This window comes from Lolium perenne, chromosome 7 (assembly GCF_019359855.2).
Source record: "Lolium perenne isolate Kyuss_39 chromosome 7, Kyuss_2.0, whole genome shotgun sequence".
Classification (NCBI taxonomy): domain Eukaryota; kingdom Viridiplantae; phylum Streptophyta; class Magnoliopsida; order Poales; family Poaceae; genus Lolium; species Lolium perenne.
Genome location: NC_067250.2, coordinates 4100353 through 4171056, shown reverse-complemented (window position 1 = coordinate 4171056; position 70704 = coordinate 4100353). Strand labels below are relative to the sequence as shown.

Sequence of the window (70704 nt, the reverse complement as noted above, 5' to 3'; positions counted from 1 at the left end):
ATGGAATGGAATGGAACGGAACCATTCCATTCCATTCCACCACATCCCGAAACCGAACACATCCTTGCAGCATCCAGGAAGAAGAAGAAACATATCTGCCTATTTTTTACTATCCCTCTCCCCACAAAACGGGGCCCACACCCATGTATTCAGCGCTCACTACTACCATCGTATACAGAGAACCCACCTTCAGACGTGGACCCCGCACATGTTTCTCCACCAATCACATGAGAACTTGACGCGGGATCATATGCCGCTGGGTTCAACTTATTCACTCTCACTGACTTAGTTATGATTGTGTGTTTCATTAAGCTGACCATATACCAATGGATTCTAGCTACAACTGGAGGCATGGGAACAACAATATATTTCCTATTGCTTTTGGTATTGTTGACAAAGAGGAAACTTCAAGCGGGAGTTGGTTTCTAGCACAACTGAAGTATGTTATTAGTGGAGAGTCTAGCCAATTTGGTAATTCTACCCCTTATGTTTACGTTAGTGTATTATTACTATAATCTTATTGGGATATTGGGCATTGAACATGCGTCGGTGTTATCCTACCCCTTATGTTTACGTTATTGTATCCATATGAACCAAATACTTTGTTCACTTGGCTATGTTATATTTATCAATTCTATCATGTTGCATTATTTATTTTGTAAATGTTTTGTTAAACTTATTATATCAATTATTTTTGGTTGTATGGCTAGAACCCTTAAGCTAGCACTGCCCTAACCATCAACGCCTCAAATGTCCCATTATATACTCCGATGGATGCAACAATGCTACACTTTTCAAACTTCAGTCAAAATTAACTCACTGGTGGCTGTTAAAAAACTAGTTTAGATAATTACTCCGTATATATAAGAAAGATCCATCACTCTTAGGCAGCCGGCCGGCCGGCGTCACCGTTGTCTACAAAGCGCCGTGCGCGCTAGCTTCCAGAAATGCAGTCATACACTACACCAGGCAGCCAAGCAGCCAGCCAAGGGCCAACCTCGTAACGTAGGCATGGACGTAGAAGCGCCCAAGGACACGCACCCCTCGCCGGCGCCGGCGCCGCGCGGCAAGGGGATGCACTGGCTCCTGGTGGCGGTGAACTGCGGGATGCTCTCGCTGGGCACCACGGGCGGGCCGCTCCTGAGCCGCCTCTACTACAGCAAGGGCGGGCACCGGCAGTGGCTGTCGGCGTGGCTGGAGACCGGCGGCTGGCCGCTGCTGCTGATCCCCGTGGTGGCGTCCTACCTCAGCCGGCGCGCGCGCGACCCTCGCGCGCCGCTGGTGCTGACGCGGCCGCGCATCCTGCTGGCGGCGGCGGCGCTCGGGGTGGCCACGGGCGCGGACGACTTCCTGTACGCGTACGGGCTGTCCTTCCTGCCGGTGTCCACCTCCGCCATCCTCATCTCGACGCAGCTGGCCTTCACCGTCTTCTTCGCGTTCCTCGTCGTGCGGCAGCGGCTGACGGCCTCCTCCCTGAACGCCGTGGCGCTGCTCACGATGGGCGCCGTGGTGCTGGGCCTGCACGCCTCGTCGGACCGCCCCGCGGGGGTGAGCCGGGGCCAGTACTGGCTGGGCTTCGTCCTCAGCCTCGGCGCCGCGGCGCTCTACGGGCTCGTGCTGCCGCTCGTGGAGCTCACGTACAAGCGCGCCGCCGCGGGTGGTGGTGATCGCGTGCTGACGTACGCGCTGGTGATGGAGATGCAGCTGGTCATGGGCTTCTTCGCCACCGCCTTCTGCACCGTCGGCATGATCGTCAACAACGATTTCCAGGTCACGCGCCCCTCGCCCTACACTAGTCCTTGATCGATCGAGTAGTTGGTGTTTGCATGGAGCGATCTTGCTAGGAGCGGTGCAGCCTCTAGCTCAGTCTTTTCTATTATAGACCTATCTTATGAATGAATTGGCTAGACTATATAATTTTACAGGGTATCATACATCTAAAAGGTTGTGGTTTTAAATTCTAGCCAATGTAAGTATTCAAAATAAATATTCGCGGCCTCCTTTTAAGTATCAACAATAAACGTCCAAGTCATGTGCAAGATCTAAAAAAAAAGCTCACCGGTCTAGATGTGAAGGAAGGTGTTGAATATATTTGCATATAGTCTGTTTCATTAGATCGATTTTATGGTTGAATCAGCTAGAGCATGCAATTAATTCTACCTAGTGCACACCTCTTTTACTATAGATCGTTCTTATAGATAAACCAATTAGAGCATGCAATTTCACATAACGCACACCTATGATACAAAAGTACAATACGGGCAAAAGGCTGGACATAGACGCATAGATCAATGAAGCGAGGCAGGCCTTTGGCTCAAGTGGAGACACGCGATTTTCAGGGAAGAAAGCGTACCAAGGAATCAGGACGTCTAGGCCCCACCTAGAAAGAAACGTTGTTTGGTTTCTGAATGTAGGACTACTGTGGTATTGTCACGCTAGGGGTTGCATGATCCCACAGTATCTCTTGGACGGCACAATTTCGGCACACAAATATATGCCCCACCACTAACCGTCAAAAGAAGGATGCACGGCGCTAGCGTCAGCCATGGCCCAAGTCGGTCAACCCTACCTAATCTAGGAATTGTCGACCCACCGGTCGCCTAGTCGTTGTCCTCGTCACTCTCGATTTGATGATGAACGATGGTGTGGTGGTGGGTGGGTGGGGGAGGGGGCACAATGTGGCCGGTGGGTAAGGCAGTGGACCAGATGGAGTCGCGACGCGAGGGGGAGAACGTCCCGCGCCATTGTGACCCTCCCCACCGCGTTCCACGCCGCTTCCTCCCTCTCGGCCCTCGCTATGGCCCTCATGGAGGCTCCCCTCTCGGCCTGCTTAGCAGCCTCCTTTTCTGGCGCCTCGACAGATCTAGAGGGATCGACAACTTGTCGCGGTTTAGATGCCAACCCGTGGGCAGGTGCACGTCCGCTGCCCAGCCATGGAACCAACATGCCCAACTCCAAGAACGCGGGCATCATTGTGATATCGACATTGACGCGTTGCCGCACACGAGGGAGGGGGTACGCGAAACATGACGTCGACTAACCATGGAGGAGGAGCTGGCCACATGGCCGTGCTTCCCCTACTGGACCACCGTTTCGGGCATGGCGACTAGGGTTGCTACTGTCGACAACCGCAGTGGGACTCGGAGTAAGGAGTGGTGATAGGGTTGCTCGTGGGCACGAAGAAGTAGGCACGGTCCCATTTATTATAAGATTACGAGGGATTGTTGTGCCACCAACACGATCTCAGAGAGGTGGACATGTGCAGACTAGGGAGGACATGTCGCGTATCTGTATCTTGTCCTCGAGGATGCAAACGAGACCCACATTTGGATCAGGATTAGGTCCTTGCAGACAAACAAACGGATATGTGGCCACGGCGTTGGGCCACGGTTTCTAACCGGGAGGACTTAATCGGACGTGCACGGACCAAATGTGTTTCCGCATAAAAGATGCCCTAAGAGCATGTCCCCCAAATGGTGCCCCGAAGGCCTATTGGGCGCGACCGATAGAAAACCATGCCCAGCCATGTGCTCCAAAGTCCATTTTCGTCCGGCGCGACCCAATAGCATGTTCGGCGCCTCGAAGCCATCCCCGCCCCCACAGGGCTCCTTGTTGGGGCGTCGGACTCAACGCAGTGGCGACTTGGAGATTGGAGGGCTAGCCCAGTCATGGACACACCCACATGCGTGCAACTTTTCATAATGGTTGCGATGTTTCCCGGGGAGGGGGTAGGCGAGACATCTCGTCGTCGCCGACGTTATTACACACTGCTCCTTCCCGCCCTTTCCCTCCACTTTCCGGCTCGTCTTCGCCTATTAAAGACCGACCATCGTGCAAGTTCACTGTGCACTCGCATCTGTCGCTCCTTCCCGCCCTTCTTTTCCTCCTAGCCACAACCTTCTGGTAACAATCTCGCGCCACAACATCACCGCGTACTTGATGTTGGGCTGCAACGGCTGCAGGCTGCCGGCTGAACCTCTGCCGCCACGGACCAAGCCCTTCCCTTTGGACGATGACTACGATGAGTTCGTTGAGCCCAAAGAGGCGTTCCTAGCGGACGCGGAGTGCGAGATGGTGGAAGAGGCGATGTGGGACAACGACCGGAGTTAGCGACCCAGAGAAGGCGGCTATCCTCGCATAATTCCAGTCGGTAAGGCAGCGTAGGGACGCCACCCGAAACCGATAGGAAGTCAACGAGGCCATCATGTAGCGCATCCGAGATCTTCGTCGAACATCCACCTATAGAGGAGGCTAATCACCTTCTCATGGCGGTCGAGCGGTAGAGGATCCTCGAGCTCAATGCTTAGACCCGCCCTGAGGACACCACCCGCGAACCAGCGCGAGTCGCCCAAAACGAGGAGTGTCGCCTGAGGAGGGCGGAGTTGAAAGGCTAACGTCCATGGAAGCTCCGGCGGTACCGACGGTGGCGCAACACCGCAAGATGCATGAAGCAATGGCGCGTTCATCTGATGACAAGGCGGAGAGGTGGGCTCAGCATGGCAAGGTGAAGAATGACGGCGAGGCTGGCCCATCGTGAGCCCCCGATCGACAGCTAGTAGGCTAGGTTTTATTTAAAATATAACCCCTTTTCATTCAGCTTTGTAATGTATAACTAGATTTGAAAGAAAAAAATAAATTATGTTGAATTTATGTGTTTTGATTGAGGAACGTGGCTGAAAATGGATGTGCCCTTAACACGTCACTAGAGGGCGGCTTCCCTTAATAAACCAATCCAACGCCCACACATTGTTGGTGGAGGCGACATGAGAGAAGATGCTCTAACTCCACCGTTCACATGCATGAAGAACAAATGTGGATCGGTCTTCGGATGAAAAGGCAGATAATGCTTTTAGCGCAAAGAGATATCATATCCTCCTACTTTCTCTCTTAAACGAATCTTCTTACATCAAACAAACAGAAACAAAAACGAATCTTCTTACAGACTTTGTGGCTTGCCATCTTTCTTCGATTCTACCTAGGACTGAAAGCTGGCTCAGAGAGTAAAAGTGCCACGATGCAATTATACGTTCGAATCACGATGCAATTTTCAATGGTGTAAAACATGATTGAGCATGAACTAAGCAAATCCTCCATTCTCCTTAATCATGTCGCAGTTAGACCACGCCCGAAAGAAACATGACGCTCGATCGTGGAAGTGTGGGGTGATGACTGATCGTCTGATCGATTTTTGGCATGCTTGTGTGCAGGCAATCGCGAGGGAAGCGCGGGCGTTCGAGCTGGGGGAGGCGCGGTACTACACGGTGCTGGTGTGGAGCGCCATACTATGGCAGTTCTTCTTCCTGGGCGCCGTGGGCGTCATCTTCTGCGTCCACACGCTCTTCACCGGGATCCTCATCGCCGCCTTCATCCCGGTGACGGAGGTGCTGGGCGTCGTCTTCCTCCACGAGAAGTTCAGCAGCGAGAAGGGAGTGGCCCTCGTGCTCTCGCTCTGGGGCCTCGCCTCCTACTCCTACGGCGAGTACAGTGAGGCCCAGGCCAACAAGAAGAAAGCGGCCTTGGCGGAATCCCAAGCTTCGTAACCTGCACAGTTTGTAAATACGTTGTTCTTGAGAATTACAATTTGTAATTTTGTATGTATTGTGCTTGTGTGTGTATCAGCCCCCCTGGCGTGTAGAAGGAATAACCTGGTATTTGCAACTACCAGTTGGTTAATCTGTTTTTTTCCCTCTGCATTTCTGTTTCCTATGCGACTTGTTTTGGGTATGGGGTTTTGTTGGTGGTTTTGCTGGCACGTCTTTTTTTGTTTCGTCAAATGGTATAAAACGGTGCACTGGCTAATCAGGATTGCCTCCCTATCCTAGCAACTCCTAGATTAAGTCATCGCTCAATACTCAAATCTCTACAATTTAAGCATCCGAGGCTGCATCAATCGAGGATACACGACATAAGAAATTGATCCTATATATATTTTGCTAGTCTACCGTAAAAGTTCTGATTTGATTCAGTTTAATCCAAGGTTTTTTTTTCTCGGTAGGCAAAAAATATCGGTGGCCACAGGTATTCCTGTATTTCGGAAATTTCGGAAATACCGGCCAAATACCGGCCGAGATTTCTCAAACTAACTCACTATTTTGTTCAAAATTTATATAAAAAATTGAAATTTGACCAAATTATTTAAATACCGGAGAATTTCGTTCGGTATTTCTTTTTCTCGGTGGTAACCGGTAAAACCGGTTTTCGCCGAAATCTCGGAAATTCCGGCCGAGAGAAAAAACCTTGGTTTAATCTTATAAATATGAATGCTCTCACAAAAAGGTAAATCCAAGATGCCAGGTAAGGTACCTGCCTCACCCCCGCCTGCTAGACAACTGCCTCAACAAGATCAACTGAGTCTCCTGCTACAATGATAATGAAATGGAAAATTCCAGAACCGTAGGCGACATACCATGGGATACGCCAAATTCAAGAATTCATGATTTTCATGTGCAAAAAAAAACAAAGAACAAAATAGAAAGGCCTTGTCATCATCGTTGATGAGCTTATCTAGGATCCATAACTGGCCTAATTTAGGTTTACAAAACATCTAAAAAAAATCTATTTTATGCGTGAAAAAAGAAGAAGAGGTATCAGCTCGAGGCATTCCTGCAAACCGTGACGCACGTTACGTTGAGGCAGGCAGTAAAGGAGGAGCGCATGTGTAGGAGTCCTCTCCTCGTGCTTGTACAACGAGTGAAACAACCCTCATTATAAGAAGGTCCATCTCTGTACTAGCAACATATGACTAAACTTTTGTCTCACCTCTTGCCTTGGATAAATGGGCCATTGGGCAAATTTCAGGAAGTATGGAATAAAATAAATGGGTTGCCCCAAATTTTGGAAAAAAAAATCCAAGATAATATCTATAGGGCTTCAAATCACATAGGTCGCCAGTTATTAAAATGCAATTACCATTCAATAAATTAAAACATACTTATCTATTATATATTAAAAGTACATTACGGGTTAACCAGAAAAAAGAAGAATTGATAGAAATTACCACAAAAATCAGAAACATCTGGCCGTCGATTTACTACCCTGAGCAAACCAAAACCAACAGATTATAGAAAAAAACTGTTGGACGGTAGAGTTAAAGAAATTACCCACCAATGCCATTACTTAATTTTTCATGTACCTCTTCATCTTATATTGGATAACCCTTTTCTCCTTTTCTTCACCGCAAAGTTGGTTGTAGCCCTAGCTGTAGCAGCCTAACCTAGATCTTGCACATCACGATGACTTCTTCATACATGCATACATGTATCCATGCCAATGCGGACGAGATTAGGAACAAGAAGAAAGGAAGCCATCACATCTGGTGCACTGCAGCGACTAGGCCTGAAGGGATCTTGGTTAAATAATCTACCGCAGCTGCTATATTCCAATCTCAGAGCAAGTTCTCACATAAGCTGCCGTCGTATTCGCGTAGATGCGCAACAGCATCGTAGGTTCCTCGCCTCACGCGTGAGTCATGCAGAAGATATATGGATGGATCAATCGAGGCTAGCTTGCCTCATGCATGTACGCCCCATGTACATGTGCAAAAGAGGGTTATCACGTATCCGATCACGGCCGTATTTGCCCCAATGTCGTCGACTGGCCGGCATTCACGAAGTACATGCAGATCAGCCGGCTCATGATCAATCTTTCTCGCGTCATGGATCTATAGATCACCAATGGAGAGGCATCCCTTCGTATATATTGGATGCATATTTTCATCGATAACATCGGAAAGCCGGCCGGCCGTCTGATCTTCACTGAGTTCTTTGATAGCACTACCCAGCCTTTGACCTTATTTTCCATCATCAATCCTCCTCACCATTGAACCATCACCGGAAATTCTTCTCGGCCCAAGGTAGGCGATGGCTGCTCTCGCCAGGGCAAGTGACGAGGATTTGAGGTCGAGTGATTCTTGATGTACCATCCTCCCTGCAGTTTCCAAATCATGGTCAATCCTTCATATCCCTATCTTCCCAATCCCCATACTATGGATGTCGAGGTAATCACGTTTCTCCCTCCTCTAGCTTCAACAAAACTAAATTCTTATAATGGACCTATTCTCTACTATTCAGTGTCTGGCTAGCTGATGTCAATGAAAGTAGAGAAGCAGGCAACATATTCATATGTGTAGTCCCCGGACATGATGTTCTGGTGTCTTCAGATTTATCATGTTGTGAAGCTCAACGTCTCAAGTTAGCGTGTACTCGCTATTTATGTTCATCCCCTGCCATGGCAAAGGTATGTTAAAAACGTTTTGTACAGATGTACATTGAGATGCAACGTATTTTCATGGTAAACACTAACTAGCAAAAATGCACGCATGTGCACTGCATGTATTCCGATCTCCAAGTATGCCGTCGCATATACGGACAGCCCTGTCGCCGCTGTATTCCGATCTCTGATTATGTTCTAGCGTATCCTGCCGTAGTAGCCATATTCCGATCACTAAGCATGTTCTCACTTACGAGCTACCGCAACCGCCATATTTGCTTCTTTCTTGTGCATCTCCTAGATGGCATCCTCTGTTCCTGTCAACACAGGCCAATATGGCTCTAGCCACTACAGGACATGGGTGCTACGACGATGGCTTTTGCCGTCGGCACAGACCCAGAAACCATTGGTGCAACATTGTGTCGTCTGCCACCATCGGTGTAGCATCATCGGCTGGCCTGGAGTTGGCACAGCTTCTGTGCCAACGGCGTGGCGCAGCCGTCGGTGTAGAGGGATGTATGTTGACGGTCTCCGTCCACCGTCGGTGTCACACGGCGGTCGGTACGAGTTTCTAACGGATGGTGAGAAGATGGCGCATTAGGTTTATCAATGACATTATCATCGGTACTGGCGGACACGTGGCATCGCCTGGGGGCTCATGCAGCGGAGATACGCCGTCGGCTTTGCTGTCGACACAACTAGAGGAGCCACACCGACGATCAGGCCATCGCTGTGCATCGACGCTGGGAGGCCTCTCGGAAGGAGCTATGCCAACAGCTATTGGTACACCACACGTCGGGCGAGTACGAGCGCTCTACCACGGTTGACCACATGAGAGAGACAGAGAGGGGCACAGACCACCCGATGGGTGGCCCTCGGCCAACACGCTTTGGGTGTGAAGGTAATACGCAAAGTTGCCATTTTGGAACTTAGGCAAACAGGCAAGGATCAGTTGAAGGATGAAGCTGTTGTAGGACGGCATAACTTGTGAGAATAACTCATGCATGTGCAGTTACGGCAACGAGGTCTGAAATTCCGAATAGGATCATGGACTCATGGTTAGCCAGGAAAATACTTACATTATCATGGAAAATAGGATAATTGCTCCACTGCTAAAGAAGCTAAAATTTATTGCCAGAAAATGTAAGTTAAAGTTTAAAACACATGATCATGTATTTTTTCGCATCATTGCCTGAAAATGGACGTCAAAAGTAGAAAAAAACACATAGACAAAAAATGCTAATTCGTGCCTACTATGTTGTTATGGACTTCCCAGTTCTTAAATTTTGTTGTAGAATTTTTACTCAGATTAAATATGATTGGTTGATTATATATCTGAAATCTGCTCCATTTAATATTGGCAAACTTGCTCTACCTTACAAGACAAATACTTCATTTCGGAAATATGGCCACACCATGTACAAAAGGAATGCAGACCGAGATAAAAAAATATCATCACTTCTTTTGCATGGCCCATTGCAGGACGAGATAAAAATATGGTGACTCCTGGTACATTGGTGTGTGATATAAACTACAGACGGAGAGGACGATTGGGGATATAGAGATGAAGCGAGGGACGCAAGACGACCAAAAGTGCATAGACAAACCGTGGAAGAAGCCAGCTGCCGCGAGCGAGTCGGCTCAAGGTGATCTTAGTACTTTTCCATAGATATGCAAGGAAAGTTATTTCTTTGCCCGCAAAAAAATAAGTTTGTCCGGTGTTTTGTACAGTGAACAGTTCAATGTTCATTTGATCTTCTCATAAAAATGCATGTCATCCTAAAATGTGTGCAGTTAAAATAGGAAATAAAATTTATACTATTACATTGGTCATTTTTTCCATAGTATTGTAATTCTATAAATGTTAACCAATATAATTATGTGAAATAAATGGTCAAAGTTGCATGTTGAAGAAAATGCCTACTGCTAAAATGATTTGTATCTCTCATGGATGGAGTAATAGACAGATCTTTATGTACCCTTTCAGACAAGTACTAGAGGTTATCTTGCTTTGAATCACAACTGCAAGTATATGGTGATTAGGGTGGTATCACAACTGCAAGTATGTGGTAACATATACTAGAATAATGACTCTCACTTAATGGGTTCTCGGTTATATTTGTACAATGCTATGTTCCGATACATCGCGAGAAGTCATGCTGTAACATTTATCATGTCGCACACTTGAGTTTGTGTATACACATTCCATAGTTAATAATGATATGTCCCCATCTAAGCTTATTGATTGTTGTACTGAGACATGCCATTGTATGTATGACACATTTGGTACGGTAATTGTTTCTCTTTTGCAATGGCTATAAAATATCATCACTTCTTTTCCACGGCCCATAGCAAGCTGAGATAAAATTATGGTGCCTCATGGTACATTGGTGCGTGATATTATTTCGTGTGCATAAACACTAAAGACGGAGGGACGATTGGGGATATAGAGATGGTGCAAGGGACGCAAGACGACAAAAAGAGCATAGACGAACCATGGAAGAAGCCAGCTGTCGAGGTTATTTCTTTGCCCGCAAAAAAAGGAAGTTTCTCCGTTGTTTTTAGCACTGAACAATTCAATATTCATTTCATCTCTATATAAAAATCATGTCATACTAAAATCTGTGCAATTAAAATATGAAATAAAATTGATACAACTACATTGGTCATATTTTTTCATAGTATTATAATTATATAAATATTCATCAGTATATTGGTGTGAAATAAATGGTCAAAGTTGCATGTTGAAGAAAATGATTTGTATCTCTCATGGATGAATTAATACACGGATCTTTATGTACCCTTTGAGAAGAGCGGAGGTTATCTTGCTTTGAATGACAACTGCAAGTATATGGTGATTAGGGTGGCATTTCAAAAAGAAAATGCCAATTTGTGGTAACATATGCTGGAATAATGACTCACACTTGAAGAGTTCTTGGTTATATTTGTACAATGCTATGCTCCGATACAGCACGACAAGTCGGTCATGTTGTAACATTTACTATCTCACACACTTGAGTTTGTGTATACATATTCTATAATTATTAATGATGTGTAGCCATGAATGCTTATTGATTGTTGTACTGAGACATACATTGTATGCTTACGGAAATTTTGCAAATTAACAGTGCATGCGTGTGTATATTTTTATTATTAAGGATACATAGTTTTCTTCTAATCGCAAACCTAAAAAAACCTTTTTAGACCATTGAGATGTTGCCCTCGCATTTGCGAGGGCCACTTTGCTAGTTACCAAAAAGGTGAGAATCCTTGGATGGGAAGACGGAACTGAATTCCCTATCGGTGCTTCACCATTACCAACATGGAGCTCCTGATAAGTTAATTTTCAAACTACAACTTGCAAAAAAGGAGAGGCTCCCATGCTGCTCCCCAGGGCGGCACCGGGGCCAACCCCAGCCGCCACAAAAAGCTTCTCTCCGGTGTAGATCCTCGTCGCCGCAGCCGCTGACCCCGTCCGTGGCGGTAGGACCCAGCGTTGAAGGAGCTGGGGGTAGATCGCGGTGACTACGTGTTGCCTGCCAAAACTCACCGGCGAGCAGTGGTTAAGCAACACGAAGAGCCGGGAGACTCCCACGACCGCTTAGTGGGCCCTGGCGCCTCGCGTCGTCCCGCAAAGTCCCAGCACACGTCCTGGCGGTTGCAAGGGCGTGCCACCTGACCTATACCTGATCAGGAAGGTGTTGGATTGCTTCGTCTAGTCTCCTGCATGGTAGACACGTAAACATTAAATACGAGCCCGATCGGCTCTCAGGTTGCCCTGTGGATCGGCTCAAAGAGCCGATCGCCCCATGGTTCACGTTGGATTTACGATGACATGGGGCTCCTGCTTGATCAAAACAAAGCTAAACCAATCTACGACAGTTTAGGGTTTTCACCGCATGATCGGAACATCCTACGCGTAGTTGGGCCTAGCAGATACAAAAGATGATGGAAACTATCCCTAAAAGAGGCCTAAAAACCAACGTTAAGTCAATTCCCGGAATATCCCTTATAGGAGCGGTAAAACAACACCTTACGCACTACTGGATCATCCAACCCCAGCATAAGGCCTAATCATGCAGATATTAAACTAATCCTTGAAACAAGGAGCAACTATAACGGATTGGATCTACTAAGTAACGAATAAGCAAGGTGCTGCCCTTACACCTGTTCAGGTGTAAGGACAGCTAGATATCGAGGGACGGCATTGCTAGGCAAATATACATAAGAAAAGCATCAATGCAAGCCCCAAAACATCTACGATAAATAGTGCTACTCGCCATCAACAACGCTTCAGCACGAGTAACACAAGGTAATCGAATAAACGTGTACTGCCTAGATCGCAAGATGCGATCTAGGCAGCATGATGCTTACCCGGAAGAAACCCTCGAAATAAGGGGTGGCGATGCGCCTGGTTTGTGTTTGTTGTGAACGTGATTGTCCTCTATTTCAGAAACCCTAGATACATATTTATAGTCCAAGGGACTTTCTAATTCGGAAGTACACCTGACCGTGTACGAGCCAAACTCTATCTTTTACTTCTAACCGACACAATCTAATAATATACAGATACACGGGCAATCTAGCCCAAACTCTTCGCGCAAGGCCGCTTCAGAGACGCTCCACGTGTACATCCTTCAAGCCCATCTCAATTACGGCCCACCTCCTGATTTGGCCAAAATCTGGTGATAACACATGCCCCCTGGTTTTGGCAATGATAATTTCAAAACCACTCTGTTTTCCTTCGAAGGGTCATGTCGTGGCAGAGCAGAACCATCGCATCATCCTTCGTCATGATACCCTGCCTTCCCAACTTCTGCACGATTGACAGTTTTGGCACCGCATCCTCGAAAACTGCTCAAGCATTAAATTTCCACTATATCCCCTTTATTTAACCGCATCGAGCAGTTCGCTCCTTCATCCTCTTGCTCCACGCTAGTCACCGAAAAGCCCTCCTCCACCATGGACTCATCCTCCTCCTCCGCTGCATCGGCTCTCTCCTTCCAATCTTCCTCTTCAGACGAGCCGATGCCAGGGCCCGGCCAATGGGATGAGCCGGAGTGGGACTTCGACTATGTGCCAGATGGCCCACCCGAAGCCCTCGTCGGGTCAGATGGCGACCTGCCCCTGACCGATGGGGAGGACGACCTCCGGTTCCTCATCGACGGGGATCTGGTGGCGGAGAGCGAGGATGACCTCCTCTCCTGGGGTAGCTTCACCCCCTCCGACGAAGAGGAAGAAGAGGAGGATGAGGAGAACGACGTCTCCTCCAACGAGGAAGAAGAGGAAGGCGACACCTCCTCCGATGAGCCGCCGGCGAAGCGCTTCCGTGGCTGGGCCTGGTCGGATGACGACGAAGACGACGATGATGAGGAGGACGAAGCCCCCATTGAGGGCTACGGTAGTAGCGATGAGGAGCTTGCCAGCAGCAGCACCGGCGGCGACTACGGCGGTGATGACGAGGACAACGACGGTCCTTAGAGTAGGGACCATTTAGCATAGGACTAGTGGTAGCAATATGTCCTCCTTTTGTTCTTCCTCCCTTGAGCAATCGGCTCTTCCTCTGTAAGAAATCCTATTATTAATGAAGGAAATATTCCCCTATTAACTTTGCTCTCTTGTCAATTTTGCCGATTGTCAAACGAAGTTGCTGCACAAAGAGCCGATGGCAAGGCATCGGCCTACACTATAAATACGATTTGAGGTCAAACAGTTGCCTATTCATACGGTCAAACAGATCCAGTCCATGTCCAAACCATCCTCCAACCTCAAACGCGCAGATTCAAATTCCTCAGCAAATCCACTGGGAGATTCGTCTCAGATTTCATGATCCCTGGCCTGAAACCGATCTGTTAACTTGCTCAATTAAGCTTGTTCTTCTAGAGTCGATGGCAATGCATCGTCTTTTTATTCTTAAGTCGATGACTGTGCATCGGCTGTACTCAGCATCCTGTTGCGTCGTACATATACTTCTGTTTACCGGCCGATTTCATACATCGGCCCCCATATTCCACTGTTCATCCTCCCCATACTTGGGAAGAGAAATTTTTTTTTTACTAGCCGATTTCGTGCATCGGCCTCCATCTTTTACTGTCCATCATCCCACATACTTGGGAAATACTTCTTGAGATGCTGGCCATTGACAGCTACTGGGAACTTCACGCCATCCAACTGCTCGAGCATGTATGCATTCCCCTTTAAAACTTGGACGACTTTGTACGGGCCGTGCCAATTTGGAGACCATTTACCATACACTTTGTCCTTAGTCCCCAACGGCAATACAGCTTCCCATACCAGATCACCAACCTGGAACTCCTTTGGCTTCACCTTCTTATTATATGCGCGAGCCACCTTAGCTTTATTCTCCTTGATTTTCTCAAGTGACCATAGTCTGAGTTCCGTTGCATCCTCAATGCTGTCGCTCATTAGGGCTGCATATTCTTCAGCAGTTAAATCATTCTGAAATGTTATCCGTCTCGACCCAGCCTTGATCTCCATAGACCAGCTGGTATGGCGAGGTTTTTATTGCTCCATGACACGACATGCGATAAGCCCATAAAGCTTCTGACAATACTTCATGCCATCGTTTAGGGTGGTCGTCGATTTTCCTCTTAATCAGCTTGATCAGGCTTTTGTTGGACGCTTCGGCCTGTCCGTTCGCTTGAGCATAATATGAAGACGATCGGATCAACTTGATCCCCATGTCATCGCAGAACTTTTTCATCTCCTTCGAAACGAAGACCGAACCTCCATCGGTCGTGATAGTCTGGGGAATCCCGAATCTATGAATGACATGTTCCAACACGAAACTGATAACATCTTTCGATGCTACTGACTTCATAGGGACGGCCTCCACCCATTTAGTGAAATAATCTGTAATGGCCAGAACCCATTCATGGCCTTTGCTCGATGCAGGATGAATTTTGCCGATCATATCCATGCCCCAACCTCGGAATGGCCAAGGTTTGATGATAGGATTCATTGCTGATGCGGGTACCATCTGAATGCTCCCAAACTTCTGACATGCTTGACACCCTTTGTAATACTGGAAACAATCTTCAAGCATGGTGGGCCAATAAAATCCCGAGCGCCTGATCAACCACTTCATCTTATGAGCCGATTGGTGAGTTCCACAGGCACCTTCATGCACCTCATGCAAGAGCCGATTGGACTCGGCTGGTCCCAAACATTTGAGAAGTAATCCTTCCAATGTCCTGTAGAACATGTCATCGCCAATCAGTATGTACTTCATGGCCCTATATCTTATCCGTTTAGGTGCCCCCCGAGCCGAATCTTTCAAGTAATTGAAGATATCGGCTCTCCAATCATCTGGTTCCATGAACTGCACCTGAAAATCGGCTCCATCGGCTACGTCCTTGTATCCTGACGCCGTTTGCGCGAGATCGTTCGCCTCGGTATTTTGCGACCTTGGGATCCAATGGAATTTTATATATCTGAACCGTGTCATCAGCTCACGGCATTGCATCCATAATGGAAAGAGCGACTCGCTCTCACACTTGTACTCTTCCGTGAGTTGAGAAATCACCAATTTGGAGTCTCCAAAGATCTCAACCGCTTCCGCCCCAGCGTCCAATAGTAACCCCATTCCTTTGCACATCGCTTCATACTCAGCAACATTGTTGGTGCAAGGGGTAGCTATCCTGATGGAGAAGGAAAATGTTGCCCCCCGAGGCGAAACGAGTAGCACGCCGATGCCGCAACCATCCTCACAGACCGATCCATCGAAGAACATGGCCCCTGCACGCACAGATAGTGCGGCTACGTCCGTGTTTATTCGTTCAACGATAAGATCGGCCAACGCTTGTCCCTTGACTGCTTTCGCAGGTTGATACCGGATATCAAATTCCGATAACGCAAACATCCATTTGCCGAGTCGGCCTTTCAAGATGTGAGCCGACGGCATGTGCTTGATGACATCCGATTTGCATATGACGATGATTTCTGCCGACAAAGAAGATGTGCTGGATCTTGGTGCAGGTGAAAAATAGACAGAGGCACAACTTCTCAATTTCAGGGTACCTTGTTTCTGCATCCAACATCCTTCTGCTGAGGTAGAGAACCACTTTTTCCAGACCATCATACACCTGCACCACCACTGATGCGATGGAGGTGTCAGCCACTGATAAGTAAATGTAGAACGGCCTGTCTTGCTGTGGCGGAACCAACACAGGTGGCTTCGTTAGGTACTCCTTAATATCGTCAAATGCCTGTTGTTGCTCTGCCCCCCAGCGAAACTCCTCATCAGATTTGATTTTAACTAATCCCATGAACGGCTCGATTCGTCCTGACAAGTTGGAGATAAACCTTCTGACGAAATTAATTTTGCCGATGAGACATTGGAGCTCCTTCTTCGTGGTGGGTGGCTTCATCGTTCGCACTGCCTCTTTACTTTTCAGGCCGATCTCAATTCCACGTTCATGAACCAAGAAACCCAGGAACTGACCGGCCGTCACACCAAAGGCACACTTCTTTGGATTCATTCTTAGTTCGAACTTCCTAGTTCGGTCTAGGACGTGTCGCAAATCCTCCAAGTGTCCATCCATCGAAACAGACTTGACCACCACGTCATCGATGTAAATTTCCACCAATTTGCCAATTAAATCATGAAAGATGTAATTCATGGCTCTTTGGTATGTTGCGCCAGCATTCTTCGGTCCAAAAGTCATGACTACATATTCAAACAAGCCCACCGAGCCTGGCACTCTGAATGCAGTCTTGTGTATATCTTCTGGAGCCATAAAAATTTGGTTGTAGCCGGCATTGCCATCCATGAAACTTAAAATTTTATGACCAGCAGCTGCATTGATCAATGTCTCTGCTACTGGCATTGGATATTCATCCTTTGGAGTGGCACTGTTGAGGTTCCGAAAATCTATGGCGACGCGCCATCGGCCATCCTTTTTCTCCACAGGTACGACATTGGAAATCCATTCAGCGTACCTACATGTCCTGATGAACCCGGCGTCCAACATCTTCTGGATCTCCTTCTTGACTTCCACCAAGATTTCGGCCTTCATCTGTCGTGCTCGCTGCTGGAACGGCCGAAATCCTTTCTTCAGGGGGAGCTGATGCTCAATGATACTCCTGTCTAACCCAGGCATCTCCGTATAATCCCATGCAAAACAATCTGGGTACTCTTTTAACAAGGCTATCATCGTGCCCCGAGATGTGGATCTAACTTTTTGCTGATAAATGTTGGTCGTGGCTTATCCCCAGGACCAATGTCAATCTCTTCCAGCTCATCAGCTGATGTAAACCCATACCCCAGCTTTCCATCGCCTGCTAGATCAATGTTGAACACAGGCAAAGTGTATGTTGAGGATAATTTTGGCCGATTGCTAGAATCGGCCTCCTTTTTCATTGCAATGCTCAATGAGGGTCTACAACTTCTTGGATTTCTACTATGGCTACGTGACATGCTCGAGATGAGATTCGTGCTTTTTATTTTTGGGGGCCGATCGCAGGGATCGGCCTTGCCACGTACACCTACTGATTTAGATCTTGCTACTCTGTCAGGCCGGTGGATAAGACCAGCCTCACCCCGTTTTTTGAAGCTTCGATGCGTTCACAACCGTCCAAACTGATTCCAGAGAGCGGCTCTTGGTCGTCTGCATCCCAAATATTCATGGCAGCTAGTGAGATCTCGATTGAATCATCTGCCTGAACAACCTCCACTTCATCTCCATCCCACTGTATGATGCATTGGTGCATTGTGGATGGGATGCAACAGTTAGCGTGAATCCAATCCCTTCCTAGCAGGACAGCGTAATTGCTTTTGCTGTCGACAATGAAGAACGAGGTAGGTATGGTTTTTCGGCCTACGGTCAGATCTACATTCAGAACACCTTTTGCTTCTGATGCTTGGCCGTTGAAATCGCTTAATGTGACGTTGGTCTTGATCAGATCGTCATTGGAGCGTCCCAAACGTCGTAGCATGGAATACGGCATTATGTTGACTGCCGCTCCCGTGTCAACTAACATCTTGCTGACAGGCTGCCCATCGATATAACCTTTTAGGTACAGAGCTTTCAAGTGCCTGTAGCTCCTCTCTCGTGGCTTCTCAAAGATCACTGGCCGTGGACCGCAGTCGAATTGAGCCACCAATACTTCCTCGTCGTGTGGAGCACAAAACTCTGACGGGAGTATGAACACCATGTTTGTATCAGCCGATGCCTCTGCATCGGCTTTTGTCTGTTTGGGGCGCCACACTTTTTTTAGCGGGCGCATCTCTGTCTCCAGCGTTTGCTGAATTTTCACGGCCAGATCGGGCCGTGCCTTCCTCAACGTGTACATGTACTGTGCTTCGGCTTCCTCCAGGTTTCGTAGCCGCTGCACCCTACGCTTCTGAGAATGGCTGAGTCCATCAGGGCACCACCTTGGCCGGTGGTACCTATCTCCTTCTTCATCTGACTCCTCGAAGTCTTCATCTTGAGACGACTCAGCTCGTTTGTCCTGAGGTGGGAGAGGTCCTAGACGCTTGAACACTGAAACTTCATTTTTTCCCTTCCTCTGCGGTCTACATTCTGGGCAGTTCTCGATTGTAGGCAATCGGCTCATTCCTGAGTCCCAGCAGTGTTTAAAGAAAGGACAGTTCCAATGCCTATCTATGTCTTCTTGCTCTCTTGACTTCCCTCTAGCGTAACGCTCGTACCCTTCATCGTCTCTATCATATCGACGATACCCCCTGTCATCTGCATCAGACCGACGATATCTTTCGTCACCCACGTCGTAGCACCGACGTCGGTCATACTGCTGCTCATATTTGTTAAGGAGATGCGCGGAGAGTGGTCGTTGATACCGCACGCTTCTCACTTCTTCTTCTGTCAGGTACCGTCTGTTATCATGTTGGGGCCGGTCGCGTGGATCGGCCTCCTTTTTCTCCTTGCCACGGGGGTGACTGTTTTCTGCTTTATCTTTGCCATGGTGGTTACCAAGCCCTGCCATGTTGATATCAACAGAGAAACCTGGCTCGCGTCTTAGGGAGTGACTGAGATCCACCATGTTGACGCCAGGAAACGGATGTGTGTCTACTTTCATGGCAAATTGTCCGAAGATTAATCGGCCTGACTCTATCGCCATTTGAATCTGTGTGCGCAACACTTTGCAGTCGTTGGTGGCGTGGGTGAACGTGTGATGCCATTTGCAGTATGGCCTACCGTTCATCTCTTGTGACGTAGGAATTTTGTGGCCTTCGGGTAACTTCAGCTGTTTCTCCTTCAGTAGCAAATCAAAAATCTGCTCAGTTTTGCTTAAATCAAAGTCAAACCCTTTTGGAGGCCCTGGTTGTTTCACCCATTTGCAGGACACGGGAACTGCCGTCCGAGTCCATTCAGCCACAGCGACTTCCTGATCTTCCGCAGGGTCTTCATCTTCCTCAGCGTCGACCAGGCCTATCGTGCGCTTGAACTTGTCTTGGTACAATTCTGGGTGACGCTGTTCATACGAAGTTAGTCTCTGGACCATGTGCGCCAATGAATTGTACTCCATTTGGAACGTCAGATCCTTGAGTGGCGCTGCGAGGCCTGCCACGGCCAGCTCGACTGCTTCTTTCTCCGATAAATGAACCGAATAACATTGGTTCTTGACAGTTCTGAAACGTTGAATGTATTCAGACACCGTCTCTCATCGCCTTTGCCGAACCTGCGTCAGATCGGCAATGTCCGCTTCGGTAGCTTCTGAATGATATTGTATGTGAAACTGCTCCTCCAGCTGCTTCCATGTCCGAACTGAATTTGGGGGTAGCGAGGTGTACCACCCAAAGGCTGGACCCGTGAGAGATTGGGCAAAGAACCTCACACGTAGCGGTTCTGATGCTGAAACCATGCCCAACTGTGCCAAGTATCGGCTCACGTGCTCGATGGAGCTAGATCCTTCTGATCCACTCAATTTTGTGAAGTCAGGGAGCCGATACTTAGGTGGCAGCGGGATCAGGTCATATTCATTGGGATACGGCTTGGAATAGCCGATTGTTTTCTTCTTCGGCAGGATACCGAACTGATCTCTCAAGATTGCGCTGATCTGATCCACAGTAGGAGCTGTAGCGGTTGAGCTGTCCGGACTCGTTGTAGTGGCATATTTAGTTAGCCACGCTTGTTTCTCAGCATCTGCTCCAGAACTTCCTCCTGTCGTAACAATCGCTCCTGCTCCGGCAATTCCTCCTGCCGAAGTTTGGATCGCGCGGCGTCCGGTTGTTGCGATCCCCAAGACGTATGTGCACATGTATCCATGTGGGATCTCCTTGGGCGGCTCATACAAGAATTGGTAGTCGCCAGGATCACCTCCAACCTTATAGACAACGTATGCCGGTGAACCTTGTTGCTGTGGAGCTGCCATTGCAAATGGCAGTGGTGGCCTGGTGTGGAATGGTATCTCTCCCTGATAAGTCCCTAAAGCAGGTCCTGACGGAGAATACTGATGTTTCATGATTTCTTGCACCACACGAAGCGCAACTCGCTCAAGCGTATTCACCAGGCTCTCAGAATGCCGATGTAGAGAATGAGCCACAGCATAGTTAATTTCTTGGCGCAGGGCTCTAGTACGCTCCTCCGAAGGAAGAGACAGATCTAATCCCTCGAACGCGCCTTCTGGTGTGAATCCTTTGAACCTGATGCCGTGCGAACGGGTCTTCTCAAAAGAGCCGATGAGATCGGCTTCAAAGATGGCCTTCAGCTCATCGTATTTCTTCTTATGCTCTGCAGGTAGATCCTCGTACTTGATCGGTTCGTCCGACATCTTGGCTGCCGATGTTGACGTGGTTGTTGTAGAAAGTGTCCCACCGGGAGTGCCAGAATGTGTTGCCTGCCAAAACTCACCGGTGAGCAGTGGTTAAGCAACACGAAGAGCCGGGAGACTCCCACGACCGCTTAGTGGGCCCTGGCGCCTCGCGTCGTCCCGCAAAGTCCCAGCACACGTCCTGGCGGTTGCAAGGGCGTGCCACCTGACCTATACCTGATCAGGAAGATGTTGGATTGCTTCGTCTAGTCTCCTGCATGGTAGACACGTAAACATTAAATACGAGCCCGATCGGCTCTCAGGTTGCCCTGTGGATCGGCTCAAAGAGCCGATCGCCCCATGGTTCACGTTGGATTTACGATGACATGGGGCTCCTGCTTGATCAAAACAAAGCTAAACCAATCTACGACAGTTTAGGGTTTTCACCGCATGATCGGAACATCCTACGCGTAGTTGGGCCTAGCAGATACAAAAGATGATGGAAACTATCCCTAAAAGAGGCCTAAAAACCAACGTTAAGTCAATTCCCGGAACATCCCTTATAGGAACGGTAAAACAACACCTTACGCACTACCGGATCATCCAACCCCAGCATAAGGCCTAATCATGCAGATATTAAACTAATCCTTGAAACAAGGAGCAACTATAACGGATTGGATCTACTAAGTAACGAATAAGCAAGGTGCTGCCCTTACACCTGTTCAGGTGTAAGGACAGCTAGATATCGAGGGACGGCATTGCTAGGCAAATATACATAAGAAAAGCATCAATGCAAGCCCCAAAACATCTACGATAAATAGTGCTACTCGCCATCAACAACGCTTCAGCACGAGTAACACAAGGTAATGAAATAAACGTGTACTGCCTAGATCGCAAGATGCGATCTAGGCAGCATGATGCTTACCCGGAAGAAACCCTCGAAATAAGGGGTGGCGATGCGCCTGGTTTGTGTTTGTTGTGAACGTGATTGTCCTCTATTTCAGAAACCCTAGATACATATTTATAGTCCAAGGGACTTTCTAATTCGGAAGTACACCTGACCGTGTACGAGCCAAACTCTATCTTTTACTTCTAACCGACACAATCTAATAATATACAGATACACGGGCAATCTAGCCCAAACTCTTCGCGCAAGGCCGCTTCAGAGACGCTCCACGTGTACATCCTTCAAGCCCATCTCAATTACGGCCCACCTCCTGATTTGGCCAAAATCTGGTGATAACACTACGTTCAAGCATGGCTAGGGCGGCACGAGCACCTCCCGTCGAGCATGGCAGCCAGGGGCGGAGTCCTCTAGTTGAGGCGGCGATGTTGATCCACTTCATAGGCGATGCACTTCAGTGCGATCCCGCGGAAGAGGCGGTGCTGTGGATCTTGGGTCCCTTCCAAATCCTCCGCCCTTGATCTGCCGGCATACTTCCGATGGGTTTGGCGACTGGTGGTGTGGGGACTGCCAGCCTTGCTTCGAATAAAGGGGGTTTGGTCCTAGCAGGACTTTTCCTTTTTGCAATTATTCTTTTTTTGGTTGTATGCAGTAGTATTGCCATTAGAGCCATGTGTTGTTGCACAGGTTTGATGTAATTGGTATCTTCGCGATATTAATATATTTCCTTTATTCGAAGAAAAGAGAAATAATTTTCAAAGAAGAGAGAAACAATAAATAAAGTTAGCTTAATTGATTTTGATTCCACTGATGCCTCACTATCGGCTGCAACATTAAGAGGGCAGAGTCATGTGTGCTGCATGTATTTTCAAATGGTTGTATGTGCGAAGAGTAAACGTGCAAGTGATGTGTGCAATCACATGTGAGTGACGTGGCTTAGGATGTGTATGCAGCTTCTATCGTTCACCGCCCGATCGAGCTGGGCAAATGACTCATCAAAACATCCTAACAGTGTTATCTGAAAATGTTGAACGCTTATTGTAGTTGCCACATGCCCCCTTTGGCTAGTAGCTAGCTTTGTGGTATCAAAAGCTTCGATTATACTAGAAGCTATCGGGGACAAAACAATCCAAGTATTGAACACTTGTTTTTCGTGGAAGAATGGTTATGTATGATTAACAGATTACAACTTTTGAAAAGAAAAGAAATGCGTCAAAAGGTTGTGGTACGCACTTTTATGAAACCATGCACCACATTCAGTTCACACGATTCTATAAAGCTTGTTATGATCTCTCCAATGTAATCATGATACAAAAAATGCCGGGGTCTTTGACAAGATGGCTAGAGAGGAATGCCAAGGTCTTTGAAAAGATGGCAACCCTGCCGAGGGAGTTTTTTCGGCGTATCATGGCAGAGTTTGAGCAGTGGAAGCTCGCCAAGCTTCCAGAGTGTTAGTATGGAGGAGCTCACCAAGCTTCTGGCTTTTATAATCAAGTAACTCCTTCTCTTCCTTAACGAATGAAGACATGCGATACTCACGTGTTCTTACGAAAAAATGATAAAAAAAGATCTCCCATTTAGGTCAATTGGATTCAGCCTCTCCTACCTCTGTTGCCCCCTTGAGTGCCAAAACGATATGAGGACACACATGGAGCCGATGTATCACTTCCTCTGTTAGCTTGTGGCGCACAATAAGATCCTCACTATGCATAACTTGGTAACCCGCAGCTGGCCTCACGCCCTAGTTTGCAAACATAGCATATTCACTCGAAGATAGATCAGGTCTTGTCCTATAAATTGTAGCTTCACTCCGGTGGCGAATGGCCGCACGATAAAACAACATCTAATGGAGTGCCATTCAACCAACAATGCGATGAATTCATTGTCAGCTTTCCAAAGCCTATAAGAAGGTGGCCAACAACCATCGTACTGGTGTGATTAAGTCTAGAAGGAATAACGGGCGGGTTTCCCACAACGTCATCATGCAGTGCTAGGATGTGGCCCTACTAAGTCAAGAGTTTTCCCAACATGATTGCAACTATTCCGAGGATATCGGGACTAATGTTTTCCTTGTCCACCAGTTATGTCGGTGCCATGACTCTTTTTTCCTTAGGATTTTATGTAAATATTATTTTCTTCGTAACTAATCGAATGACAAAGCATCTTTATTCATCTCATACATAATTTCCAAAGCCCTCCTTGATGAGCTATATGTTTCCCATGCTTCTCTCCCCGTATCTCTATCAGCTTTAGTTTCGTTATTTTTTTATTTCTTTTTTTGGCAAATATTAACCATGCATTATATTAGAAATAATTTGATGACAAAAAAGATCCTACAAAGTTCACCATAGACATGGAAATACACTACCTTTTAAGAGCAATGCACATGAAGTTTGGTCGCACATTGCTTGCTTTGAACGAAGATTTGGCTTCTCAATAGCATCGTCGTAGATGAATCTACATTGGCAGAGCTGGGCCGATGATTGGTCTATTTAACTGGAAATAGAGAAGGAAAACTTAGATAAGCAGATATGCAAAAGAATAACAACCGCTCAAGGGATAGATTAACAACTAAGGTTGATGCAAAATCAAAGAGGCCCCACCCCTCCCCCGCCCCATCTTCGGACGATTAATCCACAACCCTAGAAACCCAACTATAAAACCAAACCATCGAGCGGCATGCTCGATGAGCACACACAATGACACAACCAACAAAAAGAACTACAAAACCAAACCAGTCATCAGTTTTTTCAAATCACCATGTGTAATTCTGATAAATTTCAAAATGCTCCGGGCTAGTTCCTAAAGAAAAACAGAAACAGCTTTGTCGTGTGGATTTCTCTAAATCAGTTCTGTTAACTTTTTCAACGGGCCAGATAAGGCCACGTCACTTGTTCTTCATATCTCTGTCTCTGTCCCAGGAGAGAGCTTTCTTTCTAACAAACAGCTCACGAGCTCCAGGTGCCTCCGGCTTCGCATCGCATCCGCCGGCCCACGCCGCCGCATCTCCACCGCCCTCACGCCGCCGGGGCAGCCGGACGCGGCAGCCGTGCCCGCCAGCCAGGTCTCCGCCGCCGAATCTTACGCGAGGTAGAGCTCCGTTTCGTCCACATCGGTTTTACTTTACTGGATTGGAGTGGAGATCCGAATCCGTGCCTGGATTGGTCCATCTCGCCGATCACGAGCCCTATCCTGTGCTGCTCGGGGTTATTCCGGGAGTCCTGCCCTGAGGTTCCCGTTAGCTTCGCTCGATCTAGTCGAAATAAATTGTGCCTTTCAGTTCGCTGCCGGATCAGTGCTTCTGCGTGGTGGAAGTGGTGATCAGTACCAGTTTATTTGTTGGAATTTTTGGGCGCGTCGTCTGGTACATGAAGAGTATAGAGCAGTAGAGGGGACAAAGGGGCCAACATGGAGCAGGGGTTGTACAAGAGGAATTTTTTCCCCTTTTGAATTGACCCGGCCCTATGTTGGAACATATGTAACCTTAAACGTATCGAACTTCAGGACTGAATGTCGTCTTTCGGCACGTGTTCCAGCGACAGCGTGTATGATGATACCATAAGAATGGAATTTTGTAACTAGCGACGGCGCACTTCGATAGCGTGCTGACCTGAGTTTAGCTCATCGGTGTGATACTGCATTCCAGCGTGACGTGATCATGTATGTCGACAGGTGCCGAATGGACGAAGTTGTCTCCGCTTTGGCAAGCAGCCAAACTTCCGCCGGTGATGGCGTGACAGACCAGCCTATCATCAACGTGTACGTATGGGACATGGATGAAACGCTTATTCTGCTCAAGTCGCTGCTGGATGGGTCGTTTGCGGGGCATTATGAAGGCCTCAAGGACCATGAAAAAGGTACTGAATTAGGGAAGCGTTGGGAGAACATCATTCTTGAACTATGCGATGGGCACTTCTTCTATGAGGAGGTCAGTTGACACCTCAAATCTTATCCGCTGCTAGCTTACTAGATTAACATATCTATGAGAACATTTGGCATTTTTCTCTGCATGTTGTTTTGCCTTTTATCTTGTTAGGAATGATAGTGATACTAGAAATACCAAAACTGTATTCAATATCTTCTTTTGATATTGTGGATGAGTCATCTAGCTGCATATTTGTACAATGTGGGTCCATTTTTATATGTCAATTTCTATCTCATGTACTGATCTTTTTGTTCTCTCACATATGCAGATCGAGAACTATAATGAACCCTATCTCAATGCATTACGTGCATATGATGATGGGAAAGACTTGACGAAATATGATTTTGAGGCCGACTGCTTTAGTTCTCCTTATGATGATGCGAATAAAAGGAAGCTTGCCTATAGGCATCGTGCTATTGGAGACAAATATGCAAAGGTGTCACAATAATTACTTGATCTTACTCTATTTCCTTGAACATTTGTTACATGCCATTAAGCAGCTCTGTTGCATTTAATAGCGAACCTTCTAAATATGGTGATGCCCAGTGCCCAGATTACTTTTTGAAAAAGATATAATCGATCATTTCGTGTCATGAGAATGAGTAGGCAGCCCATATAACCTGATGAGAGAATTCACGTAGCAGCAGTCTCCTTTCTGTAGCAATAACTTCTTTTGTGGTTTTTGGTCTTTCATTCTTAGACCTAATCCTTGTGATATTTTGCTCTTGGCCTTAGTTTTCTACAACATCTAGCAAGTGGTAGTGGTATGTTGCAAATTCAGTGTGCAAACTTTCGTGTGTACAACTTTTTCTGCATGCATATCCTAATCTTGTAACACATGGAAGCCAGTTTTGTTCAGAGATGTTAACATCTTTTCATGTGAGCTTCTAGAATGAAGAGTATTCCAACATACATGTGGTTAACCGTTAACTAAGCAAATTAGCATTGTGAGTTGTAACCAGATAACTAGATTTCATCAGGACAACCAGACCACGCAAGTTTATGTCTAGTCACAATTTAATATTTTCGCTCAAGCTTTACATCGAGCACTGACCATATTTTGAATAGTTGCCATATGGCGAAAACATTATGTTTGGCCATTTTTGGCGGCATGAGAGTGGGGTGGGTCTTGTATCATATATTGATTTGAAAATGTCAAGAAAGTATCTCCGTTCTGTAAAATAGTATTAGGCAGCTGAACTGCAGCAGGTATATTGCTACTATTTGGAGTTCCCAGCCATCATTTTCCTTATTGAAAAGCTCCCGAGCTTCAGTTTTATTGCTACTATTTGGAGTTCTGATTCGTAAAGTTATTAATTTGTAAATTGTAATATTTCTATTAGTCTCATCTCTGAGCCACTAAGCTTAAGCTGCTCTGGCGTTTTTTCAGGGTTTGGAAAAAATTCTGGACCACCACATGTTAAAAGTCTGGAATGATTTGTATAGTTCGACAGATAAATATACTGATGGTTGGCTTTCTTCAGGTATTGTGATTCATACTAGTTTACTATTTCCACTTGGAAATGTTTCTTACTGTTGAGAAATATCAATAATTGAAACAAGATGCTTCTGATTTTCACTTGAGAAAAGGTGGTAACCATCCATTGGAGTTAAAGTGTTTACATCCAAAAATCTGCTAGAGCATAATGACATTATGTAATGCAAATTATGGAATACATGATAATGTTAATATCCAAGCAAGATGCTGCTAAATTTCTACTTCCAGTCAGTGAAAAAAGAGAACATGCTTTCAGTTTCATGGTGAACTAGATCTATTATAAAAGCTATATGTGTTTACAACCTCCAAGAGGATGCATTATAAAAGCTATATGTGTTTACAACCAAGACTCCAAGAGGATACATTATATGATATATATATGTCATTGATGAAATCTAGATTTTTGTTTTTTGGTGTCCGTATGTACCCTTGCCATAAGATGTGGGAGAAATAAGTTGAAGTGATATCATCCTCTGAAAGCATTCTTGTTATCCTTATCCATTTTTCTGCACTAAAAATGGCTGGTGTACTCTAAAAACAGAATCGCATGCCCAATCTATGTTTACTATTGATCCGGCTTCATAAGGTTGCTGAACTGTTGATAACTATGTATACTTGAATCTATGTGCAAAAACAAATAGAGTATTGGCATAGAGGGATAGAATGGTTAACTTCATTGCCTTCTTGCGTCAACGTCTACAATGTGTTTTGTATGCTTGAATACTCAATACTGTTTTCCTGATATGCAGCTCATAAGTTGCTGGAAGAAGCACTGGGTAAATCGAGAGCTGAACCTGGTAGCAAACCTTTAGGCATCAATCTCATAGTTACTTCAGGGTCCCTGGTTCCAAGTATTGCCAAATGTTTGCTGTATCGCCTGGATGACGTGGTCTCATCTGATAATGGTACACCTATGTTGCCGTAGTAGTTAGTGGTTTTTGTTCACTTCATTTTTGTTGTGCATGGAAATTTTATGCTAATGATCAACTGCTTACATTGCACAGTCTACAGCTCGTGGGAAGTGGGGAAACTGCAGTGCTTCAAGTGGATCAAGGAACGCTATGGCGGTCCTAACGTCCGCTTCTGCGCGGTCGGTGACGGGCACGAAGAGCGCAGCGCGGCATCCATAATGAAATGGCCCTTTGTCAAGATTGAGATCGGCCCCGATGCTCCTCACAGGTTCCCAGGCCTGAGCCTGTCGACCATACATGGTATCATGGATGCCGTGTACCAGCCATCGAGCAAAGATGGTTGATCTTGGATGCCAATCGGCCTTCAGATCTTTCAAGCTAAGGGAACTGTAGTAGAGTGGGAGATGCTATATACATAGGAGGCAAGCTGGCCTGCCCTTGCGTCGAGAATCGGGAAGACGCCTGTGCGATAAATAAGAGCGTCCGATTCGCTCGGTCATGTCGAAGTTAAACCGTGTCCTTATAGCCTCATCTTACTGTTATCCGGGGAATCATCCGCTGTTTCAAGTTGTATAACAGGTTGGTTGTCGTCGAGAGTCTGTATCTGTGTGCATTCTCATTTAAGATTTGATTATGTACATATGAGGTCTGTTGGAAAATCTGGTTTGGCGTATAGCCCAATATATTATTACCCTGATGTTACTGGTTTGATGGAAGGTTCGGAGACCGGCGGGGTGGGCGCAGAGCTTGTTCCACCAGCGGCGGGGACTGAGATCCAGGCGATTCACGGTGTGCCTTACCCTCTACATCTGCCGTTCGTCCCGTATCAGACGACAGAAAATGATAGAAGACAGATGAACTCCAGACTTTGCCTTTTCAGCTGTTCTGTGGACTTGGGGAGGGCCCTGTGGCGCTTTATTCTCCACTGGCGGCCAGCGGAGCTCCCCTACCTTTCCCACAGCGATGGCGGCGAGAGGTAGTCGTTCGAGGGAAGCGGGAGGGAGATGTCAGAGTGGTGGCCGATGAGACCGTCGGAGTGGATGAAGAGGGGCCCATCGGCGTCATTTTTCTGGTGACTGCCGCCATCTTCCTACACATCTTCATGGCCTTCTGGATGCCGGCCATGTTCCCAGAACTTGCCACAGCGAACTGTAGGGGTTCGCCGCCGGTCTCCGCGGACCCAAAGCCGGCTAACTGCGCGTACATGCTGCGAGACCACATTAAGACCATGGTGGGCGAGGATGCAGGACAAGAACCTCGAGCCTGCGACTCTGTGAGGGTGTTCCACCGGCGACAGGGACGGGGACCATGTGGTTCAGGTTAGGGCTGGACTTACGAGCTGCTCGCCTCGTTAAGGCTCGGCTCATTAAAAATCATAATCGTTAAGGTTCAGATCATTAAGCTTGTTAACTTCCCCGCTAAAAGTAAAGTTTGACTCGGCTCGTTATCGTTAGTGCTTATTAAAAATCATTAAGAAGCAAATACAGGAAAAATGCTAAGCTAGTAGGTTGGCCACCAAGGGGCACATGGGAATGCGGTCATCAAATACTTAGGGGCACGAGGCTAGTGGTTGGAGAAGATGAGAATACGAGATAATTAAGATACAAGTAAGACAAGTGGTTGTTATTGAAAATGCACTCATGTGACCGGAAATGGTGAATGTAACCTGGGTGCGTGCGCACCCATTTACGGAAAGTTCAAAAAAATACTATTTAAAAATTTCCAAAAATGTGAAGTAAATTTTTGTATGTAGATATTATGTTGATACTTACTCGTGTGTGTTTTCACGGAAAAATACCATTATGTGTGACCTACACGAAAATGACAAAATACAAATTCCTATTCCTGTGAATAGTACAAATTCCTGTTCACTATTCTCATTTGGATATTTTTTCATTTTTATGCAGGCCACACACAATGGTATTTTTTCGTGAAAACTCACACGAGTAAGTATCGACATAATATGTACATGCAAAATTTTACTTCACATTTTTTGAAAATTTTAAATAGCATTTTTTGAACTTTTCGTAAATGGGTGTGCGCGCACCCAGGTTCCATTCGTCCGGGTCGCTCATATGACGGGCTTTCTTGTTTTTGATAGTGAGTCAAATTTTCTAAGATTGACTACATGTCTTGAGACATATCACTATACTTGCTAACTTTTAGTTGCTAGTGAGCTTAACGAGTGGCTCATGAAACTCATTAGCTTGATTGTTTAGCTCATTAGCGTTAACGACCAAAATATAATGTTTGGACTCTGTTCGTTGAGAAAACGAGCCAAGGCCAAACAAGTCAAGGAAACGAGCTCTCGTTTAGCTCTCGTTTAGCTCTTTATGCCAGTGTAGGAGCCGTTACCTAAAATCGAGGCTCACACACGGGAAGCTGCATCTCCTGGGCGGACGTGACCACTGGACGGGGGCAGCAGACCTTCGCTCGAGAGCCCACGTAATCTCTTGTTTTTTTCTGACATGGCCCACGTAATTTCTCGGATATGAAGGGTCTGTTTGGTTGGTCACAAAGTTTTTTCTCGCATGGAAGGAAATGAAAACGGGTCTGTTTGGTTACCCACGGGAGAAAGATTCTCTACATCGCACAAATTTTAAAACAGCTAAAAAATTGGTAAGAAAAACGCTCGTTTTTGCAGGACGAGGCTCATTGAGCCCAAAAGTGGACCTATCCTGCCGCGAAAGGCTTGGCTTGTGGGTTGCAAGCGAGATCTGTGAAAGTTTAGCTTTCAGTTCATTTTGTTATTTCTAATTAAACATTTATCCTAAATTTGAACTAAAAGTAATGAAATAAACTAGAACGGACACCTCAAGAAAAGAGAGAAGTCGGATTTGGGTTATCTCATGAGACCCCGCTTGCAACTGTGCTCGTAGGTCTTCGCCTTGACCACTCTTTGAGGTTTCCACGGCATTGGTCGTGGCGGTTGCCTCTCTTGGATGTAGAAAAAAGTCAATTGCTAGCGGTGGATCTAGTTGGTAGGTTTAGATAAGTCGGTATTGCTGGATTTACGGATTGAGAAATTTACAGAAAGCCTATGAACTATGTGTAATGAGTGGATTTCCTCTGGCTAGAAAGATGTTTCAGTTGGCTAGGTTATCTCCTACTGTAAAACTAGACATGTGAGTTTCTTCTCATCTAGCTTCTCATGAATGAAATGAGAAAGATAGATACACATCAATAGATAATCGAAAAAATTAGGTTTTTTAGCCATGAAAGTTCCAACTCAGAACTTAGATGTATTCAAAGGGTTTTATAGAGTAAATACAGTTTTTTTTTAGAGCTCAGTGAAAAGGCAAAGGAATTCTAAAAGCACCCTCAAACATGACATATTTCGTCCGGCCTAGCTCGCCTTGCCTCCTGCTCAATGCTCACAGCATGCCCTAAGCACTACTTAGATATTTCTTGATCCACATGAGAGTCAACTCCCTTACACCTACACCGGATTATGTCAATGAGAGCTTGCCAATAGAGATACTTCTTACTTAGAGGCACCGGAGTTGGACAACTCAAATTGCATTGACAGCGAACCCTTGGTAGATGATTCAGAGCAAGATCAGATTCTTGATGATGAGGGCCCCCTTTGTTTGATCGAGCGATAGTCCTGCTTCATCATCGAGAGGGAAATAACCCGGAGCATCAGCTAAGGCCCTAAATGACCGCTCAGTGATGGTTAATTATCTATGCTATTCCGATGTTTGTACATCCAAGTTGTTTATTTTAAAATTTTCTTACACTAGATAGATGCCTAGTTAGTGATATCTTTTCTATACAAATAATCGTTGGTACTTATTTATTTCCGTAAGTTGTTACTACTGTAGCAACCTCTCCTTATCTTAGTTTTGTGCATTGTTGTGCCAAGTAACGTCCCATCCCATCGCAGCCTCTCGTGGGGCGCTTGACTACCGCCATGCCCATGCACCACGACTGCATGCATTGATTTCCTGACGTACGTGTACTTATTCCCTTTTCTGGAAGCATCCTTCCGTCAGCCCAGCTGGCCGTCTTCTCTATCGGTCGTTCTGTCGTAAAACATGCATGTGTGCCACGTGTCCACCACGCGCCGCTCACTGATTTGTTCACGTGGAGTCTGCCCGTCCGTATAAATTTCACTCCATCGAGCAGACCACCACATCCAAACGGAACCAAGCGCGAGTGAGTGAAAGAACCGAAGAGAGGCAAGGAAGGAAGAGAACAGGAGAGGAAACTAGACCAGTGAAGAAGATGCAGGCTGCCAAGGAGAAGGTGAAGGACGGCGTGAGCGCGGTGAAGGCCAAGACCAAGATCACGCGCGCCAAGGCGGAGGAGAAGGCTGAGGCGGCGACGGCGAGGTCGCACGCGGAGCGGGAGCTGGCGCACGAGCGCGGCAAGGCCAAGGTCGCCGCCGCCAAGATGGAGCTACACCAGGACAAGGCGCTCCACCGCGAGGAGGCCATCGAGCACCGCATCCACAAGCACGGCGCCACCGGGTGCCTCGGCGGCCACGGCCACGCCCGACACAACAAGCATGGGGTCGCGGCGGCGCCCGCTCCGCCGCCTGGTGCCGGGGCGTACTACCCTCCTGCCGCCGGTGCTGGCCACTACTAGGCAGCCGGCGGCCTGCAGGACGGCTCTAAGATAGACGTCGTCGTTTGTACTGAGTAATAATTTCCACATTGCCTGTGTTGTTGTTTGACGCACTACTAGGCGTGGCGTGCTTGCTGGCTTGTTTAATGTAGGCTTGGATCTAGCAGTGATGTGAGCTGCATGATGCTTGTGTATGTATGCTAATGGAAGACCCCAGATGCTTTAAATTTAGTAACAGATCGACGAGGTGGCTTTGTGTATGGGTACATGATACATCTAGGAAGCACATCATTTCGACGGGCGGTCTGTTTTACCAATAAGTCAAAGACTACTGGAACTATTCTGAGGCTTCCTGAAACTATTCTATAAGGCTTCTTGAAACTATTCTAAGGCTTCCTCAAGTTAGAATGCCTCTGTGAAGTTCTCACGCAGAGGATAAGATGCAACTCCCCCTCTTCTGCTTCAATGTCGTCCCTCCCTCTAAACTTTGCTTCAATGTCCGTCTCTCTCTCTCTCTCTGAGCTTTTGACCTCTGTGCCCATCTAAGCATTTGGTCTCACTGGATGACCTGGATCTTCCTAATATCTTTTCGTGGGCTAGATTATTTGGGCTAATTTACTTTTTAAGTTTGGTGATGAATTGAGCTGTTTTAGGGTCCATAATGGAGGCGCTGGCGGTAAAACAAATAGGGATCGGACGGCTCCCAGTCGTGACCCCTATACTAAAAAAAAATTTAATTTTAAAATGTAACACAATTCATAGAAATATTAGATTTTAGTTCGACCATATTTGACCAATATTTCTACAAATTAAAAAACATAGACATTTAAAAAAACTAAAACTAGTAACGGCCGTTGCCGCCTAGGCCTAGTACCGCCGCGTAGTCGTCCTCCTCGTCGCTGGGCTCCTCCTTCGGCTGCGTGAGGTAGCTGTAGCTCTGACCGGCGTCCCCGCGCCTCCTGCGCGGCCTGCTGGAATGGCCAGCGTTGTCATCGTCGTCCAGGTTGACGACGAGGCCGAGGCGGTGACGACGCTCATTCTCTGCGGGGCGGTGATCCGCCGTGCTCCAGGCCTCGACGAACTCGTCTGTCTCCTGGAACGACTCCAGCTAGGCGCGGCGTAGTCCCGAGAACTCCTCGGGGTCGTCCTCCGCCTTGATGATGGACGCCACCGCCTTGTACTCTGGCGGCAGCGTCCACTCCCGCTTGACGGGGTGGAGCTGGCGTGGCGGAGAAAGGTGGCGCCGTTCATGGATAACGACGATGCTGCCACCGCCATGGTGACGCATGCGAGGAGGCACCTCCTCCTGCTCGTCCTTCACCATCGCCAAGAAACGTGGCGACGACGTGTGGTACGGCGGGTATCTCGCCGGGAAAGAGGAGCAGCGTGAGGAAGACGATGGCATCTTCCACCGCGCCGTCCACGTCCCCTGGCCTCGCGAGGGCGCTAACTGTTGTGGCGACATTTGGGCCCCGTCCCACAAATACAGTGATCACTTCGTTTTTAATTCGAACTACGAAAAATCAACTGATCAGGTCATTATCAGTTTGACATGGATACAAACTTAGGTATTTCAAACATATATGGACCTGGGTTTCTAGTGCTTCCTCAACTGGCATAGTTCCTGAATTTAGCAATGATTCCACTCCAACCAGCACCTGTTTTTTCCTCCAAGCAGTAACAGTTTTGCATCATAATAAAGTAAAAAATTTCATCAGAAAATAATAATAGTACACCCATCAGTTGAGATATTTTTGAATATTCATTTTTGGTCTAACCTCTGCACTGTTAGTTGTTGTACTCATAAGATACTCACTATACTTGTTCATGACATCTGTGTAAACAAAATATATCTGGGCTTACTTTCTCCATGCAAAAAATAGTTCAAATCTGAATTCATGCAACTCATAATCATGTTTGTGAATTCTATGACATTTTTTCTTCTTACCATGATATGTGTCCAACATTTCTCTGACAGGTAAACCTACAAAGGATGACAAGATGAAATAAGAGAGGAGATTTTGTTTGTGCAAAGTTTCAGAAGATGAAGAAGAAGGGATCTGCTGGGGTGAGTGAATGTGAGTACCTATCTGCCTTTGATTTGCAACCAGATCTACTTCTGGGCCTTTGATTTTCGTAAGATTCTCTTGGATTCTTGGATTCTTCTTCGATTCTGGTGGTCTCTCTTGTTCTTTTTCATGGACCAAATCCTCCATTACTGCTCCTCTGTAGTACGAGGAAGGAGGAAAGGATGGAGTGGTTGTGTGCGATCGGTGGAGACGGTGGAGGTTAGGTGAGATCTCCCGTACCTGTCTTTTCTTGACGTGAAAGTGGCCGTGGCCCAAACAGATGAAGCCCAGCAATTTGAGCCCAATAAAAAGTGCAAGAACAACACAAGGAAAAAAGTAGAAGCCCAACAACTTTGCTGGACGATAGGTTGTTTCTTTTTCGTGGCCTGTGGACATGCGATGACGTCAGCTGACTCATACTTATTTAAGTATCAGTCACCTGATCTCCAGTCGCTCCCATATAATATCAACGTGATCATTTGTTATCACTTCCACGGTTTGCTAAGCCCGCAACGAAATCAAAATTAACATGTGGTTTTGAATGGTTATGAGGGTAATGGTGCTCTCCTCATCCCACAAGGGATCAAATCCCAGCTTTGAGACTTTGTCGGAATATGCTTTCAGCGAGAAGCGATGTTTACTTTAGTAGCTATGCGTTTATATTGGCTTCGCCAATCTCAAAATCCACATCAGTTGAGGAAATAGCACTTCACACCACTTGTTGGGGCTGAAGCTTCCACCTGTCTATGAAATCCACATGCGTTTATGAACCATTGGCATAGCTCCCTCCCTGTTGCGCCCGAGGTCACTAGACCGTCGGCATAGCTCCTGCAGGCGAGCCGTCCACGAGGGTGTCAGCGCCTAACACGTGGCCAACCTATGACCATTGGCATAGGTCAGGCGTCGTTCCCCCCGTTTGTTAGTGGTGGAGCCCTAACGGCAACATCTGTGCTGACGGCCAAAGAAACCCGTCAGCATAGCTGGTCTATTCCGACGGTTATATTGTACCGATGGTTCTTTCGTTGTGCCGTCACACGCTTTGCCGAGGGTGGTGGGCTGATGGTGACCGTCAGCATAGGGTTGTGCCGACGGTTTTGTGCGCTATGCCGACAGCAAGTACGATCGGTGGAGAAGCGTTTTCCTGTAGTGTTTCCAAATTTGTACAAACCGTTGTGTGAAACATGTGTGCTTAACTGGTTGATGAATTTTAGCAGACCAGTTTGATCACATTGAGCTTGGCTTGGGCTCGTGATAGTGCGTCTGATTTGCTAATGGCCTATTAGGTTTTTTAATTAGTACTATTATGTTCTCTGCAAAGAATTGCATGAAAAAGTGGTGTTTTGTGCAACAATAAATTGAAGTTGTGGTTTTGTACAACTTTAGCCCCAACAAATGGTGTGAAATGCTATTCCCTCACATCAGTTTGTTAAAGGAAAATGCTCCATATCCGTCGAAGGATGGGACGCGCTGTGCCTCCGAGTCCCGCGTCGTCGATGCATCTTGATCTGGTGGACCAGGCCGAGCCACGTCAACCCATCGCCCCTTCCTCCAGATTCTTCCAGGTAGCCACCACGCGGCGGGAGAAACGTGGGTGGCCCCCACCCGCTTCCTTATCGCTTCATCTCTCATCCCGTCCTCTCGATTTTTGGCTCGTTCCCGTTCTTCTCGGCCTCCTCGGCGAGTTCCTCGGTACACCACCCATGCCGCTATAGCCGGCCGCCGCCACTGCTCCTACAAACTGGCCGGCCAGCACAACGATGCCGCGGCTGCTAACTCGAGCCCTTGCTGAGATCTATCTTCCTTGTCTTCTTGTGGCCCGTCCTTCAACGTCCCTTGAGGAAATCCGCTCAGTGGATGTTCTCCGACGTGTCTCCGTCCCTTCTGCTGCCGGCGTCGCCGCGTGCTGCCCCTGCTGCAAGCGCCTGCGGCCGGCGCTTCAATAGCTTTGGCGCGGAAGCTGTAAAGGATGGACGCTGATGCTACAACCTGCTGTGGGCGCCGCCGGAGCTAGAAGGGCCACCACGCGGAGCTGCAAAGGATCATGGTCGACGCTGCAACGGCCTCCCGTCTGAGCTGCGAAGGCCCATCGCATATGCTGCATGGCCTGCCGGCGTAGCTGCATGCAGCAACCGGCGGTGCTGCCGCCGGAGCGGCGGAGCTGCAAGGAGCGGAAGGGGGTGCTTCAATGGTGCGCCACCGGAGCTGCAAAGGTGCACCGCCGAAGCTTCAAAGGTGCGCCACCGGAGCTGCAAAGGTGCGCCGCTGGAGTTGCAAAGGTGCGCCGCCGAAGCTGCAAAGGTGCGCCATCGGAGCTGCAAAGGTGCGCCGCCGGAGCTAAAAGCGACGAATGCCGCCGTTGTTAGACCGCCTCCGTGCTGCAAGCCCTCCGACGAGCGTCGTCGTAGTGCTGCTGCAAGCTCACGGCGGTGCTGTTTTTCGTCACCGATGACTACTCCCCGGTGGTCCTCTCCGGCGGCGTGCTATTCCGGCGACAATGGCCGGCGGCGCGGTATTCTCCGGCGACGCGGTCTTCCGGCAACAATGGTCGGTGCCCGGTGTTGTGCTGGAGTTCTAGGCCTGGGGCTGTCGGTGTTCATGTCCGTGTGTTTGTTTATGGTGGAGGATCAGTTGGAGGTGGGTAACGAAAATTTATTTTTCTTTGTACACGTGTCAAGCGGGGAATCCGGAGGTTCGGGGGCTTGAAATCCTCCGGAGGATTAGGGCATCTCCAACCGGGAGACCCAAACCCAAAACCGTACTCCGGATGGGTCCAGATGGGTCAAAACTGCACCCAGCGGGGCAACCCAGCCTAAAAGCGGATGCTCCCGACGTCCGGTTTGACCCAAAACTGACTCAAATCTGGGAGCGATTTGGGTCGAGGCGGACACAAGCGCGCGTCCAGTCTGTCCGGCCGGACACGCATTCTGGCCCATTTGACAGAGAGACAAAGACAACCAAATGGACCCCGCAGCATTCTCTCTCCTCTGTCCTCCTTTCTCCCATGAAAATCCATGGTACAGCCGCCGGAGTTTGGCTCGCTTCGTGGACTGCCGCCGTCGCCTACTCATGGAGGCACCCGTCGCCGCCGCCTCCTTTTTTTCACACCTGCCGAAAGTCGTCTGAGGCAAAACAAGCTCCGCGGCCGCGGCGAGTTTGGGGCCGCTCCGGCGACGACGGTCAGAGATGGAGTAGAGCAGGCGGAAGGCGGACGCGCTGCTGTGCGCCCGCTTGGAGTCGACACGCTGCTCGCTGGCGCTGGTGCTGCGGGCGGTCAGAGCAGACGAGACGCTCGGAGCGCTGCTGCTCGATGCTTTGCTTGGCTTGTACGGGCGGACGGGCTGCTGCCGTTGCTCCGGTGGGGACGAAGCCGCGCCCGCGCTGTGATACGTCCAATTTGCATCACTATTTTATATCATAATTTGCTGTTATTCATTGATATATTTCATATTGGGACACATTACTTATGTTATTTCATCTATTTTGCATGTTTCATCGTTATTGGAGGATCGAACACCGGAGCCAGGATTCTGCTGGAAAAAGCACCGTCAGAACGCAATATTTCGGAAGATCAACTCTGGAAGGAAATTATACCAAAAATCCTATTTTTCAAGATGACGAAGGAAGCCAGAAGGAGGAGCCAGGAGCAGCCAGGGTGGGCCCACACCCTAGGGCGGCGCGGCCCAGGCCCTGGCCGCGCCGGCCTGTGGTGTGGAGGGCCCACGACCCCTTTCGCCTCCTTTTCTTCGCCAAACCCTTCGTCCCGAAGACCTAAGCCACAGAGGGTACCTCGCGAAGAGTTACAGCCGCCTCTGCGGGGCGGAGAACACCAGAGAGAAAAGAGCTCTCCGGCGCGGGCAGGAATCCGCTGGGAAATTCCCTCCGGGAGGGGGAAATCGACGCCATCGTCACCGTCATCGAGCTGGACATCATCGCCATCACCATCATCATCATCTCCACCATCAACATCGCCGTCATCACCGCTGGACACCGTCACCGCCGTAGCAATTTGGGTTTGATCTTGATTGTTTGATAGGGGAAACTCTTCCGGTATCGATTTCTACTTGTTGTTGATGCTATTGAGTGAAACCATTGAACCAAGTTTATGTTCAGATTGTTATTCATCATCATATCACCTCTGATCATGTTCCATATGATGTCTCGTGAGTAGTTCGTTTAGTTCTTGAGGACATGGGTGAAGTCTAAATGTTAGTAGTGAATTATGGTTGAGTAATATTCAATGGTGTGATATTTAAGTTGTGGTGTTATTCTTCTAGTGGTGTCATGTGAACGTCGACTACATGACACTTCACCATTTATGGGCCTAGGGGAATGCATCTTGTATTCGTTTGCCAATTGCGGGGTTGCCGGAGTGACGAAACCTAAACCCCGTTGGTATATCGATGCGGGAGGGATCGCAGGATCTCGTAGTTTAAGGCTGTGGTTAGATTTAATTCTTAATTACTTTCTTGTAGTTGCGGATGCTTGCAAGGGGTATAATCACAAGTATGTATTAGTCCTAGGAAGGGCGGTACATTAGCATAGGTTCACCCACACAACACTTATCATAACAATGAAGATTATTTAGCCGTATGTAGCGAAAGCACTAGACTAAAATCCCATGTGTCCTCGAGAACGTTTGGTCATTATAAGTAAACAAACCGGCTTGTCCTTTGTGCTAAAAAGGATTGGGCCACTCGCTGCAATTATTACTCTCGCACTTTACATACTCGTACATTATTCAACTGTTACATCAGACCCCCCTGATTACCTGTCTGTGAGCATTTACAGTGAATCCTTCATCGAAACTGCTTGTCAACACCTTCTGCTCCTCGTTGGGATCGACATTCTTACTTATCGAAGATACTACGATACACCCCCTATACTTGTGGGTCATCAAGACTATTTTCTCGGCGCCGTTGTCGGGAGTGAAGCGTTATTGGTAAGTGGAATTGGTAAGGAAAACCTTTCTTGTTGTGCTGATTTTATTTCGCTGCTATAAGTCATTATGGAGAGATCTTCTCTTCAATTTCTATTTGGGAAATCTACTACTACTGCAACGGTAGTGGATGAAGCGCCAGGTGAGGAAGTAATACCATATAAAATACCTATGAAAATTATTGAACGTGTTATGGATAACCGCTATGAAGGGGATGGAACTGTCCACCCCGGTGATCATTTCATCGTTTTTGCATGAATTATGCGGGTTATTCAAATGTGCAGGTATTGCTATGGATGAAGTGAGGAAGAAACTATTCTCTTTGTCGCTGTCCCAGTAAAGCGGCGCATTGGTATAAATTATTGGATAATGGGGATTCTCTTGAATGGAATGATATTGTGCCCGGTTTTATTCTAAGTTCTATCCTCCAAGTGAAATTCATAAGGATCGGAATCGCATATATAATTTTTGGCCTCATGATGGAGAGAGCATCGCCCAAGCTTGGGGGAGATTGAAGTCTTTAATGCTCAAATGCCCCATTCATGAGCTTCCTGGTAATGTTATTATTGATAATTTCTATGCAAGACTTTCTTTTCAAGACAAGACCTTGCTGGATACTTCTTGTTCGGATCATTTACACGCAACAAAGAAGAGTTTAAAAGGGACCTTCTTGATCGAATCCAAGAAAATACTGAAGGATGGGAGAACGACAAAGATCGAGAATCGTGTATAATTTATGATTATAAATGCATTGAAGCTTTTATGGATCTTGATAAATTTCGTAATATGAGTGCTACATATGGTCTTGATTCTCAAGTTGTCAGTAAATCTTTTTAAAGCTTTTGCCTCTCATTATGAATTGCCAAAGAAGAACTTTGATAAGTATCATGAACCATATAAAGATAAAATTGATTCATCTATTAATAAATATGTTGTAGTTGAAACTGCTGATCATGTTATTCCTGAGGTTTATATTGAAAAAACTCCTTTCCCTGCTAAAATGAAGGAGTACTCTGTTATAAATAGTGCGGTTCATAAAAGTGAAAAGAAACCTGTAGAACCCGAAGAACAAATAAAAGTTGAACCTGCTTTGTTGCAATAGTTAAAGATCTTGTGACTGAAAATGTGGAGGATGGTCATATTATTTTCTGTGAAGATGCTTCTAATATTGTTTCACATCCTAATAAACCCAAACAAGCTAGTGTTCCTATGCTATCTGTTAGAATTGGTGATCATTGTTATTATGGATTATGTGATATTGGTGCAAGTGTTAGTGCTATTCCGTATGAGCTTTACACGGAGATTATGCACGAAATTGATTCTTGTGAACTTGAAGATATTGATGTGGTTATTCAGCTGGCTAATAGAGAAACTATTTCTCCAATTGGTATTGTTCGAGATGTGGAAGTTTTATGCGGTAAGATTAAATATCCTGCTGACTTTTTGGTACTTGGTTCTGCTGCTAGTGATTATTGTCCTATTATTTTTGGTAGACCTTTTCTAAATACTTGTGGAGCTATTATAGATTGCAAGAAAGAGAAAATTTTGACTAAATTCGCTGGTGAATCTTATGAGTTTAACTTCTCTAAATTTACTAAAACTCCTTATAAAGCTGATTTGCCTAGTAATGATTTTAAAATGGAGCAATGTGCATCTATTGTTCTTGTTCCTAATAATCCTTTGCAGCAACATTTGGAGGATAGCGAGAGCGAAATTTTTAGGAAAAAGAAAGAGATGAGCTTGAGGAAATTTTTCTTCGCCAACCTATTCTCAAGCATGATTTACCGGTGGAAGATTTGGGTACAACACCGCCACCAAAGGAAGATCCTGTTTTTGATTTAAAGCCTTTACCTGATAATCTTAAATATGCTCATATTGATGATAAGAAAATATATCCTGTTATTATTAGTTCTAAGCTTCAGAGATTGAGGAAGAAAGGTTATTGGAAATATTGAAGAAGCATCGAGGCGCTATTGGCTACACTCTTGATGATTTGAAGGGGATTTCTCCTTCTATTTGCCAACATGCTATTAATATGGAAGATGATGCAAAGCCTGTTGTTGAACCTCGTCGTCTAATTCCGAAGATGAAGGAAGTGGTAAGGAATGAGGTATTACGACTTCTTGAAGCTGGTATTATATATCCTATTGCCGATAGTAGATGGGTTAGTCCTGTGCACCTTGTGTTCCCAAGAAAGGAGGTATGACTGTTGTGCCTAATGATAATGATGAGCTCATTCCTCAAAGAGTAGTTGTAGGGTATAGAATGTGCATTGATTTTCGAAAAGTTAATAAAGTTACTAAAAAAGATCATTACCCTTTACCCTTTATTGATCAAATGCTAGAAAGATTATCTAAAAATACTCATTTTTGCTTTCTTGATGGTTATTGCAGGTTTTCACAAATTGTGTTAAAGCTAAAGATCAAGAGAAAACCACTTTTACTTGTCCCTATGGAACTTATGCTTATAGACGTATGCCTTTTGGTTTATGTAATGCTCTGCTACTTTTCAAAGATGCATGTCTGCTATTTTTCATGGTTTTTGTGAAAGTATTGTAGAGGTATTCATGGATGATTTTTCCGTCTATGGGAATTCTTTTGATAGTTGCTTGCGAAACCTTGATAAAGTTTTGCAGAGATGTGAAGAAACTAACCTTGTTCTTAATTGGGAGAAATGCCACTTTATGGTTAATGAAGGAATTGTATTGGGACATAAAATTTACGAGAGAGGTATTGAAGTTGATAGAGCTAAAGTTGAAGCAATCGAGAAGATGCCTTATCCGAGGGATGTTAAAGGTATTCGTAGTGTTCTTGGTCATGCTGGGTTTTATAGGAGATTTATTAAAGATTTCTCTAAGATTTCAAAGCCTCTTACTAATCTTCTTCAAAAAGATGTACCATTTGTTTTTGATGATGATTGTAAGGAAGCGTTTGAAACTCTTAAGAAAGCCTTAACAACCGCTCCTATAGTTGAACCCCGATTGGAATTTACCCTTTGAAATTATGTGTGATGCTAGTGATTTTGCTGTAGGCGCTGTCCTTGGACAGCGAGTAGATAAAAAACTGAATGTTATTCATTATGCTAGTAAAACTCTTGATGCTGCTCAAAGAAATTATGCTACAACTGAAAAGGAATTATTAGTTGTAGTCTTTGCTTGCGATAAATTTAGATCTTATATTGTTGATTCAAAAGTTACTATTCATACTGATCATGCTGCAATTAGATACCTTATGACAAAGAAAGATGCTAAGCCGAGGCTTATTAGATGGGTACTTCTGTTGCAAGAATTTGACTTACATATTGTAGATAGGAAAGGTGCTGATAATCCTGTATTCTTGATAATTTGTCTAGATTGGAAAATATTGCTTATGATCCTGTTCCTGTTAATGATAGTTTTCCAAATGAACAATTGGCTGTAATAAAGGTGAGCTCGCGAGACAGTCCTTGGTATCTTGATTATGCTAACTTTATTGTTTCCAAGTACTTGCCTCCAACCTTTTCAAATTTCAAAGAAAAGGAGGAAATTCTTTTATGACTTGAGGTATTATTTCTGGGATGACCCACACTTATATAAAGAAGGAGTGGATGGTATTATGCGAAGATGTGTCCCTGAATATGAACAACAGGAGATATTGAGTAAATGTCATGGTAGTGCTTATGGAGGACATCACGCCGGAGAAAGAACCGCGCAAAAGGTTCTACAATCAGGTTTTTATTGGCCAACTCTCTTCAAGGATGCGAGAAAGTTTATTTTATCTTGTGATGAATGCCAAAGGGTTGGTAATATCTCCGAGCGTAATGAAATGCCAATGAATTATACTCTTGTTATTGAACCGTTTGATTGTTGGGGATTTGACTTTATGGGACCTTTTCCGTCTTGAAGGTAACACTCATATACTCGTTGTTGTTGATTATGTTACTAAATGGGTGGAAGCTATACCTACAAAAAGTGCTGATGGTGAGACCTCTTTAAGAATGCTTTTAGATATTATTTTTCCTAGATTCGGAGTACCTAGATATATTATGGTGATGGAGGTTCTCATTTTATTCATGGAGGTTTTAGAAAAACTCTTGCTAGGTATGGTATTAATCATAGAATTGCTTCTCGCTTATCATCCTCAAACTAGTGGTCAAGTAGAGTTATCAAATAGAGAGATTAAATCTATTTTGGGAAAGACCGTTAATAAAACTAGAAAGAATTGGGCTAGTAAATTGAAGGATGCACTTTGGGCTTATAGAACTGCTTATAAAAATCCCATGGGAATGTCACCTTATAAAATGGTTTATGGGAAAGCTTGTCATTTACCTCTAGAACTAGAGCACAAAGCTTATTGGGCTGTTAGAGAATTAAATAAAGATCCTAAACTTGCCGGTGATAAGAGGTTGTTGCAATTGATTTCTCTAGATGAATGGAGGAATGAAGCTTATGAAAATGCTAAGCTCTTTAAAGAGAAAGTTAAAAAATGGCATGATAGGAGGATTATCAAAAGAGAATTTAATATTGGGGATAAAGTCCTATTGTATCGGTCTCGTCTCAGATTCTGTGCCGGGCCATTCCTCTCGAAATGGGAAGGACCATATGTTGTCGAGGAGGTGTATCGTTCAGGAGCAATCAAAATTAGCTCTCTCCAAGGCAATGCTACGCAAGTGGTGAATGGACAAAGACTCAAGCATTATATCTCGGGTGATTCTTATAATGTTGATGTTGATATTATTCAAGTGGAGACACCGGAAGATTTCATCAAAGGGCAAATTGACAGTCCGCCAGAACTCGACTTTGAATAGGTAACAGTACTGGTAATGAAAAGTACGCAATTTACCTTTCGAACTATATTTTTGCTATTTTTGGAAAATATGAGAAATTACGAGTTCGAAACGGAGTGGAAAGGACGCACGAGGGGGTGCCACCATAGGGCGGCGCGGCCTGACCTGGGCCCGCGCCGGCCTATGGTTTGGCCGCCCCGTCGCTCCTTTCCGACTACGTTCGATCTGGTATTTTCCTTATTTCGCGAAAATATTTGCTATATAATCTCCCGGACCCCGGAGGTCCGTATATCGTGTTTTCGACGTGTTTTGTTTCGAGCTGTTTCGCTGTGATTTGTTTCGGATCTAGAGTCATCATGTCTTCGTCGGAAACTCCGAAGGACGGCTCCAGCAAGGATGTTGGCAACTTGTACATGGAGGAGCTGAAGATGCACCCCAAGGAGTTGCTGCTCGTTGAAGGAGAACTGCAGGTCAAGGATGTCCAGGGTCCTAAAGGAGAAGGAAGCCTGGAAGATAGGATGGAGAAGTTAGAACAAGAGGTTTTCAAGTACAAGAAGATGGCTGAGCGTGAGGTGGATATCTTCCACAGGATTGTGTCTGAACTCATTCTTGAACATGAGAAGGAAATCGCAAAGCTTTGGAGCGACATCCTCTCGCTTCACGACACCACCAACAAGCTCCAAGCACAACTCTATGATTTTCAGAATCGTAATCGTGAGTATGAAAACAGTTTAAATACATAAGCCGTGCTCCTAGTTTCAGATCCCCGAGACCAAGACGTCGTTTCTTGATGGAGAGCCTCTTCCTTGGAAGTTTGATGACGGGAGTTCATCACCACCATCGCCGCAGAGTAATTCATCATCGGTATTGGCATCCCCTTGGTTTGTTCCAAGCTTGGGGGAGTGCCGCGGTATCACATTATCACTACCTTTTACTTTTATTGTCAAGTAGTATCATATCATGAGTAGGGAAGTTATCATATAAGATGGGTTGCGTTTGGAAGTATTTCTCCTTTGGTTGGTTGTCTATGTATCCCTTGGTGTGAGTTATCGTTATGGAATATTAATGGGAAGTCTTATCATTTACATATTGCACATCTTATTTTAGTTTGCAATCTCTACTATATGATTCACCTTGTTGTTAGTATTGGTATCACTTTGGGAGCATTGAATAAATCTATTTGGTTTTGGCAAACTTAGCATTGGTCAATAGCAACAACACTTTGAAGTTTAAATAGAAAAGAGAAATACATGTAGTTGTTTCATTGTCTTTCTTGTTAGCTCATAGCTTATTATTCTGAAGTTAAAATTGTTTGTGTTTGCAAGGAAGATGCATGATTGTTTCTATCATATGTATATTTGTTTGTTTCCTTCGACTCTTATGCTTGCTAATTAACCTTGCTAGCCAAAGACCTGTACTGAGAGGGAATACTTCTCGTGCATCCAAACCTTAACCCAAACCTATGTCATTTGTGTCCACCATACCTACCTACTACATGGTATTTTCTGCCATTCCAAGTAAATACTTCATGTGCTACCTTTAAACAATTCAAAACTTAGTATCTCTTATTTGTGTCAATGTTTCATAGCTCATGAGGAAGTATGTGGTGTTTTATCTTTCAATCTTGTTGGGCAACTTCCACCAATGGACTAGTGGCTTCATCCGCTTATCCAATAATTTTGCAAAAAGAGCTGGCAATGGGATTCCCAGTCCCAAATTGATTAAACTAAATAGACACTCCTCCATGGTATGTGATTGATGGACGGCACCCGAAGGATTCGGTTAGCCATGGCTTGTGTAAGCAAAGGTTGGGGGGAGTGTCATCATCATAATTAAGCTAAAATAAAAAGGCACTCCTTCATGGTATGAGATTGTTGGCGAGTGCACCCGAGGATTCGGTTAGCCATGGTTTGTGAAAGAAAGGTTGGAAGGAGTGCCACACAAAATGGAAATAATATGGGAGCCGCTCTTAGGAGGTTGTCTGGCAAGGGGGTTAGAGTACCCGCTACCAGTCATTGACAACAACAAACACCTCTCAAAATGTTACTTTTATTACCTCTATATGATTGCAAAACTGAAAAAGCTCTAGCACATGATTTAATCCCTGTTTCCCTCTGCGAAGGGCCTGTCTTTTACTTTATGTTGAGTGGTAAACCTATTTCCCTCCATCTCAAGCAAGCATTTGAGTAGTTGTGATCAAACCATTATATTGTGATTTGCTACATCATGTCTTTTATTCTTCCTTGTTTAGTACAAGTTTTATCTGAATGAATATAGCTTTGCAAGTTATCAATGATTATGAGAAGACCATTACGATTGAGTATGCAAGTTGTGCCTTATAAACTTTAACATGAGAGCGCTGCTCAATGAGATAAATATAATCTGTTAATTGTTCTCTGACCAAGAACGAAGTTTGCCATCACCAATCATGATTTCTCATGCACCTTTACTTGTGATTACCTTATACTTGTTTCAATATGAGTTATAAGAGGTTGTTTACTATAATGTCCTGTGTGAATGAATATGATGCTTCTTGTCCGTATTTTATTTATCGACTCTTCACTCCATAAACATGTGGTCATGTCTATCGAGTTCAGTTTCGCTTGGGGACAAGCGAAGTCTAAGCTTGGGGGGAGTTGATACGTCCAATTTGCATCACTATTTTATATCATAATTTGCTGTTATTCATTGATATATTTCATATTGGGACACATTACTTATGTTATTTCATCTATTTTGCATGTTTCATCGTTATTGGAGGATCGAACACCGGAGCCAGGATTCTGCTGGAAAAAGCACCGTCGGAACGCAATATTTCGGAAGATCAACTACGGAAGGAAATTATACCAAAAATCCTATTTTTCAAGATGACGAAGGAAGCCGAAGGAGGAGCCGGGAGCAGCCGGGGTGGGCCCACACCCTAGGGCGGCGCGGCCCAGGCCACTGGCGCGCCGGCCAGTGGTGTGGAGGGCCCACGACCCCTTTCGCCTCCTTTTCTTCGCCAAACCCTTCGTCCCGAAGACCTAAGCCACGAGAGGGTACCTCGCGAAGAGTTCTGACCGCCTCTGGCGGGCGGAGAACACCGAGAGAAAAGAGCTCTCCGGCGGGCGGGAATCCGCCGGGAAATTCCTCCGGGAGGGGAAATCGACGCCATCGTCACCGTCATCGAGCTGGACATCATCGCCATCACCATCATCATCATCTCCACCATCAACATCGCCGTCATCACCGCTGGACACCGTCACCGCCGTAGCAATTTGGGTTTGATCTTGATTGTTTGATAGGGGAAACTCTTCCGGTATCGATTTCTACTTGTTGTTGATGCTATTGAGTGAAACCATTGAACCAAGTTTATGTTCAGATTGTTATTCATCATCATATCACCTCTGATCATGTTCCATATGATGTCTCGTGAGTAGTTCGTTTAGTTCTTGAGGACATGGGTGAAGTCTAAATGTTAGTAGTGAATTATGGTTGAGTAATATTCAATGGTGTGATATTTAAGTTGTGGTGTTATTCTTCTAGTGGTGTCATGTGAACGTCGACTACATGACACTTCACCATTTATGGGCCTAGGGGAATGCATCTTGTATTCGTTTGCCAATTGCGGGGTTGCCGGAGTGACAGAAACCTAAACCCCCGTTGGTATATCGATGCAGGAGGGATCGCAGGATCTCAGAGTTTAAGGCTGTGGTTAGATTTAATTCTTAATTACTTTCTTGTAGTTGCGGATGCTTGCAAGGGGTATAATCACAAGTATGTATTAGTCCTAGGAAGGGCGGTACATTAGCATAGGTTCACCCACACAACACTTATCATAACAATGAAGATTATTTAGCCGTATGTAGCGAAAGCACTAGACTAAAATCCCATGTGTCCTCGAGAACGTTTGGTCATTATAAGTAAACAAACCGGCTTGTCCTTTGTGCTAAAAAGGATTGGGCCACTCGCTGCAATTATTACTCTCGCACTTTACATACTCGTACATTATTCAACTGTTACATCAAACCCCCCTGATTACCTGTCTGTGAGCATTTACAGTGAATCCTTCATCGAAACTGCTTGTCAACACCTTCTGCTCCTCGTTGGGATCGACATTCTTACTTATCGAAGATACTACGATACACCCCCTATACTTGTGGGTCATCACGCTGCAGCTGGCATGAGGAGCTCTGGCGGGGAGGAAGGCGCACGTCGCGCCCACGTCGCTGCAGGGCCGGCCACCATGCCGCTCGCAAAGAAGCCGCCGCCCCTGGTCGTCGTGCGCGCGGCGATGTGCACCCGCGCGAGGCGCTCGTCTCGGCCGAGCTCGCCGTGCATCCATACATCCATCCATCTGACGGGAAGGAAGAAGCTCGCAAGCAACATGGGCGTCAAGGGATTCGTCGAGGGCGGCATCGCCTCAATCGTCGCCGGCTGCTCCACCCACCCGCTCGACCTCATCAAGGTCCGGATGCAGCTGCAGGGGGAGGCCTCGGCGGCCGCCGCCGCGCCACAAGCCGCTCTCCGCCCGGCGCTCGCCTTCCAGTCGGGGACACACACCGTCTCCCTCCCGGCAGCTGCGACAACAAAGCCCGGGCCGATCTCCGTCGGCGCGCAGATCCTGCGCGCCGAGGGCGCCGCAGGCCTCTTCTCCGGCATCTCCGCCACCGTGCTCCGCCAGACACTCTACTCCACGACGCGGATGGGGCTCTACGACATCCTCAAGAAGCGGTGGACGCAGGAGAACGGCGGGGGCCTGCCCCTCCACCGCCGGGACGCGGCGAGCATGGGCGGGGCACGGGCGGGGCGAGCCCTGGCGGGGCGGAGGTCGCCGGGGCGGGGGCGAGCTGTGGCGGGGCGAGCCGTGGCCGGGCGGGGGCGGAGCTCATCGGGCTGGTTCAACTAGTACTAGTATGTGGAGAAGAGGAATAGTGTTTTGGATCGTGTGTGGGGTTGGGGAACAAAAATGAGGACGGATGTCTGTGTGCGTCCGCGCGACATCCGCGTGTCCGCGGGACAACCCAAACGGATGAAATACACCGTCCGTTTGGGTCAGCCGGTTGGAGATGCCCTTATCAGCACGCCCCTTTGTTAAACCCAGTCAAGGAGCAACCGACAGTACACCCGGGAAATGCGGATCGCTCTGCCACGTGGCCTTTTCCCTGTTGCAGCTCTAGGCGGCCGACTTCGGATGCGAGGTCGACTTCCCCTTCCAATAAAAAAGTGTCCATCCACGACGCATGCTAGTAGGAGTAGCTGCGCACTAGCTTGTTCCTTTCCTCTACCTAATCCATGTCGATCGACATCGCGTAGCTGTCAGGCCGCGTCAGCCTCCTCCACCCTTCGCAGCAGGCCAGCCACGCGTCGCACGGCGATTCGTCCACCTGGAGCACGGCTCCGCCTATATAATACCCCCGCTCGACCAGCTAGCCGGAGAAGGAAAGCAATTCAAAGCAACAACCACAGCAAGAAAACACAACAGATAGAGATCGAAACCAAGAAGATGCAGCACGCCAAGGTGAAGGTGAAGGACAGCGCGAGCGCAATGAAGGCGAACGCGACGATCACTCGGGCCAAGGTGGCCGAGAAGGCGGAGGCGGCGACGGCGAGGTCGCACGACGAGCGGGAGCTGGCGCACGAGCGCGGCAAGGCCAAGGTCGCCGCCGCCGAGATGGAGCTGCACCAGGCCAAGGTGGCGCACCGCGAGGAGGCCATGGAGCACCGCCTCCGCAAGCACGTCCACGGCCACAAGAAAGACGACAAGCACGCCGGCGGTCACTGATATATTCAAGCATGATTGACCCGGCCCGCGCGTGTGTGCGTGTATATGTGGTGTGTGTTTGTGATGTAGCCTGGCTGAATTTCCTCTTTTTCTTTCCCTTTATTACTTCCGTACTGTGCGCCGTACGTGTTAGTGTTGATTTGACGTCGGCCTCGATTTGACTTCACATTGACATTGTTGGTAATTAATAAAAAAAAGAGTCGATAATGTTTTCTGTATACTGCTTCAATATATACTTCCAGAGATTACAATTTTATGCTTTTCGTCGGCCGATTCATGTTGCAACTTTATGCGACCCATAAGACATGATATACTTACTTTGAAACTATAAGAGCATCTCCAGTCGCGTCCCCGAAGCGTCCCCAACCCGATTTGGGCGCGCAAAAAAACGGTTCCAGCTGCGTACCCCAAAGCTGATTTTTGTCCGGAACGGCCGATACGGTGTCCGGCGCCCCGAGCCCATCCCCGTCCCACAGGGGGCACGCCGGACACAACGAAAAGCGAGGCGAAGCGACGCGGACCCGACGACGTCAGCGGCACAGAAGCCTAAAACCCCGTCGTCTACCTTTGGTCAAGCGACGTTAATGGCGTCCCTGGTTTCCCAGGCGATGCAGGGACGCGTCTCGTCGTGCATGGCCGCGTGGCCGTCCGCACCGGCGTTATTGCGTGCAACCACCCGCTGCCGCCACTGTACATTAAGACGCCCTGCGGTCCCTCCCAGACCTTCTTCTCGCCGCTCCAAATAATGTCGACCTCGTCCTCCCGCAAGATCACCGCGGCGAACGGCTTCGGCCGCGGCAGCCTAACCGTGCCGGAGGCGTGGGCGCTGTACCACGCCCGATATCCTGTCCCGCCGGACATGCGCCTGCCAAGCAGCGGCGGCTGGAAGATGGCCGTGAACGGCATTGGTGTCCCACCGCCGTCGAATCCGGGCACGGAGCAATGGAGGGACGGCATCAAGGCCCGGCGGGCTCAACTCACCGCCGAGGAGCGGGCGGATCCGACATGGGCGGCCAAGGACAATGATGACTGGTGGGCCACATACTTCAAGGGCAAGTACGACGTTGAGATGCACAACACCACCGGCCTCATCGGCGGGCCCAACAGCTGGAACAGGGACGACCGTGCCCTGTTCTGGGGCGTTCCGGGGCGCACCCTCGACAGCGTCATTCGTGGCATCCGCAACGGCGCTCCAACGTTGGAGACGCCGCCATCACCGCCACCGTCTCCTCGAGGAGGACCACCGCAATGGCAGCCGAGGAGGACCACGTACTCGTCCTCCTCAAACTCTTCTTCCTCAGGACCGGCCCGATCGACGCCGTCCTCGTCGTACCGCTCGGCGCCCTACACCGTCCCCAAATGCGTGGTGAAGGAAGAACCAGCGACGTCCGTCAACACGAGGTGTGGCGGCAGCGGCAGCCGATGGCAGCACGAGAGGCGTGGCGTCGCCCTCCTCATCCCGAAGCCGGAGGTGAAGGAGGAGCCGGAGGAAGCGGCGCAGGCGGCGCTGCTGGCGGAGTACGAGCGGCAGCAGCGGCTCATCGCCAGCAGCGATGACCCCGAGGATTGCCTAGGGCTGCGAGCGGCGTTCTTGGCGTCGCTCAACGACAAGGACGCCTGGAGGGGCGACATCGAGACGGCGATCGCCATGTCCATCCATGACTCCGGCAAGCCGCTCGTGGACCTCACCGACGACGGCGAGGCAGGGCCAAGCGGCCTGGTGAAGGACGAGCCCATCGACGAGCCCGTCGAGCGCGTCAAGCAGGAGGTCGTCGCCGACGACATGTACAACTTCCACCAGTACTATGACGCCTCCGGCCGCCGCAAGTACTTCTAGATTAGGTTTAGTTTAAATTTAGTCAAATTTCGTTCAAATCTATGTAATATATGCCAAGTTTGGATGAATTTAATCGAATCTCTCGCTTAAGTTTAAAATTTTCGAAATTTTGTTTGGGGCACGCGACTGGGGAGCGACGTCCCTCAAACGCGGTACGAACGAAACACATCCCCAAACACTCAATCGGGCGCGGTTTGGAGGACGCGAATGGAGATGTTCTAACTCTGTAATAAACGTCTACACCCCACTGACCCACTCACATACAGTCTCACCACCTGTTTCACTCCCACGTCCACTGACGTCTCCTTCACCACGGCGCAGCTCTTCAAGGAAACGCGTGGAAGAAATATAGAGAGGAATCTCTATTTTATTTTCTGTATTTTTCTCCCTCCACATATCCACTATATATAGGTTTTTTTTTTGAGGAATTCGGCCGCTCTTTATTCATCAAGGATAGAGAGTTGTACAGGCATACATAAACCCTCCGGCGGCTCTAAGAGCCAGCTGGCGACCGATGGCTAAACTAACAGCGCTACGGGCGAGGCGATGAGCCTCACCATTGGTGCTTCTACCCTCATGGCGGAAAGACACCGACGAGAAAAGAGTCTTAGTCTCCTTTATCTCATCAACAATCATACTATAAGCTCCCACGTATGGCTGCTGCAGGTTTCGGATGACCTCCAGGCAATCAGAGGCCACACAAACACGGGATAAGCTGAGATCCTGCGCGAGAGCGAGAGCTTTCCGGCAGGCCACCACTTCTAGCGTCGCAGGGTTGTCTAGGCCACTGATAGTGAGCGTCGAGGCCCCCCATGAAAGTTCCTGCTTCACTTCTGCAAACCACCGCGACTGCGCCACCTGGTCCATTCTTTGCCATGGCCGCATCGACGTTGATCTTCACCCACCTAGGCGGTGGGGCAATCCACTTTCTCCCTATGCTTGGTCGAGCATGTGATGACAGGTCTGCTGGAGGGGACGCCATAGCAACCATAGCAAGTTCTGCTAGGAAGCTCTTTACAAACAAGAACGTGGATAATGGGCTTTGCTATTGAGTAATAGTAAAATGAACCACCATGACCCTTTCACAGCGATTTGAGGTCATCAGCCGTTGGATCTCAAAGTTGGACGTCTCAGATCTTCAGTTCGGTCCTTTCCATGCGCAACCTAGAGGGGCCTCTACTCTCGATAACAATCTCGACGTCTTCTGGTGAACCGGGCTGAATCCAACAGGCCACGCGGCCGCGAGCGATCCTTGCTGGGCCTTCCGCTTGGTGTTGCGTTGCTGCAACTTCCGTCTTGAAGACCCTTCAGCTGACAGCGACGAAATAATGGCGGCCGAGCTGAGCTTTCTCTCTGCATCTGGTAGTGGAGGTGTGTTACGCTCTGCTTTCCTCTGTTCCCACATCTGTTCGTCCATATTATTGCAGCTTGGGCCTCCTGGGTGTTTCCTCCCCTCTCCTCCCACACGGCCACACGCTGACTGCAATCCCGTCTGCAGGATGCAACTCATCTTATGGACGCCGTGGCCGGTGGACGATTTGGTCGACTCGACGAACGTTGATGGCCCATCTCTATCGATTTCGTTGTCTCCGACCTCTCGACCACCAGATCCTCACTACCTGCGGGCACAGATCTTCGCCTCGCCATGACGCTCGGCAACCACGGTGACCTCTTGCCGTCGGCGCTTGAGCTCCTTTGCAACGCCTTACCCAGTCCCTTTTTCGATACCTGGACTAATTTCCCCTTCCTCCAGGCACTTTTGTGAACCATACTTCCAGCTGTTTGTGTGGACCAAGCTCCGTGTGTTTGTGAATCTCATGGCATGCACAAACCGTATTTGCAAGAGATTAAAGTACTTCAGCAACATCAGGGGATTCAATGGTGAGACGATCGTATTAGTTAAAAAAAAATCTATACAATCATCTGAATATTTCAGTCTTCTAATTAAACTATCATTATTAGTGTCATCTCTAATCTGCAACCCAAACATTATGTGACTCGAATTTGTCAAGATTGACAGTTTGACACTTGTAGAACTTTCAGAACTCAATTGATGTATACTTGATTCAGTCCCTTTTTGAACTACTTAGGTAATTTGTAGCAGTCGAAATTTGATATGAAGGTAAGAACTCTTTGCACATCAGTAACAGAAATATAGTTTACTCGAGGTTTGAGAAACTGAATTTTCATACTGCTCACAGGTGAGCTTACCATTCTCCAATTGTATATGATGCCATCAGCTCTCGGATTTGTGGCGTCAATGCTCCTTATGCTACCAACATCTATATGGAAGGTTAGGAAATTAAGCTTTCAACATATACCTTTACTTATCTTTTCATAATAAAATAAAATATACTCACACAACTTGTGGCAAAATACTGATGTATGACCTGATACTGATATTATCGGTCGCATTATAGTATGGTTTAGTTGGAAGGCCCAAGGAGTATCCCAGTAAGCCCTATTTCTTACTATTGTCTACTTAAAATAGATGAACCCCATGGACTTTAAGTGACAGTAGCATTGAATTATGCTGTTTTATTAGTATAACAGATATAGGAAGGCCATTTGTCACCAGCCTCAGTTGAGAGTTTATTCACACACTGATGCATGAATAATTTTGTTCTGTTGCCTTGATTGAGCAAAACTTGAAAGCTTATTCAGACACTGATGCATGAATAATTTTATCATGAATTCCGTCTAGCTTTCTTGGAAATCTATGTTATGCACGGGATTGCGGTTTCACAGATTAATGCATGATTAAGGCTTTTATTGATTAGCAAGTGCTTAAAATGTGGGAGGGGTACAGTATTTGGTTGGAATGATTTTGGGACATTCTTCATGCTACCTATTTGCTTGTTGATACTTTTCTTGAACGATCATCTTGAATCATGGTCCAAGTTTTTATTTAGTGAATTTTGATTCTCTACATCCATGGATATTTTTCAAGTTCCTAAAATTTGCAGTATTTTGAAAGGATTTATATTCATATATTCAGGAAGATGGATAACATGGTGCCATTTGTGAAGGCAAGGGCATAAACTAGAGAGTTCAAAGTGGAAGCAAATAAGTTACCATAGTCAGCACTCTTCTCTTGAGGTGTGTAGACCGTGGAATTTGTTATGTTCGCAGTTGAGCTGAATATCGTATGCATGTATTGTTTTCAGAAGCTATATTTTTTTTGGAAACTCTCCCAGGATTGAGAAGCAAAACGATACACATTTTTTTTGTATTCTTCACATTCCAACTTCTTGCAAGTATATAATGAGGAAACCACTGACCTAATGGAGTGGGAATTTTTATGCAGCGTAATGTAGTAAAATAAACTATTTTTCCGAGAAGATAATCTGAGGTACCATTACTTCAATGTAGGGTTCGTGTGTATGAGTGTCTATTTTGGCTACCTCTGGCTGTAGATAGACCATTGTTTCTAACTTCCTTTCACAGTTATGACATGGTGCACTTGCCGATTGTTTATAGCCATGGTTCTGTTTCTAGCAATTTGTTCTTGTTTCAATAGCGAAATTTTATTATATATTGATTACATATATAAAACTTACAGTATAACAAAAGAGAGCTTGAGTAGTTTGATAAACCATGGTCATGTACTTTTTAGAGTCAAATGGTTAGATTTTGAAGTGTCTTTATAGGCCATATCTTTTAGCATGCCTTATCCCGTATTTTTTTTTAAATCTCTAGCAATAATTATTTCCTTCCCTCTTCTATTGTCGAAATGCTGTCCTATGCTCAAAACAGAGATTACAAAGAAGTAATGGTATGGTTTGATCTTGTTTTCATTCCTTTCAGGTCTAATATATTTTGGAATATTCAGGATTTCAATGTGAAAATATTGGTACGATCCATGCCACTCCTGTGTCCGCTGCAGTAGACAAAAGTAGCTCCTTTTTTTTTACTTGCTTTGTTTCTGAAATAATATAGGAAATTACACTATACTGGCAAGAAAAGATTTTAAACTTACATAAGATTAGTTTCCATTAATATGATGCACCTTTTACATCATTGAGTTAGTCACGGTTTAGTGCAGGTCTGCTTAATCTATGCATGCTCAATTTTGAATTGTTATTCTGCGTTATTAGTAATGTAAAGCCTGTTTGAAGAGAGAGGGTAATGTAGTGGTGCTGCTTTCATCCTAGAACTGAAACGACATGGGGCCTGCTGAGGGTTTTGTTCCAATTTCACATGCCCGCCTTCTACGTGATCAAGACATGTTGCTTGCATTGTCGTGGGTGTGTGGTATATGGATATTACTGTCTTTGATGATCTTCTGGCTACTGGCATGCAAAACATGATCGAGTTGTACTTGTACATAACTGTCTGGAAGTATGTAGTTTGTGGTCTGAATAAAGTTGGCTTTAATCACCTTATCAAGTCATGAATGTTGTTGCCTTGAGAAATCAGAAATATAAATAGATGCTCTTCTGACTTATTGAGATTTGGAGTAATTTTCCTAGATTTCAGCATACGTTTGTAGTGTTAAATTGGGCCTTCTGAAAACATTTAGAGGAATTTTTCTCCCTTTTTAGTCAGGGTAGATTTCATTTCACTATAATTTTTTTTGGATAATTCTTTGCACAAATATGACTCACAAAAAGGCGTTATAGTTTGAGTCGTTTTAGCGTTCTTCCAAAAATATGAAAATGTGCATATGTCATATCAACCATTTTTCTAAATATGAACGGGCGCGGCACCGCGCGCTTTTATGGTCTAGTATATAGGTGGAAGGGGAGGGGAGGGGATCTTGGCTTGGCAAGGTGGGACAAAAGGATGCAGAGGAGGGTTTTTTTTTTTTGAGAATTCACCACCTCTTTATTCATGCAATGTCAACATAATGCTTACAAATACGTGAGGGTGGAGATTGAAACCAAACATGTCTGCCTAAATGTAAATAAATAGAACTCTTTGCCAGATTGTGTGCGTCAATATTCGCCGTTCTTCCTTCATGAGTAAACTTCACGCTCTGGAAAGCCTCCTTTCTCGTTTTGATCTCCTGGACAATATAACCGTAAACACCTTTCCCCGGCCCTGATATACTTTGGACTGCAATGATACAATTACTCGCAATACAGAGGTGCTGGAGTAGAAGATCAGCCGCCACTGCCAACCCTTCCCTGCACGCCATTACCTCGAGTGTCTCTGGGTCTGTGACTCCATTGAACACCACTGTAGATGCACCAAGGAAGCCCCCATCATCTCCGCGAACAACGGCTGCTACTGCTGCAATCGTCGAGTTCTTCGAGGTTGCAGCGTCCACATTGATCTTCGTTACCCCAGCCAGTGGAGGGATCCACCATGGTCCACTGACAGATTGCACTCGCGTTGCCGCGACCCCGGGCGCTGTCCGCAAGAAAACTTTCTACGAAGCAATGTGTCGAGAGCGGGTTTTGGAAGATTCCCTCATGGATGGCCTAGCATACCACAATGCCCAGAGGGTGACCACAACCCTCGTTAGCCTCATGTGGCAACGCTTCGATCACTGCTGACAGCCTGGCCTTAGCGTGTGGTTCATGAATATTACCGATCAGCTATGTGATATCCTCTCGAGCTAAGGCCCATACACTACGCGCCATGTTGCACTCTAATAGAGAGTGCACCCACGAGTCTGGTTGGCTGCATATTGCACAGGTACTCTGTTGCGCCATGTTCTGATGATGGAGCACGTCCGTCGTCGGTAGTGACTTTCTTGCTAGGCGCCATAAGAATACACGGATTTTCGATAGCATTTTAACCTTCCAAATTGCAGACCACTCCTTCTCCTCCCTTTTCTTGCTAGATGATCCTTCCCTTTCGTCCAGCCAGTCTGTGCTCCTTTTCCTTGTATCAACTAGCATCATGTATGCTGACCGAACAGAGAATACTCCAGACCTCTCGTAATGCCAGGCCCAGAAGTCAGCTTGCCGCCTCGTCGTCAACGGAATATTTTTAATTAGCTCTTTATCCATCGGGAGCAAGAATTGATTTAACTTCTCCTCATCCCAAGCTGCGTTATGTACATCAATTAGATCACTCACCAGCTGTGGAGGATCATCCATTAAACATGTTACCGGCCTGAGGAAACCATCTCTTGGGATCCAATTTGAATTCCAAACACTAGTCCCTCCTCCGGCCCCAATTCTCTTTATCAAGCCTTGTTTTAGCACGTCTTTTCCATCACAGACTGCCCGCCGTATCCGCGAAGGGGACATACCGACATGTGCATCCAAGAAGTCTCCATCTGGTAATAAACGGCCTCGAGGATTCTTGCACTCAGCGAGGTAGTCTCCTGCAGTATCCGCCATGCCTGACGAGCGAGCAAAGCTAGATTGAACAGCTCAATATCTCGGAAACCTAGGCCTCCCAAGTATTTCGGCTTCGTCATGTCTTCCCACGAAACCCAACATGTGTGTCTCGTGCCCTCTTTGGAACCCCACCAAAAGTTGCGAAGAAAACTGTTGATATGGTGGCATAAACCCCTCAGGAGCCTGAAGCAGGCCATGGAGTATGTCGAGCCACGACTTTGATCAACACTTCTTTACCCGCCGCTGACAGTAGTAATTCTAACCAACCTTGGACCCTCTTCCACACCGGATCTCTTATGTATTTAAAAGTACCATTCACTAAAACTCACACGTCAGATGGCATGCCCAAGTACTTCTCACTCAACGAAACATTATGAACATCCAAAATCTCCATTATCTCCTCATGGATCTGATCCTGTTGCTGCCAAAACCCACCGGCGGGCAGCGACGGGCAACACCGTAGAGCCGGGAACAACCTAGGGCTGCGGCTGGCCGAGGTCCCTCCGAGCGACGGCCCGCAAAGCCTTCTGGTACACACGTCCGATGCTGATGCAAGGGCGTGCCACCTGACCTATACCTGGTCAGGAAGGTGATGGAGATGCCTCGCTTAGTTTCCTGCATGGCATACATGTAAACATTAAATACGAGCCTCGATCGGCTCTCAGGTTATCCTGTGAATCGGCTCAAGGAGCCGATCCACCCATGATTCGTACGAGGTGCACGAATATATGGTGGTCCTGCTTGATCAAGATAAAGCTAAAACGATCTACGACGATCTGGGGTTTTCACCGCATAATCGGATCATCCTACTCACGATTGGGCCTCGCGGCCACGCACGGTGATCGTAAGCCGATCCTAGATAGGGCCTAAAAACCAACACGAGGTTGATCCCCGGAACATCCTGTCTAGGACTAGCGAACGACACCCTACGTGCCGCTGGATCCTCCAACCCTTTGTAAGGCCTAACTATTGCAGATATTAAACTAATCCTCGATGAACAAGGAGCAATCGTAACGGATCGGATCTACTAAATAATGAACAAGCGGGGTGCCGCCCCTACACCTAAGATAGGTGTAAGGGCGGCTAGATATGCCAGGGTTGCACTACGATAGCATGTTACGCGAAGAACTATGCTAACCCTAACACATCTAGATAACTACGTTGCTCGCCATCAAAAAGGCTTCAGTACGAGCAACGCATGAACAACGTGGAGCTTGTGCTGCCTAGATCGCAAGATGCGATCTAGGCAGCATGTTGCTTACCGGTAGAAACCCTCGAGACGAAGGAGTTGGCGATGCGCCGAGATTGATTGATTGGTTGAACGTTGGTTGTTGTTTATTCCATAAACCCTAGATACATATTTATAGTCCAGGGGACTTTCTAATTTAGGCGTGCACCTAACCGTGCACGGGTAAAACTCTATCTTCTAATCTAAGATGCGATCTATTGTAACTAAAGATACACGGGCAATCTAGCCCAAAGTCTTCGTGCAAGGCCGCTTCAGAGATCTTCCACATGTAACCTTCCAAGCCCATCTCCCTTACGGCCCACCTCCTGATTTGGCCAAAATCTGGTGATAACACATGCCCCCTGGTTTTGGCAATGATAATTTCAAAACCACTCTGTTTTTCCTTCGAAGGGTCATGTCGTGGCAGAGCAGACCTGGCGCAGTATTCTTCATCATGATGACCTGTCTTTCCAGCTTCTCTGCAAAATTCGATAGCTTTGGCATCACTTCCTCGGAAACTGCAATGGCATTAAATTTCTACCAGGCTTCTCATTATTTAACTGTGCCGATCGATTAGCTCTCTTCATCCCCTTCCTCTGTTCCAGCCATCGGCACCAAAAAACCCTCTTCCCCTGTAACGATGTCTTCCTCTTCCTCTGTCTCCTCCGGCCTCTCCCTCCAGTCCTTCTCTTCGAGCGAGCCGGAGTGGAACTCCGATCACGCGCCAGAGGGCGACCTGCCTCTGACCGATGGGGAAGAGGACCTCAAGTTCCTCATCAATGGGGAGCTGATAAGCGAAAGTGAAGACGACCTCCATCCTTGGGCGAAACCCACCTCCCCCGACGGGAAGGGGGAAGAAGTAGAGGAAGAGGAAGAAGAAGAGGAGGGCGGCCCCTCTCCCCCCGCTAAGCTTCTGCCGGCCAAGCGATTCCGCGCTTGGGCGGACAGCGAAGACGATGATGATGACGAGGAGGAAGAGGAGGAGGATGAATCCTCCTCCTCCATCGGGTATCCGCCGACCAAGCGCTTCCGCTCCTGGGCGGACAGCGAGGATGATGATGATGACGAGGAAGACGAAGCTCCGGCCAAGGGCTGGGGTAGCAGCGACGAGGAGCTTCCTGGGAGCAGCGCCGACGACCTCGACGACGGCGACGATGAGGGCAGCGACGACTAGTAGAGTAGGACTAGTAGTAGCAGTGCACTAGGCACCAGATCCCTCTTTTGAGAGCCATCGGCTCTTTCTTGTAAAGCCGCTCCTTTGAATTAATGAAATTGTTCTTTCGATTAATCCAATTTCACTCCTTCCGCTAGTCATACCAAGACCGATAGCAACGTATCGGATTCCTTTTCCTTTGGACGCCCGTGAAGCCGGACTCAAATGTCGATTAGACCGCCAGTCAAGCACTTCTCAAATTCAGGCTGCGATTTGATATCTGACCATGATTTCTCGCAACCCCTTAGCCGATGACTACTCATCGGCTATTTTGAGAATCGAGTCCCTTTCCTTTTCTTGCAGCGACAGGACGGTCCAAAACCTGTAAAGCCGACGGCCTCCTTTTCCGGTTCCTCTCCGTAGCTTTAGCAGTTTTCTTTTTGCAACACCTGAACTGCTTTCAGAGAAGATCACGATGCAGGGTCAGTCGATGCGACTCCAATCGGCTCCCAAAACAGAACATCTACCAAGTTAGCTGTCCCCCGAGCCTTAATCAAGGCGAGAATACCGGCGAGGACGCACAGGTCGTTGATCAGCTTTCTCCTACTGAATGTCGATGTTGATGTGAACTTTGAGCACATAGCCAGTAGGTCTTGGTCTTGTGTAACTGTACTAGAGTCGATGGCTGCGCATCGGCTACGCTTCTTGTGCAAATTTTTTTGTTATTGGCCGATTTTTCCTAATCGGCCCCCAATGTTTCACTGCACGCATGTTTACACATGTTTATCTGCACATGTTCATCTGACTATATGCCCCCCGAGCCGAATCTGCCAGATGACTGCAGATATCGGCTTTTGTGGTTAGCCAGGGCACTGCACTTGCACGTCGGCTCCGCGAGGATTCGTGCTGATTTTCATCCGCCGACGTGGCCGCTGCCCAGTAGCTCGATGCTGAACACAAGCAGAACATGTGGTGAAGATAATTTTAGCCGATTGCTGGAACCGGCCTCCATATCGATTGAAGCGCTGACTGAAGGTTCTGTAATGCTCCTTCATAATTTTTGGGACCGATCACAAGGACCAGCCTCGCCACGTTTGCTCATCGCTTTGCTTCAGCTACTTGGTCAGGCTGGTGGATAAAACCAGCCCAACCTCTGACTTGATGCGCTTGCTGTCGTCCACCTTGAGTGCATCGTAGAATCGTGGAGCACTAAGCTCCGTCGGAAGGACGAGCACCATGTTTGTACCAGCCGATGTTTCATCATCGGCTTTCCTTTGCTTGGGACGCCACTCCATTTTCCGTGGACGACCCTCTTCATCCAGGGTTCGCTGAATTTTCACAGCCAGATCAGGTCGTGCCTTCCTTAGCGTATGCAAGTATAACCTTTCGGCTTCCTCCAGGCCGCGCAATCGCTGAACCCTGCGCTTTTGGGAACGGCTGAGTCCATCAGGGCACCACCTTGGACGGTGGTACCTGTCTTCTTCTTCTTCTTCTTGTCCCTCGTCTTCTGAATCCTCGAGATCTGCCCACCGAGGGGACTCTGCGCGTTTGCTTTGTGGCGGGAGAGGCCCTAAGCGCCTGAACACAGACACGTTGGCTGCCTCCTTCTTCTTCTGGTTGCATTCTGGGCAATTGCCGATTGTGGGCAATCGGCTCATTCCTGAATCCCAGCAGTGTCTGAAGAAGGGGCAGTCCCAGTGCCTGTCGTTGTCGTCTTGCTCCCTTGATTCTTCTTTGGCACGGCGCTCGTGCTCCTCCTCATCGTGATTGTGCCGACGATGTCTTCTGGCTTCTCTAGCCAGACGATCTCTTTCATCATCATCGCTGGATCGTCGGCGTTGGTCATACTGACTCACATACTTGTTGAGGAGGTGATCAGAGAGGGGTCCCTGATATCTTATGTTCTTCACTTCTCCCTCTGTGACGTAGCGCTTGCCATCATGACGGAGCCGATCGCGTGGAGCGGCCTCCTCTGTATCCTTGCTACGAGAGCAGCTGCCCTCGTCTCCATCTTCGCCAGAGTGGTGCCCAAGTCCTACCATGTTGATGCTGAACGAGGACCCTGGCTGGCAACCTTCAGGGTAAGTGCATGCTACCATGTTAACGGCGGGGAAGGGTTGGGTGTCGACCTTCATGGCGTACTGGTTGAAAATCAGACGCCCTTTTTCTATCGCCGCTTGGATGTGCTGACGCCACACCCTGCAGTCGTTGGTGGCATGGGAGAGCGAGTTATGCCATTTGCAGTATGGCTTTCCGTTCAGCTCTTGCACCGTGGGGAATTTGAGACCTTCAGGAATCGTCAACTGCTTCTCCTTGAGCAGGAGGTCGAAGATTTGCTCAGTTTTGGTCACGTCAAAATCAAACCCCCTGGGCGGGCCTGCTGACTTTACCCATTTGCAGGACACGGGGGTTCCCCCCCGAGTCCATTCAGCCACTGCTACCTCTTGATCTCCCGCAGAAACTTTGTCTTCCTCCGCCTCGACCAGGACTACTGCACGCTTGAATTTGTCCTGGTACAGGTCCGGGTGGCGCTGTTCATATGCCGACAGTTTCTGAACCATGTGCGCCAGTGAGGGATAGTCTGCTTGGGAGGCCATGTCCTTGAGCGGTGTTGCGAGGCCCGCCATCGCCAACTCGATCGCTTCCTTTTCAGCTTATACGAACCGAATAACATCGGTTCCTAAGATTCCTGAAGCGCTGGATGTATTCTGTCACAGTTTCTCCACGCTTCTGACGTAGTTGTGCTAGATCGGCAATGCCGGACTCGGAAGCCTCTGAATGGTACTGCATATGGAACTGCTCTTCCAACTGCTTCCAAGTCCGGATGGAGTCTGGTGGCAACGAGGTGTACCATCCGAAAGCCGATCCCGTGAGGGACTGTGAGAAGAGCCTCACGCGTAGTTGATCTGACACTGAGGCCGGTCCTAGTTGTGCCAAATATCGGCCCACGTGCTCGATGGAGCTGGAACCATCTGATCCACTGAATTTGGAGAAGTCAGGGAGCCGATATTTAGGTGGTAGCGGGATCATCTCGTAGTCGTCGGGGTACGGCTTGGAATAGCCGATTGCCCTCCGTTTCGGCACCATGCCGAACTGGTCTCTCAGTATGTTGCTGATCTGATCCGCTGTGCTGGCTGCAGGAGTTGAACTCTGAAGATTCGCCGGGGTGGCGTACTTAGCCAGCCATGTTTGCTTTTCCAGCTCTGAGCCAACTGCAGGAGCTGAGCTCTGGAGGTTCGTCGGGATGGCGTACTTAGTTAGCCACGTCTGCTTCTCAAGATCTGTTGCTGACGTCCCTCCTGTTTTCCCAGAAGTCCCTGATGTTGTGGCCTGGTTTGTGAGCGCCCAGTTACCGCAATCTGGCACATACGTGCACGTGTACCCGTGAGGGATCTCCTTAGGCGCCTCAGGCAAGAACTGGCAGTCACTAGGGTCACCACCTATCTTGTAGACGACGAATGCCGGTGAATGCGGCACTTCTGGTGCTGCCCATGCAAATGGCAGCGGTGGACGGGACTGGAGTGGCATCTCTCCCTGGTGTGTCCCGAGAGCCGGTCCTGACGGCGAGTACTGGTGCCTCATGATCTCCTGGATCACCCGAAGAGCGACACGCTCCAAAGTGTTCACCAGGTTCTCGGAGTGGCGGTGTAGCGAGTGAGCCACCATGTAGTTGATCTCCTGCCGCAGGGACCTGGTGCGTTCTTCTGACGGGGCAGAGAGGTCTATCCCATCGAGTGCACCATCAGGCGTGAACCCCTTCCACCTGATGCCATGTGAACGGGTTCTATGAAAAGAGCCGATGAGGTCGGCTTCGAGGATGACTTTGATCTCGTCATACTTCTTCTTGAGCTCGTCGGTCAGATCCTCGTACGTGACTGGAGTGTCGTCCGCCATCTCAGATGTAGATGGCGATGTGGTCGATGACGAAGCTTGTCCCACCGGGCGTGCCAGAATGTGTTGCTGCCAAAACCCACCGGCGGGCAGCGACGGGCAACACCGTAGAGCCGGGAACAACCTAGGGCTGCGGCTGGCCGAGGTCCCTCCGAGCGACGGCCCGCAAAGCCTTCTGGTACACACGTCCGATGCTGATGCAAGGGCGTGCCACCTGACCTATACCTGGTCAGGAAGGTGATGGAGATGCCTCGCTTAGTTTCCTGCATGGCATACACGTAAACATTAAATACGAGCCTCGATCGGCTCTCAGGTTATCCTGTGAATCGGCTCAAGGAGCCGATCCACCCATGATTCGTACGAGGTGCACGAATATATGGTGGTCCTGCTTGATCAAGATAAAGCTAAAACGATCTACGACGATCTGGGGTTTTCACCGCATAATCGGATCATCCTACTCACGATTGGGCCTCGCGGCCACGCACGGTGATCGTAAGCCGATCCTAGATAGGGCCTAAAAACCAACACGAGGTTGATCCCCGGAACATCCTGTCTAGGACTAGCGAACGACACCCTACGTGCCGCTGGATCCTCCAACCCTTTGTAAGGCCTAACTATTGCAGATATTAAACTAATCCTCGATGAACAAGGAGCAATCGTAACGGATCGGATCTACTAAATAATGAACAAGCGGGGTGCCGCCCCTACACCTAAGATAGGTGTAAGGGCGGCTAGATATGCCAGGGTTGCACTACGATAGCATGTTACGCGAAGAACTATGCTAACCCTAACACATCTATGATAACTACGTTGCTCGCCATCAAAAAGGCTTCAGTACGAGCAACGCATGAACAACGTGGAGCTTGTGCTGCCTAGATCGCAAGATGCGATCTAGGCAGCATGTTGCTTACCGGTAGAAACCCTCGAGACGAAGGAGTTGGCGATGCGCCGAGATTGATTGATTGGTTGAACGTTGGTTGTTGTTTATTCCATAAACCCTAGATACATATTTATAGTCCAGGGGACTTTCTAATTTAGGCGTGCACCTAACCGTGCACGGGTAAAACTCTATCTTCTAATCTAAGATGCGATCTATTATAACTAAAGATACACGGGCAATCTAGCCCAAAGTCTTCGTGCAAGGCCGCTTCAGAGATCTTCCACATGTAACCTTCCAAGCCCATCTCCCTTACGGCCCACCTCCTAATTTGGCCAAAATCTGGTGATAACAGATCCTGACAACCCTTGGCAAAATGGATAGAAGATTTATCCATGTTTACCTGTTGTCCGGACGCCATACAATAAATCTATAGAACTTCCCTCACCTCATGTGCACTCTCCCTATTCGCTCTGAAGAACATCAGGCTGTCATATGCAAAGAGTAAGTGACTGACCACCAAGGCCAATGGTGCCACTTTAATACCATTGAGGATGGATGACTGGTTCCTTGATTTTAATAGGCACGAAAGGCCCTCTACTGCCAACAAAAAGAGATAGGGGGAAATTGGGTCACCCTGACGAATTCCCCTTGAGGGAGTAAAGCTCTCCTTGGTGGTGGTGCGGTCGGCCAGCCTCCTTGGGCCTGGCGCCCTCCACACACACACCTTGGGCCGGCCGGCCCCCCTATGGCCCATGGGGTGGCCAGCCACCCACCTTAATGGGCTCCCCTTTCAGGAGGGGCCCATTTAGTGTGGGAAGCCTTTATTAATTAAGTAAATCATATTTTTATATGTTAATTCATTTAGTTGATATATATTACATATTATTTAATTGACAATGATCTAAGACACCCCCCGAACCACTCCAAACATCCTTCAGATACTCCTGGAGCCCTCTCCGGTTCTCTATTCTCTATCTTTCGATGAATCCAAAAACTATCTTAAGTTTTGTTGAACCCTTAAGTTTGTTAGCGCACGATTCGAGAACATAATATAGATAAGATGGAGACACCTCTCCGATCAATGATCACCAGGGGTTCTGGAGAACCATAATGATCCCCGTGTACTCTACGAAGATGTGATCGCCGTTTGAACCATTACGATGAATTCCATTCCCTTTATTCTTCCATATCAGCCCTCGCCTCTAAGATGTGATCATCGGTATCACAATACCTAGTTCGATCTCGTTACCGACAAGGCCATTCAGTTCGTTCCCGTGTGATTCCATCCCCATGAACTAGTCATGCGATGTGCAACTTTAAGGATGTAATCTCACCGAGTGGGCCAAGAGTATCTATTCATCACACAGATGAACAAATCCCGCTCTTGACACATATGCCTCATCCTACCCCTTCGGAATACATGAGAACACCTTTATGATCACCATGTTACGGAATGAGGATTGATACAATCAAAGCAACCTCTGGTTATAGCGATTAGATATGATCTCACGGTCTAAGGATTAGGTCACTACGCTTTCATAAATATCGCAACGTTGAACTTTATGAATTGATCGTGTTACAATACTTATATATTGGGTATGTCCATCATATCATTCACCCAATGATATGATACCTTTTGTCGAATGACTTACATGTTCATGATCAGGACCACAATGAGCTAGTTTGCATATATGCTCACTAGGAACCCTAGTTTGTTTACAATAACACACGTGTATCAATGTTTCCGATTAATACAGTTATAACATGGCACGAAACTATTACTCCCTCCATACCGGTTTACAGAGCTATTACATATTTCGAGAAAAACATGTGACTACTAATTTGGTCAATAAAAAATGTATCACAAAAATTATACTATTGAAAAATTATTTTGAATATGAGTCCAATGGTATAAATTTTGTGGCATATATCTTATATTTTGTTGACCAAATTAGTAGTCAAACTTCTTTCTCAAAAGCCCTGTAAATCGGTATGGAGGTAGTATGAACTATTGAGATATAATAATAGTTACTCCTTATTAGTTATTAGTTGCCTCTAGGGTACTATCTCCAACACCTTCCTACCCCCTTCATTGCACGAAGGTGCTGCCCTCTGAGCCCATAAATGTGAAGTAATACGCGGTCGAAGTTCGCACATTACAATCATGGAACCACATAAAAGATTAAAAATTCACCAAATACTCATTCCATACTATATATAAATCATAGTAAATTCATCCTATGCCCTCGGGAACATGAGGAACTAGTCACAACGGTGAAACATGATATGGATTAGTGGCATATGAATTACAATACAATCTGAAGATATGAATTCACCACCAAATAAAGACAAGTTTCCAATCACAATCATGCAAATAGCACTTAAACAATACAGGGTTCAATCTACCACAAACTATGAGGGAAATGAATTGGATCTTGGGGATGGAGATGGTGTTGATGTTGAGGCTGATGGAGATGTTGATGGAGATGCCTCCCCGTATGCCAAGGAGTGGACATGATGGTGGCTTTGATTTCCCCCTCTCCGGAGGTCTCAGAGCAGCAAGATCTTCCCTCTCCCGCAGAAGGAGAGGACTTTCGCCTCCGCCGCAACTTTTGTAATTCGTGGGAAAATATAGTTTAGATTTTATGGCGAAACGGAGGCATCTCTGAAAAGGGAGAGTCGAGGCGACACTCGAGGAACAAACGAGCCTGGATGGCGTGGCCTAAGGATGGCCCAGTGCCACCTAGGCTCGTTTGGCCCTCGTGGCTCCCCTCGCATGATTCCAACGCTCAATGTCCTTCTCCCGATGAAAAACTTGCAGGTTATTTTTTCTCTGGTTTATGATGTCTGTAAGGTCCCTGAAACAACAAAATACAAAAAGAAGGTTTTATTCCTCCCAAAAATTTAAAACCAATGAAGAAAACTTTGTTGGAAAGTCCTGCAAATGATCTAAAAATGCATTAAAACGATAAAACAATGCAAATAAGGAGAAGAATTAAGAACTAGTCCTATACTCCTATATGTTGCTATTATGGTGATACAAAATGAACGTATCAGGCCGGCACCTGCGAGCTCCGGCAGGGCCGGCGCAGACGGGTGAGCGCGAGCGGGCGCCATTGAGCATGTGCATGGATGATCTTGGGGTGGCTGGCGCGTCTCTAGCATGGCGATCTTAGGGGATTTTCGTCAACCCCAAAAAAAGAAAAAGAAGTCTTTGGAAAAAAAATATAAAAAAATCTTGCACTGCTTCTCATGGATGAAGGGCTGCGCTCCTTAGCGATGGTGGAATGGGATATGGCGATGCGAAGCATTGTTCTCGATCTGCAACATGGGGATCTTGGGCTGTGGAAGTACATCGTAGTTCCTCGGTAGGGGTCACACGACGACCGACTCCATCTTGCCCTGCTTCTCATGGATGAAGGGTGGCCCTCCTCAGTCGCACGGCGGTGACTGTTCTTCCTCCAGGTCTGGTGCCACTGTAGAGGATCTTAACCATCTCCGTCCCAGCTCTTCACAATTATGTTGCTCCAATTGGTCTGTCTTTGGTAGAGACGGTGCTGACACGTACGTTGAGCGGATTTCATCGGTACGGTGGAGAAGGACCCGATTGCTTCTTCTTGGTTTTCTTCTAGGTTCTGGATGTAAAGTTGTTGGTTCTGGTTGTATCTTTCTTTACTTTTTGAACCTTGCTGTAATTGCCTATTGTTGCGTCATTTTTGACGTGGATAATTTCTATCAAGTTCGATTCGATGGAAATTTAGAAAATATACCAAAATCAAACCAAACGATGATTTTTTTCTTTTATTATTAGGTAGAGACAATGTCAGCTGAGTGAGGCAGCGGCTATATATTTGGACGTTTTCCCCCCGTAACTCCTAGGCTCCATTTGGATATTTGTATTGACAGGCTTGGCATTGCATTCGGCCTAATATCAACATCTCAGGATATTTAGATCAATACAAGTATTGGTGTTTAGCTATTTAGACATTTGATACATGTAATTGATATCCTAGTTGAATGCAAAATCATGTTTGGATGGTCAAAGTGATGTATTGAATTCTAGTGAGAGTATGATTATGATACACGTTTGAAAACGATTGCTTGTGTAATTTCTAAATATATTTGATTGATTATATTATATAACAATTATCACATCATCTCATAACTTTCACGCAAGCCGGCAGCTCCGGTCACTGGCAGGTTCGGCCACACTCCCGATTTGGACGCCCCCGTGCAGATTTCGGCTGCCCTTGTCCCAATCCGCCACCCCGGCCTGGTTCGGATGTTGCCCAACCCCGACCCTATCATCGCTTAGTGTCGACTTGCTTGGTCGGTGTAGTGATAGCTAGGTCTGGTGCTTGGGGGTGGGGACGAAAGGCTCGCGGTCGAGGTGGGGAAGAGATGTTGGTCTCACGTCAATACCGAGCGATGTCGATGCCAGGGGCTGGTCATTCAGGAGGAGGTCGCGATAGTTCAATCGGCCCATGCGAATATTAAGACCGGATACCTAGTCCGAATACCTAGCACATCCAAACGCCCCAATTCGAAGTATTCGGGGAGTGAATGCCCCAGTACTCAATACCGAGGCTCGGTACAAACATCCAAACTACCTAGTAATATCGAACCTTTTGACGCCCCAAACCAGACACATGGCAACTCGAATGAGCGTTCAAGTTTTGCAGATTTTATAATACTGACGTGTCGATCACTTGCCCTGCTAGATCAGGTAATCGATGCCAGCTGCATACATTTCCTGACCACATTTCTCACATGTAATTATACATCTCTCTGGCTTTTTTTTTCTCCTTGCAGAAAAGAAAACGCTCCTGCATATTTTTTGAAGAAAAAATATCACAGAACCATTTTTGTTGCGTGTTTAGTTCTTTTAGATGATTTTCTCTGGCTGGTTGTAACAAAGTTATATTATCAGGAGCCGGATCCTGTTGATAAGAATTTCTTTCTCCCATGGATAAATGGATTCTCACTTTCTGAGGTATTATATAAGCCATCATTGAATAATAATTTCATTAATAACCACCAATCTTTATGCCAAGCCAGCTAAAATTCTAGCCAAAATTAATCCGCGGCATCGGCAAACAAAGGCTGAATCCAAATATTGTCATGACTGGAATGTCTATT

At 47.1% G+C, this 70704-nt stretch overlaps 6 protein-coding genes across 7 annotated transcripts in view; 4 read left to right on the top strand and 2 right to left on the bottom strand.

The window, feature by feature from the left end:
- Positions 1-889: 889 nt before the first annotated feature.
- On the top strand, positions 890-5745 carry LOC127311637 (purine permease 3-like). Its single transcript, XM_051342090.2, has 2 exons — positions 890-1770; positions 5208-5745. Exons 1-2 carry the CDS (start codon positions 1012-1014, stop codon positions 5538-5540), a joined length of 1092 nt encoding a protein of 363 aa, XP_051198050.1. The 5' UTR covers positions 890-1011; the 3' UTR covers positions 5541-5745.
- Positions 5746-24800: 19055 nt separating this feature from the next.
- Positions 24801-28875, top strand: LOC127311638 (protein phosphatase EYA). Its single transcript, XM_051342091.2, has 6 exons — positions 24801-24934; positions 25517-25772; positions 26038-26205; positions 27160-27253; positions 28017-28172; positions 28272-28875. Exons 2-6 carry the CDS (start codon positions 25524-25526, stop codon positions 28520-28522), a joined length of 918 nt encoding a protein of 305 aa, XP_051198051.1. The 5' UTR covers positions 24801-24934; positions 25517-25523; the 3' UTR covers positions 28523-28875.
- Positions 28876-32315: 3440 nt separating this feature from the next.
- LOC127311639 (uncharacterized) lies at positions 32316-32978 on the top strand. The gene has a single exon (XM_051342092.1). It carries the CDS (start codon positions 32406-32408, stop codon positions 32766-32768), a length of 363 nt encoding a protein of 120 aa, XP_051198052.1. The 5' UTR covers positions 32316-32405; the 3' UTR covers positions 32769-32978.
- Positions 32979-33494: 516 nt separating this feature from the next.
- On the bottom strand, positions 33495-35023 carry LOC127313867 (uncharacterized). 2 transcript variants are annotated; one of them, XM_051344348.2, is made up of 5 exons: positions 34834-35023; positions 34696-34731; positions 34526-34581; positions 34337-34405; positions 33495-34260 (listed from the first exon to the last, which is right to left on the bottom strand). In XM_051344348.2, exons 1-5 carry the CDS (start codon positions 34961-34963, stop codon positions 34240-34242), a joined length of 312 nt encoding a protein of 103 aa, XP_051200308.1. In that variant the 5' UTR covers positions 34964-35023; the 3' UTR covers positions 33495-34239. The 2 variants fall into 2 exon arrangements, with proteins under 2 accessions (XP_051200308.1, XP_051200307.1); XM_051344347.2 differs by having other exon boundaries at positions 33495-34405.
- A 14901-nt stretch (positions 35024-49924) lies between these two features.
- On the top strand, positions 49925-50498 carry LOC127311640 (uncharacterized). The gene has a single exon (XM_051342093.2). The coding sequence runs from the start codon at positions 50002-50004 to the stop codon at positions 50278-50280; it is 279 nt and encodes a 92-aa protein (XP_051198053.1). The 5' UTR covers positions 49925-50001; the 3' UTR covers positions 50281-50498.
- A 20156-nt stretch (positions 50499-70654) lies between these two features.
- Positions 70655-70704, bottom strand: part of LOC127311641 (ent-kaurenoic acid oxidase 1) — a 4573-nt gene continuing 4523 nt past the window's right edge. The window contains exon 7 of the mRNA XM_051342094.2: positions 70655-70704. This exon is cut by the window's right edge and continues 294 nt beyond it. The gene's annotated coding sequence lies outside the window, so the exon portion shown is untranslated.

What these genes read in the sequence shown, in the direction of transcription:
- LOC127311640 (XM_051342093.2), top strand. Translation starts at nt 50,002, where the DNA reads ATGCAGCACGCCAAGGTGAAGGTGAAGGACAGCGCGAGCGCAATGAAG.
- LOC127311638 (XM_051342091.2), top strand. Translation starts at nt 25,524, where the DNA reads ATGGACGAAGTTGTCTCCGCTTTGGCAAGCAGCCAAACTTCCGCCGGT. An exon ending in GGCACTTCTTCTATGAGGAG is followed by an intron (nt 25,773 to 26,037) that starts GTCAGTTGACAC and finishes TCACATATGCAG; the next exon opens with ATCGAGAACTATAATGAACC. An exon ending in TGATGGTTGGCTTTCTTCAG is followed by an intron (nt 27,254 to 28,016) that starts GTATTGTGATTC and finishes CCTGATATGCAG; the next exon opens with CTCATAAGTTGCTGGAAGAA.
- LOC127311639 (XM_051342092.1), top strand. Translation starts at nt 32,406, where the DNA reads ATGCAGGCTGCCAAGGAGAAGGTGAAGGACGGCGTGAGCGCGGTGAAG.
- LOC127311637 (XM_051342090.2), top strand. Translation starts at nt 1,012, where the DNA reads ATGGACGTAGAAGCGCCCAAGGACACGCACCCCTCGCCGGCGCCGGCG. An exon ending in TCGTCAACAACGATTTCCAG is followed by an intron (nt 1,771 to 5,207) that starts GTCACGCGCCCC and finishes GCTTGTGTGCAG; the next exon opens with GCAATCGCGAGGGAAGCGCG.
- LOC127313867 (XM_051344347.2), bottom strand. Translation starts at nt 34,963, where the DNA reads ATGGAGGATTTGGTCCATGAAAAAGAACAAGAGAGACCACCAGAATCG. An exon ending in AATGTTGGACACATATCATG is followed by an intron (nt 34,582 to 34,695) that starts GTAAGAAGAAAA and finishes TTGTTTACACAG; the next exon opens with ATGTCATGAACAAGTATAGT. An exon ending in CAACAACTAACAGTGCAGAG is followed by an intron (nt 34,406 to 34,525) that starts GTTAGACCAAAA and finishes AGGAAAAAACAG; the next exon opens with GTGCTGGTTGGAGTGGAATC.